Source organism: Chenopodium album, chromosome 6, assembly GCF_948465745.1.
Source record: "Chenopodium album chromosome 6, dcCheAlbu1.1, whole genome shotgun sequence".
NCBI lineage: Eukaryota > Viridiplantae > Streptophyta > Magnoliopsida > Caryophyllales > Amaranthaceae > Chenopodium > Chenopodium album.
In genome coordinates, this window is record NC_137839.1 from 61,811,629 (window position 1) to 61,883,717 (window position 72,089).

Genomic DNA, 72,089 nt, shown 5'->3' on the forward strand with positions numbered 1-72,089 from the left:
AAGTGTAGACACCTACTTTTGGCCTCTTGTCCCGAAAGGAAGTGCGATGATGTTACAAAAACCCGTTCTTCATGCTAGATCAAAGTTGAAGTGTTTATGGACTACAAAATGCATTATGAAGTAAGTTAAAACCCATACTTGAGACCAAGTTATCTTAGAGCCTTGTTTGATTACTAATTAGGCCTAAAACATGCTCATACATGTTTAACTTGATTAATAACGGACCCAAATGCGAAAAATGCAATGATTCGATCCAATGGATCTTACATTGTTGAAAACAGAGAAAACAGATAAACCAAACATCATAGCTCCATGCATGGCCCTATACATATGGATATCCCTTTCAAAGATCTTTCCAATGGTATATTATAATCCCAATTCCAAGCTAAAACGAAGAAGTTATGATCAAAACACTAAATCGGGCCCTAAAACCAACACCCTTGCATTCCAACGGCCATATATTTTGATACATAAAATCTTTTAACCTAATTCTAACTACATTGAAAATTAGACATTCATAGATTTCCAATGATATCTCACACGCCTTAATCCGACATTGCAATCAAAAGTTATAAAAGTTTTAAAAACGTGTTTTCATATAAGGCAAATCGCACCCAGCGCAACTCAATAAGTTGCGCGCGACTCATTGAGATGCGTGCGGCACCCAGCGCAACTCAGAGAGTTGCGCGCGCCACCTGACGGCGCGTCTCTAAAACTTAGGGTCTTCGTTCAACCCGAAAGAGGACCGAAAAATCAGAATTCTAACCCTAGCATTCTCAAAACCCTAATCTCTCAAGTTCTCTTACTATCATACTACTTTTCTTCTTTCTTCCCAAATACTTTCCAACCCTAATTGAATCCATTGAAGTCCTTTGGAGGCAAGAAGAAGAAAGAAAGTCCATAAACGCATTAAACGGATATTTAACATAAAATAAGAACGGTTAGTTTCTTGAGCATTTAGATAAATCACTTTTCTGTTATTGTTTAAATATTTTAAATTGAATAAATAGTGTTGTTTGATCACTTTAAACAAACTTTTAATTAATTAAATCATATAGTATTCTTTCGTTAATCAAGACTAGAATTTGATAAATAATTGTTGTTTTATCACTTAAGACAAGGTGAATATTGTTTATTTTGTTCTTCTGACGAATATTGATTAAAAAAGAATAACTTTTGCAATGTAATTCCTACGTGATTGGTGTTTGTAAATAAAATCAACTAACTTAGTTTTTAGGAGCCACATTGCATATATTTTTTGGTAATGAAATTGTGAAAAGGAAGAGCTAGTAGAGGTCGTACTAGGGCTAGAATATCGATTCCCCCCTTAAAGGGAACATTATTTTAGTAACCTTGCTCCCGAACTCATTTCTGGTACACGTAGACCAATTTGGGCATGGGTGAACTTAGGATTCGTTCCAAATATACCTTGAACTCTACTTGGGAGAAAGGCATGAACGAGGTTTATGAGTTTTCCTAAAACTCAATGGCGACTCCTACTTGTTTCTTACAAAAAAGCGTAATGATAGAACCAGTTCTAATTCAAGGTCCCCCAAGCAGTCAGGAATTCAAATCCTAATACACCCTAATAAGTGTAAAGTTCTAGGCTTTTAAAGGGCCATGGGTATCTAAGGAGAAAGATCCCCTACGATAGGAACACCCTCCTTACAGTGGCGACTCAACTGGGGACTTAGAGGTTACAAGATTAGTTCTTAGTTATGGTTCAAGGTTTCCAACGCTAGGTTGCATATGGGTTGTAATGAGAACTAACTTGGATAATCTCTAGTTAGAAAGCGAGACTTGAACGCATAATATCTTCCTTTTTCACAAAAGTAAAAGCCAAACAAGCAACATTGCATCATGCATAATCATATCACACTTTAACCATTGACGATTGGCTCATTAACTAGGGGTTGCCAACACTAAGCTTCTATCCCGAAATCAATAACAATCATCCCACCCATATCGCCAACAAAATTTTAGGAGGGCTATGTCATGGGTCAACATGTTGAGTGATTAATTCGTGCATCGTCCCTTAAGATATGGTACCTTTGGACACCCAAGACTTGACCTTAGAATGGCGTTGAATGCTTTGACGGTTCCTTTTATGTGCTTATGTGACTACATGAATATGTGTTTGTATGCTTTGTATCTAATCTAATTCCAACTTGTTACATAGGGACATAAAAAAAATCGCAAAAATTGTGGTCGACAAAAAAAATGAAAAAAAATTTGTATGCACTTCGATTTTCAAAAAAAAATACAAAAAAAATGGACTTCGATTTTCAAAAAAAAAAATGCACTTCGATTTCAAAAAAAAAATGTCAAACCTACCAGGTGGCACGTGCAACTGTCAAAGTTGTGCACGCCCTTCAAGCGCAAGTTCAGAAGTTGCCCGCGGCACCTCCACGTAACATTGTGTCTTGCACTCTTGCGCGCGCCCATTGTTCAACGTTGACTTGGACTCGTTACGAGAAATTTCATACGGAGAAAGCGATATTACCGCTTCAAGGTTAATCGTTAAGTAGGTGCTAAAAATATCTCTTTGGCTAACGACGTTGTCTAACTTAGTTACTTTTACTTTGATCGTCTTTTTTTCTTTTTTCAAAAAAATCAAAAAAACATGTTTTTATAGTTCTTTTTGCGTTTTCAAAAAAAAAATACATAAATAAAAATAAAAAACCGCATGTGGTTGATGCTCTTCTTGAAGTTGCACTTTCCACCGTAGCGCAAGACGGAAAATTGCGAGCGATACTATTTTTTATTATGATGATTCGTTTATGTACTTCATAATCGAACTAATAATGGCATTACTTCTTATGAGGTTCGTCATTAGAAGTTCGAATCCCTTAATAGGACGTCATCAATATGTTTATTCTTCAACGTGCCTATTTACGTGTTCATCATTGTAGGCGTCGCTCGAAGTGCGCCTACGTTAAAAAGCATGTTGTGAATATGCTTGGCACTCATAGGAAGTGGGAATTGACATTACGATTAGGGACAAATAAAGTAGGGAGCCGCCAACAAGTTTTTAAGGAACTTGTAAACCGTTCACGGATCATAAAAAGGCAACCACGATAAGGGACAACGAAGGCAACAAGTTTTATGAGTCAGATTTTGAATAAAGAGGCGAACCATCTCTCTTTCTTTGGGAGGATCTACCAAGAGTGAAGCTGTTTCCCTCCACCTGTTCAGGTAAGCGGTGAAGCCTTCATTCTCTTTCTGTTTGAGAATGGAGAGTTCACGTTCAGAAGTTTTAGTTTGAATGTTACACTTGTAACGATTCATGAAACTGTCGGTGACATCTTGCCAAGTCGCAGTACGCTTGGCATCTAGGGAATAGAACCATTGTTGGCAAGCATGTTCTAAGGAGAGAGGGAACACCATAGGGAAGAGTGTTACGTCCAATCCCTTAAGAGACATGGTTGCAGAGAACGCCTTCAAATGGAATATTGGATTGTCAGTAGGCTTGAACTTTGGAATATCAGCAGTGGAGAACTTTTCAGGGAGTCTATCCTTCACATCCAAAGGAGTGGGAGGCCGTTCCACATAAGTGAAATCCTCAGAAATCTTACTCATTTGTTCCTTCAGTTTGTCAAGGGTGGAAACAGTAACCTTGTTTTGTTCCATGGTAGTGACCCTAGTGGTAAGGGTTTGCATCATGGAAGACAGTGCCTCAATGGATTTGTTGATGTTCTCAATGTCTTCTTTAGTGGCCATTGAAAGGTGATGAGTAACGGAGATGACAAAGTTCTCTTTGAACGCCTATTAGATCTGAGAGATTGCTGCGGTAATGGCTCGAACCGTATTGATCTATCTCTGTTCCAAGTACTGTGAAATAAAACAATTCACTTAATTGTTTGACTCATTGCTCAAGATAGGAAAGGAAGGAAAAAATAGACATTTGAAAACAGGTGAGAAAACTCCACTCATTTTTTTTATGATGACGAAAAAAGGGTGCATGAACCTAATATACGATCATAAACGACCTGGTGCACGACTCGAGTCGGAACATAAAGAAAGTGTGTGGACTATACTTGACTCGTGAGTGATCAAGTGATGTTATAAGACTCGTGGTATGATCGTATGGCTAGACATGTGAACAATAACCAAAATGACTGACGCGAGGACCAAATTAACACGGAAGACTAAACAGACGCCTTTTTTTTTATAGGGGGTGACGTGGCACGGGACACTTCTCCCGTCAGACGGGATAAATTCCCGTGTCACGGCAAATTTTTTTTTTTTTTTTTTTTTTTTTGAAAAGGGGTGACGTGGCACGGGATACTTCTCCCGTCAGACGGGATAAATTCCCGTGTCACGGTCAAATTTTTTTTTTTTTTTTTGAAAAGGGGATGACGTGGCACGGGACACTTCTCCCGTCAGACGGGATAAATTCCCGTGTCACGCTCAATTTTTTTTTTTTTTTTTTAAAAGGGGATGACGTGGCACGGGATACTTCTCCCGTCAGACGGGATAAATTCCCGTGTCACAGTCAATTTTTTTTTTTTTTTTTTTTTTTTTTTAAAAAAAAAATAATTTTGAAACGTTGCTTGTTTATTTTTAAAGGGAGGATACCATCCGACTTAAAAAAAAAGACATAAAAACAAGACTTCCCCTAAAATACGGTCAAAAAAATGGTGCACGACTTAAAGCAAAAAAAGTGTGTAAACACGACATGTGAGTGATTAAGTGAGGTTATGGACGCGTTTTTTGACCGTATAGCTAGACACGACCAAAAACTGGACACAGCATTCGCACAAAAATCGATAACAAGACTGACAGGACATTTTCCTGGGCACCATGTCACGGTGCAAACTGTCGTGACACGGTGCAGTCTACCGTCAGACGGTAGACTTTCCCGTGTCACGGCACTGTTCACCGTGACACGGCAGAACATGCCGTGACACGGTGCGTAGTTCCAGGTCAGTTTTGTAATTTTTTTCAGATTTTAATCGATTTTAAGTCCGTACTAATTACTATGTGATTATAAAAACCCTCGGTCATGGGTCAAACAAAAAAGCAAACACATTAGGGTTAGCACCGAACAAACACATAGCATTTAAGCACGATGATGTAAAAAAAGTTCGCAACCTAAAGTCAAGATCTATGTTCAACTATTGGTCAAGCTTTGGGTGTCAAAAGGGTACCATGGTTAAGAGTTTGGACGCGTTAGCAAGGCAGCCTCCCTTGAGGGTGTATGCCAACGGGCGGCTCCGCAAGTTCGTGATGAAATCGAACTCGACTCCATGGTTTGGGTGGATTTAATAACTCAGATGAACCCTTATTGCCATGAGCGTTTTTGGGTTGATAGAGCTTAAATCCCCCGGGGCTAAGACGCATGTAGAACACATACGTTTTTTCAGAAAAATCGAAGGAAGTCGACTGTGAGAAAAGAAAATAGGTCACCGGACTGATTTTAGGACTGCCGTGACACGACAGTCAGAAAACCTGACTGGTGCCCTGTTTGCTTTTGCGCGCAACCAAGTTATCCAATTTTTCCTACGGGACAGACCTGAATGCGACGTTAAAACGTCTATGCCGATGCAAAAATGCCAAATTAATCACAGGAATATTTTTTCAAGAATCTTTCAAGTCTCATCCACTCATCTTAATTAAATACCGATCACTCAAATCAATAAATAATTAAGAATCCTCCCCAGTGGAGTCGCCAAATTGTAGGCGTCGCTCGAAGTGCGCCTACGTTAAAAAGCATGTTGTGAATATGCTTGGAACTCATAGGAAGTGGGAATTGACATTACGATTAGGGACAAATAAAGTAGGGAGTCGCCAACAAGTTTTTAAGGAACTTGTAAACCGTTCACGGATCATAAAAAGGCAACCACGATAAGGGACAACGAAGGCAACAACGATTGACCCGTGAAGGTTACACCCCATTCATAATCCATGAGATTACTAACTCCATATGGTTCGGAACCACGAAAGGAGGATCGGGGATGATGGTACGAAGTGAGTCACGGAGTCACATTCGCCCGTATTGGCCTCTACTCGATTCTTATGTTGAAAAGCATTCCTGTGATCTAAAAGGCATACAAACAATAATTCAATTCGCTCCAAACTATTATTTAACTAAATTGGTTCAAAATTAATGCACACATAATTCTAAAAATTTGGTGATCACTTGATTAAACAACAAGATTAAAAAGGAACCTAAACCGGTTGTCCAAATTATCTTATTAGTCATGATTTTCAATTACATATTCCCTTTAAACATGCAATATGGTGATCAAAATAAATAATAGAATCAATATAAAAACCAATTTAATCATAATTCTAACAACATAAAAAATCGTTAGAAAAATAACAATAATAAAAAGAGCATGATCCTTACTTTGAATCTGTTTGTTTGCAACTACAAAATAATAAACGAGTTAGTAACTTCAAGGAAATAATAAAACAACAATTAAATTAAATTAAATAAAATAAGGTTGATTTTGGGGCCAAACCCTCAAACGATTCTACCTTTCACGCCTTGGTTTAAGGACAGAACCTCGAGTAAAATATGGACTCCTTTGAGTGCTTGAAGAAGGAATTTTGAAATGAAAAGGGTAGGCTAGTGTTTAGGTTAATAGCATAGAAGAGAGAAAATAAGAATCATAGAATTCTGGTTGCCCCGTACATCAGAAATGAGGGGGTATTTATAGGGAAATGCGCTGAGGGAGCACACGGAACCCTAAAATGATAAAAACCCTAAAAAAGTATCCTGTGACACGGTCAGACTGTACCGTGACACGGTTAGACTGTACCGTCAGACGGTACAAGTTCCCGTGACACGGTCAGTTTTGGAGTGACGTGGGAAATTTTCAGAAAACGGAACGGAAAACGCGTTAAGGGTTTACGCGGAAAGGACACGGAACTCTCCGTGTCACGGCAGACCTCCCGTGTCACGGGAAGTCCCACCGTCAGACGGGAAGAGTTCCCGTGACACGGTCAAGCTTGACCGTGACACGGTAAGTTCCAGTCCACTTTTCCGTCTAAATTCATTTTTAACCCTAATTTCTTTCGGCTTTTTAAGTGTCGATTGATAATTTCGGGCTTTTTTCTGACTTTTATTATTCGCGCTAAAATAAGAAAATAATAAAATAAAATATTTGGGCCAAAAATAATAAATAATAAAATAAAAAGGTTTGGGCTGAAAATTAATTAACAAGTTTGGGCTAAAATCAAAACTATGCTTTTATCAAACACCAAGACTGATCTATGGACCTTTCAAAAATGTGAATTTAATAAAATACGATTTTTTAAGCACTCTCGGGATTAAATACTAAACCCGACCAATAGCGGCGGTGAAAGGTTATTTATCATCGAGTTTGGTTTTGGGGAGACATTTTTAGGTGTCTACAATCATGTTTTAGTTGTAATTGATCAACCTTGATTTTAGAGTATAATTTATTTACCTCTTCTATGGTTTAAAAAGAAAATTCTGAGAACCTTACTTGGGATGTTTGCCTCACACAAAATAAAAAGCGATAAATAGAACGAAAGAAAAAAAAAAGGAAAAAAATATTTCTTAAAAAAAAGTATGATACAAAAAAAATAAATAAATAAAATAAAAAAACAGAGAGAAGATAATGAATGATAAAACCGAGAAAGTGATTTAATTATTTCTTGGATTTTACATTCGGAGGCCATCATTCTTTTTAAGCAAATAGTAATACATTATCCTTTAAAGACGGCAATATAAGAATCATAATTAAAAACAAAGGTATAGATCTCTATTGTAATCTTAATGATCAACAACTACCATAGTATATTGATCATTTTAAGGAGTATTTTTGGGTCGATTAATATTCCTAAAAATTTGATGAGCATTTTCAATCCAACTTTCTTTTCTACCTTTTTCGAAAACAATTCATTTAAAGTAAAATCCTCAAATGATTACCTTGTTGAAGTCAACACAAATCATGACATTCCATTAATGATTGTTCGTGAATTTTTTGACACTCTTCATCAACAAACTTGCTTTGAGTGAATTCGTATTACAAGGATTAAAAAATAAATAAAACAATCATTTTGACTTTGATTATTGTTTGAATGTTTGGCATAAAAGGTTTAAGTGAGCGCGCTCAATTTCTCGTGATACACATTACTAGGTCATATTCCACATTCGCATACTAGTCCAATCATGGGTGACAAGGCAGTATTGGAGAAACTTAGACAGGAACTCTAAAACCTAAAGGCCCTATGAGAAGAATAAGCCCAATTAAAGGCTTATAAAAAAAAGAGAAAAAGCTAAAATAAAAGCAGAGAAAGAAAAAGGAAACATTCTGCAAGAAAGCAAGAGACGACAGGCTAGAGGCCTTGGAGAAACTTGTCCTTCGAGCTAGCTCAGGGACTAAGTACTTCAATTATGAGCTTGCACCACAACCTAGTGGAAAGACTCTCCTAGAAAAGTTCTTGACTACGGATTTACCAACCTTTAAGGTTACAATCAATCCTAGAACTCAGTTAATGAGCTTTATTAGAATTATAGCATTGAAAGGGGTTGAGCAAAGTCTATATGCATGTAATTTTCCTCTTTCATTGGACCCAACTGCTAGATCGTGGTTTTATAACCTCGATGCAAAACAAACTTCCACTTGGAGTGACGTAAAAGCGTTTTTAACCAAATATGGAGATAACATCGAGCTCGCAACTACCTTGCGCGATCTTGAATTGCTTAAGAAAGGGAAAAAGAAAGGCTTCATTGACTTCTTTTCTAGGTGGCAATCAAAGGTTGCGCTTATTTCACAAAGACCTTCGGATCATGAACTTGTCCCAAAGTTCATAGACAATATGTCTCCACCATACAAGTGTCATTTATAATGCCTTGGTTTAGACACATTTCAAAAGATTATACCGTGGGAACATCAATTGAAAGGGACTTGATAAAAGAAACCATGAATCATATAGATGGACTCGATTTTTAGAGAGGACTTCACCTATGACAGTAACCAAAGCTCGAAGACACAATCTCAAGAAGTTGTCAACAATTCAAGATGTAGCACCCTAGGTATTGTTTTGTTTCTTTCTTTTTATGATGGACTAAGATATTCATGATGGTTAATCTACTTTTTTGTACTCTCATTAATTAATGAATAAAAAAAAAGTTACATTTTCAAGAACGTCTATCTTGTTCTCTTTTCAATCTCTTTATTGTTATCAGCTCAAATTTAATGAAACATATACAGGTAATATCAAAAGGCATACATACTCAACACTTTAAGAATTTTGATGAGCTTTGGCAAGATGTATTGAATGAAAAGAGGCCCATATTTGGCCCACAAAGAAATGATATGATGATTTCACCAACACAGGAGGTAACTTGAAACTCCACAAAGATAATCCCATGTTCTTAACCTTAGGGAAAATCCATCTTTTTAGCAGCCCTTTTGAGCCTCATCAGTTGAGCCTTAGTTATTCAACCTACATTATTCCATAACTTGGGATGGGAATGGTGCAAAGAGATACAAATAGGAAATCGGGGAAACAAAACATAAGAGGGGGACACAAAGTTAGTCTAAACCCAAAGACCCAATGTAAAAGAAAAAAAAATCGTTCTAAACCCAAAACAAAACTTGTCAAAAAAAAGAGAGAAAGAAAAAAAGAGAGAGAGGACAAGGAAAAGGCACCAAATGTAGGAAGTTGCCACACAAAGCAGAAAGGTTTTAATTTGATAAGCACCAAAAGTAAAGAATTATGGGAGTATACTTGAGTCTGTCCATTCTTCATAACCCCAAGCCTAGCCACGTTACTACCCTGAAAAGGCCATCCTTGATGTAGACCATAACCATATACCAAAATCATCATTCCATGAAAATATGGCCAATTTTAGGCCTTTACACATATGGACCTACTATTGAGTAGTCATGCCCATATATAAAATGCATGAAGTGTTGAGTTATGATTACAAAATCATATAAAAAAAAAAATCAAATGATTTGGATGATTTGATAAACATTGGCTTGATGACACCATTATAGTAAAGCAATCGAATCAAGCTAAATTTGATGTTTCAATGTTTTCTATATTTTTTGCCAAGAAAAACGAGATGACTAATCACTTTAAAAAAACACTAATCTTATTTTCTTTTAATAATAGGGCTATTTATTACCAAGGTAATTCAAGTTCTATATACATTGCCTAGAAAGAAAAAAGATTTAATACAATAAATTGATTTGATGTGTTGACAGCCTCGACGTCAACGTTAGATGTCTTTTACAACTCTTGAGCATTGGTCTTCTCACTTATGAAGAGCGACTAATATGTTTGCCTGCGTGGGATATCTCCATCTTCTCCAAGCGAGGAACATTGATTGAACATGATCACTACACGAAAAAATGATCGTTATCACTATCACACGTATACCTCACTGCCAAGTCATCACGATGATTCAAATATTAAGTCAATGATCTTTGCTTTTCGAAAACATGTCTAATTTTCTTTTTTAATTCTTCTATGGGAAAGTTGGATTCCCCTTCCTTTTTATACAAATCCGTCTTTTTTGTTCATTTCTTTTTTAGGGGGTAAATTGGGATGATCCCTCCCATTTGGCAACTAAACTAGGGGCTAAAAAAGCTTGGACATCCCCACTTCTCTCTATTTACAGATTTGAACACGCTATTTATGCTGCGAAATCAATGTCATGCAAAGCTTATTACGAACCATCTTAATGACTTTAAATGACAAAGGGGAGAATATCACTTCCTAATATTTGACCAAGATAATTAATTATGGTACTTGATCAAACAATTCATGATAAACATATGCAATATTCCACAAATTAAAAAGGAAAATTTTTAAATTACCACCCAAAAATGTATTCATTTTTAAAATAACCACCCATTTAATTTTTTTTATTTAATTTTACCACCCCTTAAATTAAAAATTTACTTAGATTCCCACCAATTTCAAATTTTCGGTGGGATTCTGTTATGAGGACCCACCCAACGACTAGTAACGACTATGTCTAAGCATTACAATCAACCATGTTTTCACTTCACCTCCCCCTTAAATCAGTTTATTGAGTACAAGACAACCTAAAACAAAAAAAAAAATCAACTAAAAAAACCAAGAGCTTGCTGTCTGAATTACCACTACTATTAATCATCTTCCTCCGGTCACCACTAAGAGTCGTTGGGTGGGGCCCACATATGAAAAATCCATCGGAATTTTAAAATGGGTGGTAAGCTGAGTTGTTTTTTAATTTAAGCGGTGGTAAAATAAAATAAAAAATTAAACAGGTGATTATTTTGAAAATGGATACATTTTTGGGTGGTAATTTAAAAAATTTCCTATTAAAAATACAAATTTTGGTGCTTCAAATAAACATGAGAAATATCCCCTACCATGTGTATACATGAATTGCAAAAGCCACCTAAGGTTACACTTGGGGCTACAAAAATATAGGTCTCACCTCAACTTTCGTTTTGAAATAAGACCATATTTTAGAAAGTGATTAGAACGATTTTTATAAATTATTCTAACACTCCACCAAGCCTATGTTTGATAAACATTCATTTTCAAACTACGGTGCTTGTTTAATTAAAAGAATTTCACTTTCAATTATCAAAATATGATAATGATGACAAACACTAAGAATAAAAAACATAAACAAAATTAGATATACGAAAGTTTTCTAACATTTTCATATATCCTTGTTGAAATAAGTTGCAAATTACATCTTACCTTCATCAATCTTGGATAAAAAAAGTCACACTCAATTACGAGCTAGACTTTTCTTTCCATTTTGGGTCCAGTTTGAAAATAATACGATTATGTATTTTTCCTATTAGAAAAGTTGTTTTTCAAAACAAATTTTCATTTAAATTATTCACTAGGGGATAAAAGAAGATTGGCAACGAGCTAAGGCCATCGGTTTTTAAAAACCGATGGGGAAAATATGGGGAAAAATAGGCGGGATTTTGAGGGGAGGTTTTTGCCATCGGTTCAAACTGAATCGGTGGGAAAAACCATTTTCCCCACCGGTTTGAAATAAGCCAGTGGCTTTTCATTTAACAAAAACCCCCTCCTATTTATACCCTAACCCTACCCTCATTTAACGATTTCACTAGCCTCCTTCTTCACTCCGTTTCTTTCATCTCTCCCTTTCTCTCCTGCTCTCTCCTCTTCCGCTCTCTCCTGCGTGCTCTCTGGTCTCACCACCACCATCACCGAAGACCACGAAGACCGACATCTTTGTTCTTCTCCTGTTCTTCTCCGATTCTCGTCTCCTTCTCCTTCTCTTTTGTTTTTACCACCACGAAGACGACCACCGAAGACCGATATCAACATAAAAAACCGACTTTAATCGAGGTCAGGGTTTTAATTTGATTTTAATTTTTCTCATTTTGATTTTCTGATTTTGATTTTTCTCTCTTTTTTAAATTATTTTTCCAGGGATTTCTAGGTTTATTTTAATTGATTTTTTTAATTCGATTTTTCTGTGTTTAATTAATCGATTTAAATCGATTTTTGGATTTTAATTCAATTTTCTGGGTTAATTTTGGGTTTAATGAATTGATTTTTTTGGGTACATGCATGCGTTTTTTGGGTTTGTTTGATTTATATTTTGAGTTTTCTGGTTTTTTAGGTATTTTTATTTGGTTTTGATTTTTTTGGTTTTTTTTTTTTTTTCCGGGGATTTCTGGATTTCGATTTTGAGTTTTCTGGTTTTACTCTTAGTTTTTTTTTTCTTCTTATTGACTCAAATTTACTTTCATTTAATCTAATTTCTATCAAATTTAGCAAGAGTAAGAGTAAGAAGTGATTGATTTTCGAAAGTTTATGGGTATATGCATGATTTTGGGGTTTTTTTCGCAATTTTTTTTTTTATAGTTTTAATAGGGTTTTTTTTTTGCTTTTTTTTTTTTTGAATTTTTTTAGTTTTAATAATTTATGGGTTTTTTTTTTGCATTTTTTTATGAGTTTTAATAATTTCTGGGTTATTTTTTGCATTTTTTTTAGTTTTAATAATTTATGAGTTTTTTTTTTTTTAATTTTTTATGCAGGTGTTAATTTATGCAACAAGATTCAAGACTTTGATTTTGGTGGATTGTTTTTTATGTTGTAATTTTTTTTTTGTATTGTACAATAACAATTTAACGTTTGTATTGTAATTTTTTAATTTTTTTTTTTTTGTATTACACAATAACAATTTACTTGTTGAATATAATGTGATTATATTTCATTGTCTTCTGTTATATTGATTGTGATGTTGTTTGTTTGTATTTTACATGGTTTTTTTTTATATTATTTTTATTATTATTGCAGAAAAAAAAATTATATACATGTTATTGCCACCGGTTATCCGGTGGCATTTATGTTAAATATTAAAATAAAAAAGCGAGTAGCATCATTGCCACCGGTTAACCGGTGGCTTTTAAGTAGAGTATTGCCACCCCCACATATTCAACGGTTCAAAACCAGTGGGTTATGGGGGGTTTGAACCGGTACCTAAGTGGTTTTTTCTACTAGTGATTGGACCCTTTTCAAATTTTGGATTGCTGTTCGAACTAATATGTTTCTAACAAAAAAGAGTATTAAAATTTCCAATCTGAATTTTTTCATTTTCTCAAGTAAATAAATTATCAAATTCTCAATAACCGTTTGGATAATACATGTATATACATAACTATTTCCAAAAGGAATGAACTAAGATTTAACTTCTTCTTGAATCGAACTTGTTCTCATTGGCTTAGGGATGGTAAACAAACCACCTGTAAGACCAAAATCAAAGATTGATAAGAACAAAGAAAATATTTGACGTTCTAAATCAATTTTGAGAATAAAATCACCGCAATGATCTTTATTACAAACATTTAGACATTAGATAAGATTGCTAAACCTTAAACACAATTGTTTTTGGTTTGTAGACGTAGGCAAGCAAAGAACTAGCTTTCTTGAACATGACTTTAACTAAAATGTGAAAGCCATGTCATTGTCCTAAATATCTCAAAACAAAAATAGGATATATACATAGGCCCATCTCAATATCATGATTATATGAATGACCTAAACTATAGCAAGTCATTTGAACTACCCCATATTGTGGGCTCCAAGACTTGTAAAATAGCAAGAATGCACATAACCCGATATATGGGGGCTCCAATATCCACGAAAAAGCAAAATGAGATATTCATGCCATTCGAGCTACTTTCGAGAATCGCCTAAACTACAAATGGTTTACGTAGATCTCGAGCCTTACAATTTTCAAATGTATCACAATGATTTAATAATTAATCATGTTGTTCCTTTGAAAACTAATTTTGCAACTGAATTTGGCCATTAAACAGGTTAAATACTCGAGCTATTTTCAAAACCTAACCTTAGTGCATAATTGTTGTTTCAATACTTCAAATTTACTCTAGAGATTCACTAGTGGAAAAAAGGCCATCCGTAACGGGCAAAAACTGCCCATCCGTAACGGGCAGCGTCCGTTACGTATGCGGCCATTACGGATGGCCTTTGTTATTTGTAACGGGCACCGCCTAATAAGTTATTCGTAACGGGCATCACACCTGAAGATGCCCGTTACGAATAACGGGTTATTTGTAACGGGATTTTCAGGTGTGATGCCCGTTACGAATAACGTGGTTATTCGTAATGGGCTTTTCAGGTGCCCATTACGAATAATCCTGTTATCCATAACGGGACATGGTTTGCCCGTTACGAATAGTGAATAATCAAATTTTAAAAAAAAATCCAGCAAAATGCTGGATTTTGCACACCATTTTATCATTTATTGAGATATGTTTATATTTTATACAATTAATATTTCTTTCAAAAAAAAAAAAAAATACAATTAATAAACTAATAACCAAAACTTTAAAAGAACTAAATTAAACCAAATCTCAAGAATTCTTGTTTTCCGTCCGGGTTTAAAAACAAAATTACACTTGTTTCCTCTAAACGCATTATGTTTTACTTGTTTGTCTTTGTATAGTTAAGCTACCTTCAGCCAAACTTAAATCCACCAGAAGGGCCTTCATTGCTCCACATGGTTACCTTTTCAAGGTTGCATCCAAGTCTTCCTCTTCTTTGTAATTGAAGGCTTCATCAAATCCAAATTTGTTTTTCAATAAATCAACCTAACATGGCAGGGAGTTATGAGAACAAGGTAGAATCAGATAATTTCAAAATCAGAAACAAAGCTTTTATTACCTTAAACAGATGAAACACCTTCTCAGCAACAATTTTCTACTGTAGAGTGGCACCCTTCTATTGCACTTTATCAGGATGAATACACAAATTCGCATTTCTATAAGCTTTCTTAACTGCCACGTCAGTAATCAAATCAGTCAAGGAAACAGGTTACCAGTTTCTTAACTGCCGCGCCAGTAATCAAATCAGTCAAGGAAACAGGTTACCAGCCACATTCAGGCCAGAGAACCTATTCAAGATTAAGAAATCAGACAGCAATCAGCTGCTATGATTAAATTCATCAAGTAAATAAAGGCCCAACCATACAAATATGAACACGAATAATTCCCAAACCATATTTCATATTTACATTGTCATAACCTCCATCCCTAAATGTCGTGACAAACATAAGGGGTAATAAAGCATATCCAACCAGTTTAACTCTTGATCCAACACAAAGAAGAATAAATAAAGAAATAGCACAACTGCAAAATTAGTAAGCGAAATCAGGTAGAAGAGATCGCCACAATCACCGATTAAAACCAACATGCAGAAACAGAAGGTGTCTACACAATTCCAGAAACATAATGTTCTGTGCACACGACTTTTAATCTCAGAAATCATTTATAATGAAAAGATCAAAATAAGCTAACTTCTTTCTCAGTTTGTAACAATTTCTTTGTAATTCAATATGAGCAGACAGCAGCTACACAAAGACTGGTGTAACAAGACACGATCACATCATAAAATTAAGCACATATAAGCCTACGAACAAAGGTTGAATTCGAAATGCTTGAATTTGGTGTAAGAAATTTTAATATGGAAAGGTAATTTACCTGTCCATTATACAAACGACCCTTATAAACCTTCCCAAAGCCACCTTCTCCGATCAAATTAGACTCCCTAAATTTTACCCACATCATAAGCTTTCAAGAAACTAGATAAAACTCAAGCATCGTGTATAAACACAAAGAGCTTTGTAGACCTAAATGCTAAATAAATCTTCTAAGCTCATACAATAGAATCAACTATCAAGTAATGGTAATTTACCTAACAACACGAACAAGGTATCCTTTTCTGCAACTCAATCTAAGCGCTTCATTTCCACCAGTAAATGTCTGATCATGTGTCTGATACTTGCTTGAACGTTTATTTCCACTCAAATCACGACCCCCACTGTGATTCAAGATTCACGAATAGATAAGAGAACATATCATCAAATGGCATAACAAATAACCACCAGCAAATTTTGGGACAGGCAGGCAAAAAAGTGATTCCAGGTTTTTCTAGATATTTTGCTCAGAACATACTGGAAAAAAAAACCCCTAAATTTTACCCACATCATAAGCAATATCACACGGAATCAAATCATCCAACAAAACCATAAATAGCATCAATGCACAACAATTCAGAAACATAACACACCGAAAAAACCCAGTAAATTAGCAAATAACCCAAATCAAGACTAGATAGAATTTGTGAAGCTAATTATAATCCCCACCAAAACAACTATTCACTAGGCATAGCCTCGTAGAGTCGTAGTTTTAGGGTAGTGTTAATTTCAAACAAATCTTAACTGAAGACTAAATAGAATTTACTCAACCAAAAATGAAATATAATCCAAATCCAGTCATTCATTTAATTGCTCCAACAGAAAAATTCACATCCTAGCATGCAATGAACCAAATTTTTTTCAATCATAGCTTGTTGTAGATTGCAGCCACCTTGATTCAAAGGGTAGGGAACCACAGGTGATCTTACATAAACTAATGTACATACTCCAAAATCTAACCAAATACTGCAATCAGAAAAGATAAGGTTTTGCTTTTATATCTTAATATACATATAAATATTACGCACATTTAGCTACTGAAAGAGTGAAAGTATAGTACACATTGACAGATCTAATCTTTGTCTCAATTACAACACAAACCATCATCCAAGATCTCTTCTCTTTCAAAATTCCCACAAATCATACCAAATTCACATAAAATCAAAACATAAAACAAAACAATAAATTGCACCCATTACGCACACCAATTCAGACAAACAATACACCTAAAACCCATATATTATCAAACAAACCAAATCAAGAAAATGAACCAAGCCAAGAAAAAAAACACAATTATAAAATGAATGAAACAAAATTGACTTACAATGATTATTTTCACAAACCAAAATAGCAGGAAGATTCCAAAGCACAGCCATATTCAAAGCCTCAAACAATTGTCCTTGATTAGCAGCACCATCACCATACAAAGCAAAACTTACAGTATCATCCGTATTATACTTCTGAGTAAAAGCCAATCCAACACCCAACGGAACCTACGCACCAATAATTCATGACCGCAATTATTAATGCAAACTGACGATTAATTGAATGTAGAAAATCAACCATGTACTTAATTAAAACCCCTAAATTTTACCCACAAAAACAATGAAGATAAAACACGATTATACCACAGCAAACCCAGAATTCAACACAAATAACAACAAAGAATTACAGAAAAAAAGGCATGAAACAAAGAAATTATGATAATTGAAATGAAATAAAAGCAAAAACTAAAATGCAAGATTCCAGTTAAAATGCCAACATTGACATACATAGCATATAATCATCTATGCATGTAGTAGTTATTCAACACCCAATTAAGTTTACAACTTAACAGACCAATACAACATATCAAACAAACTAAATCAAACAAGATAGTACAAATTTGAGCTCAGAAACTGAAAGATCACGCGAAAAATGCCCACAAATCACAGAATAAATGACAATTTACATAAGAAAATTAAAAATATGAGAAAACCCCATTAAACCCCACGATTATTCTCCAATCTTAGTCAACTGGAATTTGTTAAACGATCAATAATATGATTCCAAAATTAAAAAAAAAAAAAATCACGAGTTAAAACAAAAGGAAGAAAGATACCATGAGATTAGAAACCCCAGCAGCGACTTCTTCTGTAAACAACGGTGATTTAGAAGTACAAAATTCTAAGGAATTTAGGACCAAAAATCTAAGAAAAAAATATAAATTTCTACCAAAATCTTGTTGATGTGTTAAAATTTAGCAAATTTATTTGATGAAGACCAAAAATGAGATAGATCAAGTGATCAACCATACATTATGAACATTTGAGGAGAGAGAAAGAGAAGAGGAGTGAGGAAGAAGAGAAATGCGGACAGAGAGAGTGAGTGATTTGAGGAGAGAGAAAGATAAGAGGAGTGAGGAAGAAATGTGGTTGGGGAAGTGGGAATAGCTAGAATAAGGTTTTAAACCCTAGAGAGGTATTTAGTTGTAACGGACTTTATATTTGTCCGATACAAATAATAATTATTTGTAACGGGCATTTATTTGCCCGTTACAATTATTAATTATTCGTAATTGATATTTGTCTGCCGGTTACGAATAAGTTTTTTCGTAATGATCAAATATTTTGCTCGTTACAATTACTCTTTTTGTAACGGATTTTATCATGCCCGTTACAAATAGGGTGTTACAAATGACATCCACTAGTGATTAGAGAGTATGTTGATCTTAAGTTTTGATGATGACTTATGGAACCTAAGCAAACCCATAAGGGCTTTAACATGTGTCTATTAGCTTTGGTGTATTTGATAGGTTCTTATAGGCAACGAAGTTCTAGAGTCAGAATGGAGCATGGAACAAGTCTAAAGAAAGAGCTATGGACGAGTATAGAAGACAATCAGAAACCAAGTTCCTTGAGTGAGGAACTGAAGCTCCAGAGTCGAAGCTTCACTGAGTTCCAAGAAGTCTATTGTATCTTTATTGTTTATTTTAGGCTTCTTGTATATTTGCTAAGTACATTGTTAATTGATAGGATTTTAAGTGGATTTAATTTCAGTTTATAAAGATTTTATTTTCCTTTGTTTAAAAAGATTCTATTTTATTTTCGGAAAATTATCTTTTAAGAAAAACTATCTTATTTATTTTAAAGATTTTCTGTTTTAATTTTATCCTAATATTTTGGAAAATCTGACTTGGTAAAACTAATTTTGTAAACGTCTTTTTACTGAGTCAAGGAGGTTGAGAAAATAAAGGAACCACTTCCTTATTGTGTGATTCAGCTTGCTGCCCAAGCCTCCACGAACTGCAATTCCTTATTTCATGGAAGTTGTGGTGTAGTGGGAGTTAAGGCAGACGTGAGGTGCTTCAACTGATTTTCTCTTATATAAATAGGATTAGATTTCTGTTTTAAAAAATACACTTGAGCATTACAATACTTAGCTTTTTAAAAAGAGTCAAAAATCCACTTAAGTCCTTGAGTGTCTTTGTACTTAGCATCTTAGAAGTTTTAATCTTGAGTTGTATTGGGGTAGAGTTTGGGTAAACTCTAGAGTGTTTAAGTTGCTTTGAGTGAAGCAAGGAGAAAGAGAGAGATAAGAGTGCTTAACTGATTGAGGGATCAGTTGAGGGGGAACTTAAGTTCGTAGAGGAACTTGAGTTTAGAGTCTTAATTTGTAATAGGTTATTTGCCCTATTATTATTAAGAGTTGAGTTTAAAATCCCTAGTAGTCGTGGTTTTTCTTCTTGATTAGGGCCAAGAAGTTTTCCACGTAAAATCTCTCTTGCACTTTAAAGTTTTTGTTTAAGTTTATTTAAGAATTTCGCAAAAATTACCCTAGTTCCTCAACAATACAATTCACCCCCCCTCTTGTATTGTTCATTTGAGTCAACAATTGGTATTAGAGCTAGTTCCTCGAAGAAATCAGGAAACCCTGACGAGTTAAGTTCCTGGAATCAAGATGAACAATCACGAGAAACTGGAAGAAGGTTACTCTACGCAGCGTCCTCCTATGTTCAATGGAAAATTCTACACCTATTGGAAGAACAGAATGGAGATTTTTATCAAAGCTGACAACTACCAGGTTTGGAGAGTGATCGAAGTTGGTGATTTTGAAATTACCAAAACTACGAGTGAAAATGAGTTAGTACCTAAACCCATGTCTGAATTTGATAAGGAAGATTTTGAGAAAATGGAAATTAATGCACTTGCTGTTAAATTACTTCATTGTGGTCTTGGACCCCATGAACACAATCGTGTTATGGGTTGTAAAAATGCTAAAGAAATTTGGGATTTACTACAAGTTACCCATGAAGGTACTAACGAAGTAAAACGCTCTAAAATTGACTTGCTTATGTCAAAATATGAACGGTTTGAAATGCAACCAAAAGAATCAATTCAGGAAATGTTAACTAGATTTACTAACATCATTAATGAGCTTGTTTCTCTTGGAAAGCAAATCCCTATTGATGAGCAGGTCAGAAAGGTTCTAAGAAGCCTCCCTCAAGATGAGAGATGGAGAGCCAAGGTAACAGCCTTACAAGAAACAAAAGACTTCACAAAGTTCAATATTGAGCAACTTGATGGTTCCCTCATGACTCATGAATTGCACCTAGGAACAAGCAACAGTGAAGGAAACCGAGGAAAAGGCTTGGCTCTCAAAGCTGGAGAACAAGAAGAATCTGAAGTCGATGAAGAAGAGGCTGCCATGCTGGTGAGAAGGTTCAAAAGAATGTTCAACCGAAACAACAAGTCAAGGAACTTCACCAAGAAACCCTCTACTTCAAAGGCTGACTCTGGTTGTCACAAATGTGGATCTCTAGAACACTTTATTCGTGAGTGTCCACTTTGGGATACAGAGAAAAGTAAAGGGAAGGCAAAGGAACAAGTTAAGAGCAACAACAACAAAACTCCTTTCAACAAAACAGACATTAGGAAGGCTATGATTGCTGCATGGGGAGATTCTGAAAGTGAAGATGAAGAGGAACAACCTGAAGAAGAAACAACTCATCTCTGTCTGATGGGCAAACGTGATGAAAAGGCCTACAATGATGAGCTTGCTAAAGAGGTATTCCTTGATCCTAATGTAATTAAGACTTATACTAAAGATGCTCTCATTGATTTAGTGTTTGAATTGGAAGATGACTGGACTCACACTAGTATACGTCTAGGTGAATGTCAAAGAGCTCTCAAAGTCTGCAAGGAACACAGTACGTGGATTGAAAATCAACGAACTGATGTTCAGAGTAGATTTTTCGAACTCTTTGACAAGAATCTTCTCTTAAAAGAAATGAATGAGAAACTCAAGTTTGAAAATATCATGGTTAATGTAGAACTGACTCAATACAAACTTGCTAATGCTGAAGTGTCTCCAAGTTCCTCCTCTGAATCCTTGCCAAAATTTAATGAGGATTTTGAAAAATTAAAATATGATCTTGATGAGTTAAGAATTTAAAAGGCAAAACTGGAGAAGGAACTTGAGCTTCGAAAAGAAAGAAACATTAGTCAGTTTGGAATTCCTAAGTGGATTGAGAATGCTCAAACCAAAAGAACTGAAGGTATAGGATTCATACGTTCTAATCATAAAGGCAAGAAAAATTATGTGGACCTGCCTAGTCATAAAGTTTGTACCTTCTGTGGTAAAACTGGTCATCTTGTTGCTACTTGCAACAAGAAGGAACAAACCGTTAACAAGAATGTTAGGCAAGTTTGGGTAAAGAAATCTGATATTGCTTCAACGTCCAAGGAACCCAAGGAAACCCGGGTTCCTGAATCTAACCATTGAGTTCTTTTGCAGGTCCTAGTGAGGGGGAACAACACGTGGTACCTCGACAGTGGTTGTTCAAAGCATATGACAGGAGATAAATCAAAGTTTCTCTCACTAGAGGCCTATCCAGGAGGAACCGTGACCTTTGGAGACAACAAAAAGGGTGAAGTAATTGCTAAAGGAAAAGTAGGAAGGTCCAGTTCTCATTCAATAAAAAATGTACTTTTGGTCGAGGGTTTGATGCACAATTTGCTGAGCATATCACAATTTTGTGATAAAGGAAACTCTGTAAGTTTTACCTCTGATTCATGCAACATCATTAATGATAAAACAGGAAGGGTTGTTCTTGAAGGAACTAGAAAGGGGAACACATACATTGTGGATCTAAATTCTGTTCCAAGGAACAACCTTACCTGCTTGAGTGTCATTAATGATGATCCTTTATTATGGCATAAACGTTTTGGACATGCTAGCTTCTCACTCATGGATAAACTTAGAACAAGGAACTTGGTTACAGGGCTTCCCCAAGTCAAGTTCCTCATACAACATATCTGTGATGCATGTGTGAGAGGCAAGCAAGTAAGGTCTTCTTTTAAAAGCAAAAACATTGTCAGCACTACAAAGCCATTGGAGCTAATTCATATGGATTTATGTGGTCCCATGCGTGTTCAAAGTAGAAGTGGAAAGAAATATGTTTTAGTTATTATTGATGATTTTTCTAGATTTACTTGGGTGATTTTTCTGTCTAGCAAAGATGAAAATTTTGATGAATTTGCGTCCTTTGCCAAAAGAGTACAGAAGACAAGTGGAAATCAAATTATCCACATTCGATCAGATCATGGAATTGAGTTTGAGAATTCAAGATTCGATGAATTTTGCAAAGAAAATGGCATGAATCATAACTTTTCAGCCCCAAGAACTCCTCAACAGAACGGAGTTGTTGAAAGGAAGAATAGGACTCTAGAAGACATGGCAAGAACTATGCTCATAGCAAGTGGTCTTCCAAGGAACTTCTGGGCTGAAGCTATTAATACTGCATGTTATATCATTAACAGAGTTATGATGAGACCAATCATCAATAAGACTCCTTATGAACTGTTTAAGGGCAGAAAACCCAATATTTCTCACTTTCGAGCTTTTGGATGCAGGTGCTTTGTTCATAATAATGGAAAAAGGAACATAGGAAAATTTGACGAAAGAAGTGATGAAGCTGTGTTCCTTGGCTATGCATCAAATAGCAAAGCTTACAGAGTTTACAATAAAAATACATTGTGTGTAGAGGAAAGCATTCATGTGATATTTGATGAATCTAATATGTTTATGAATGTGCAGGAACAAGACAATATTGATTATGAAATTGGTATGATTAGAGACAGGGAAGAAGATGAAGAAACCTCCAAGTAAACCAAGGATGTAAGTGAGGAACCAGAGCAAGAACGTCAAGAAAATGCTGAAGCTCCTAATCAAGAAACCCCGGAGGAACAAGATCATGGAGAATCTGGCAACGAGGAAAATGTAGAAGAAATTGAAGAAGAAGTGCCTCAAATAGGAGTTCCTGCCAGAGAGTTTCAACCAAAGCCATTCAAATACCAAAGGTCTCATCCAACAGACCTTATTATAAGTGATATTGGTAGAGGAACTCAAACCAGATCCCAGATGAGGAACTTCTGTGCCTTTCAAGCCTTCCTATCCATTATTGAGCCAAGAAATCATGAAGAAGCTCTAAAAGATGCTGATTGGATAATTGCCATGCAAGATGAACTCAATGAGTTTGAGAGGAACAAGGTCTGACATCTTGAAGAAAAACCTAAACACAAAAAGGTTATAGGGCTCAAGTGGGTATTCAGGAACAAGCTGGATGAATATGGAACAATAATATGAAACAAGGCAAGACTTGTTGTGAAGGGCTATAATCAGCAAGAAGGTATTGACTTTGAAGAAACTTTTGCTCCTGTTGCTAGATTAGAAGCTATTAGAATGTTAATTGCTTTTGCCTCTTTTATGGGTTTCAAATTGTATCAAATGGATGTTAAGTGTGCTTTCTTAAATGGCTTTCTTGAAGAAGAGGTGTTCGTGGAACAACCTCCAGGTTTTGAAAATCCCCAATTTCCTAATCATGTCTTTAAGCTTGATAAAGCTCTTTATGGGCTGAAACAAGCACCTAGAGCCTGATATGAAAGGATCTCTAAGTTCCTTCTTCAAAATGATTTTAAAAGAGGTAAAGTAGATAAAACTTTGTTTTTGAAATCTGAAGGAACTGATTTACTAGTTGTTCAAATATATGTTGATGATATTATTTTTGGAGCAACTAACGAAAACTTGTGCAAGTACTTTGCTGAGCTAATGAGTGGTGAATTTGAAATGAGCATGATGGGGGAACTCAACTTCTTTCTTGGATTACAAATCAAACAAACAGAAAGAGGTATCGCAATTCACCAACAAAAGTATGTCAAGGAACTGCTGAAGAAATATAACCTTGACCAAGCAAAGACCAACCATACACCAATGGGAACAAGCACAAGATTAGATGAAGATCTACAAGGAACTAGTGTAGATCAAACCAAATACAGAGGTATGATTGGATCCCTTTTATACTTAACTGCTAGCAGACCTAATATTGCATTTAGTGTTGGCTTATGTGCAAGGTTCCAATCTAATCCTAAGGAATCACATCTTACAGCAGTAAAAAGGATCCTACGATATCTCAAAGGAACTGACCATCTTTGTCTCTTCTATCCTAGAAGTGATACTTTTGATTTAAAAGGTTTTGCAGATGCTGACTATGCAGGAGATTTGGTGAATAGGAAGAGTACTTCAGGAATGGTTCAGTTTCTCGGACCATGCCTAGTTTCTTGGGGATCCAAGAAACAGAATATAGTGGCCTTGTCAACTGCTGAAGCTGAATATGTGGCAGCTGCTGCCTGTTGTTCTCAAGTACTATGGATAAAACAACAACTAAGAGACTATGGTATGAAGTATAATTGCATTCCTATCTATTGTGATAATACTAGTGCCATATGCATTTCAAAAGATCCAGTGCATCATTCTCGTGTGAAACATATTCACATAAGGCATCATTTTCTTAAGGATAATGTGGAAAAAGGCTTAATTAAGTTAGAAATTTTTGTGAAACTGAAAATCAGATAGCTGACATTCTTACTAAGCCTTTGAGCAGGGACAAATTTGAAAAGATGCGCATGGAACTTGGTATGATACAATTGAGTTAAGAAGACCTCAAGTTCCCCCAAGGTATAAGTCAATCATGCACGCATTGTATGTATCTAACACAATATGTATATGTGAAAACATAGTCCTACGCATTAGAATGTATGGCAATGCATATGGGATTGTGGCTGTATGTGAAGAAATCAAATTGCATTAGGCATGTCTGTGTTATTACAAACTATGTTGATTTGTTCCTAGTTTCTCCGAAATAATCTATAAGATTTTATTCTATCTTTTTGTGAATTAATTAACTAGTCAGTTGATTAATTTTATTTACTCAAAATCTTATCTTTTGAATTATTCCTCATTGCTTATCTTTTAAATTTCAAATTCACTCCTCAAAATTGTTGATTAAATACCCGTGACTGTTTGCATTCAATTTAAAGTTCCTGATCATAATTTTATTAACCTAAACCCTTCATGTCAAATCAATATTAAAATCTGACCAAGTGAAAAGTTTATGCCATCCTTCATCAATCGACACCTACCCCATTCAATTAACCTTCTACACCATTCCACAGACCAATTTCACCCTTCTAAATTCCACCACTATATAATGAAGCCAAACCCTAACCACTGTTCCTCACCACCTCACTCCGTAAAATACACACTCCTTTTTAGTGATACCTCTCCAATTCCCATGGAAATCTCACCCAAAATTCAAAACTCTCCTCAAAAAGAATCACCCATGGAAATAGAGACTGAAACCTCAGTCAAAACCGTTGCTGAAAAACCCCAAAACAAACCCATGGCTCGCAGTGATTCGAAAATGAGAAAGATCGAGGTTGAAGAAGAATTGGACTATGAGGAACTGGGTGAACCAATTCAGGGGGAAAAGTCAAAGTCTGCTGATGTCAAAAGACTTGAAGCCAGCTCTGAGCGTTTCATTCCTGGGTTTTGTATAAATTTAAAGTGGTGCGAATCGAGTAAGTACTCTGAACTTCTTGATATACTTGAAGCACAAAATTGGATTAAGCTGTTTAGTGAATGTTATGACAATGTGATTGCGCATGCACCTTTAAAGGAATTTTGTGCGAATTTTAAGAATATAAATGGTGTTTGTGTTAGTAAAGTCAAAAACAAGAAAATTAGTTTTGATGCTGATAATTTAGCTGCTGTGTTTGGAACCCCTAATGAGGGATTTGATGAATACTTTAAGGGAGAAACTGAATTAAGTGTTGAGGGTGTTCCCATTGAAAAGATTGTTGAATCAATAGGGGGTAAAGCATCCAAAGTTCGAACCAACCATAACCTGTTTTCACCTATTCAAAAGCTGCTGTTTATTTTTGTTCATCTAGCTATCATTCCTAGAACCCAGCACAGGCATGAGGCAAATCATCTTGATGCTGTGATTATGTATTGTCTTGAAAACAAAATTCAGATAAATTTTCCTTCTTTGATGATCCAGCACCTCACCCATTGTCTTGCCAATCACTTAAAGGTTGGATATGCAAACCTAATAATCACTCTTCTTGAAAGTTGTGGAATTTCCATGACTAACTATGAATCCCTTAAGCTTAAGTCCAACCATTATGTTCAACCCAAAACACTTGAAGCCTGAAACCTAACTGTTGTTGAGGGAACTACTCAATTTCTCTCAAAATCCCTTCCTAAACCTAAACAGGATGAGAGTAGTTTGAAGAAAAAGGAAGATGAAGAGTTGGATAAATGGTTGGAGGAAGAGGATAGTGAGAAAGAAGGTGAACAGAAAAAGAAAGAGGTGATTGTGATGTCTAACCAGAAGGATACTCAAAGTTCTGGGAAGAGAAAGAGTACTAGGTTGGCTGTAAGGCCAAGAGGGAAGGACAAGGCTGAGTCTGCTGCGGTGGTTGATCTGAGTGAAGAGAGAAACAATGATCCAGGGGATCAAGGTGTTCTTGAAGAGAAAACTGGTTCTCAGGGGGAACAGGGCATTCTTCAAGCTTCTGTTGAAAAATCTTTTCCTACAGGTTCAGGTTTTGCTAGGTTCAGCACTGTGAGTTCCACCTTGGAACTTAAGGCTCTTAAAAAGATGGTGCACAAACTAGTTGATGCTCAACCAGGGTTGATTCTAAGGATTGAATCTCTTGAGAAAGTAGTGTCAGGCCTGGTAAAAGCTTCCACAGAGCTCACCTCAGCAATGCACCAGAACACATCCACTCTCTCCAAAGGGCAGGCTGACTTGCTGAAGAAATTGGAGGACTTGGTCATTGAAGAGGTGCTAGAGAAGGATGCTGAAGAAGAGACCCAGTCCTCTGCCCTTAAAGCTTGATGTTTTTAAACTTTATTTTCTGGAACTAAATCTGATTTGAACTTGTTTCTTTTTGCTTCCTTTTGGTCTGTAAACACTTAAAACAGGGTATTTTCTTTTGTTTTGATGTTCTGGAGGAACATCAGTTTGTTTATATGGATATTACCTGCTTGCTTTTATGACTATTTGCATACTATTTCTGCCTATATGTGCTTTGTTCTGTGCTTTGGACACAAACCATTAACATGGTGCTGTGTTTAGATATATGTATTTGTATGCATTAATTTTGATGAACGCCAAAAGGGGGAAAAGAAGGCAAACTCAATTGTTGACAAGCTCTCCATCCGCTTAAAATAGAAGGTATAACTATTACATTTCATTCAGTTCCTTGTTTAATTTCATTCAGTTCCTTGTTTAATTTCAGCTAGTAATTTTTTTTTTCTCTCAAGTTTTTCTTCTTCTGATTGTCTTTTACTTTTTAATCTGTGAGTTTGCTTAGGTTTTTCATTCATCAAAAAGGGGGAATATTGTTGATCTTAAGTTTTGATGATGACTTAAGGAACCTAAGCAAACCCATAAGGGCTTTAACATGTGTCTATTAGCTTTGGTGTATTTGACAGGTTCTTATAGGCAATGAAGTTCTAGAGTCAGAATGGAGCATGGAACAAGTCTAAAGAAAGAGCTATGGATGAGTATAGAAGACAATCAGAAACCAAGTTCCTTGAGTGAGGAACTGAAGCTCCAGAGTCGAAGCTTCACTGAGTTCCAAGAAGTCTATTGTATCTTTATTGTTTATTTTAGGTTTCTTGTATATTTGCTAAGTACATTGTTAATTGATAGGATTTTAAGTGGATTTAATTTCAGTTTATAAAGATTTTATTTTCCTTTGTTTAAAAAGATTCTATTTTATTTTCGGAAAATTATCTTTTAAGAAAAACTATCTTATTTATTTTAAAGATTTTTTGTTTTGATTTTATCCTAATATTTTGGAAAATCTGACTTGGTAAAACTAATTTTGTAAACGTCTTTTTACTGAGTCAAGGAGGTTGAGAAAATAAAGGAACCACTTCCTTATTGTGTGATTCAGATTGCTGCCCAAGCCTCCACGAACTGCAATTCCTTATTTCATGGAAGTTGTGGTGTAGTGGGAGTTAAGGCAGACGTGAGGTGCTTCAACTGATTTTCTCTTATATAAATAGGATTAGATTTCTGTTTTAAAAAATACACTTGAGCATTACAATACTTAGCTTTTTAAAAAGAGTCAAAAATCCACTTAAGTCCTTGATTGTCTTTGTACTTAGCTTCTTAGAAGTTTTAATCTTGAGTTGTATTGGGGTAGAGTTTGGGTAAACTCTAGAGTGTTTAAGTTGCTTTGAGTGAAGCAAGGAGAAAGAGAGAGATTAGAGTGCTTAACTGATTGAGGGATCAGTTAAGGGGGAACTTAAGTTCGTAGAGGAACTTGAGTTTAGAGTCTTAATTTGTAATAGGTTGTTTGCCCTATTATTATTAAGAGTTGAGTTTAAAATCCCTAGTGGTCGTGGTTTTTCTTCTTGATTAGGGCAAAGAAGTTTTCCACGTAAAATCTCTCTTGCACTTTAAAGTTTTTGTTTAAGTTTATTTAAGAATTTCGCAAAAATTACCCTAGTTCCTCAACAATACAATTCACCCCCCCTCTTGTATTGTTCATTTGAGTCAACAGAGTATTAAGTAGTATAGAGCAAAAGAAACAAAATGATGATGCATAAAACATACTTGCTCATACGAAAGTTTAGTACTCAATCATTTAACATGAAAGTTGTATCAAGACACTTTATTAACACAAGACAAACAATTTCAAGAGTTAGAATGTAAACAAAGACTCCTAAATTCTAAATTAAGGAGTCTTCGTTTTAAATTATTCCTCCATTGTTGCACACATTGGAATTTCGCAAGGAGGATAACATCTACTTTCTTCAGCTTCAAAACATTAAAAAAAAATTTGAACTCAAAAGAAAGAATTCGAAAGTATCAAGAATAGAGGAAAAATTTGAACACCATTTCATTTCCCCTCTTACTTGTTCTAATGAATGACCAATACTACTAGGCTTAGCAAATTTCCTTGTTAAAACTATGAATGGTAAAAAACGATTTAAACACACTAGTTTAATCGGTTTTAAGATCCTAGTTGTTATCATAACAAGATGAAACACAGGACTTCTAGACCCATTTCAAGCAACACGAAAGGGTCTAATTATTAAAAACAAACAATTCATCGAAGTCACTCAACATTGGGGATTACAATATTTGAAAAACATAAAATGGGGGCTACAATATTTGAAAACATAAAATGGGGGCTCAAAAGCCCAAAGTATAGCCAAACTACTCTAGTTCGATGATGTCTTCAAGAATTTCCTGAACTAACTAGTTTTGTGCAAATCTTGAAATCATAGTTTTATAAGTGAATAATCATAACCATCGGTTAATTTTATTTTAATAAAACCAAGTTTGCAACTTACGCGTGGAAAAAACATAAACATGATTCGCAAGCACAATTTCATGCTATTATCAAAGTTCAAAATTTCATTTATAATTTTAATGCACAATTGTTGTTCTAAGCACTTCAATTTACATTAAAACTAACAAGTATAGTCTATGTGAGCAAAAAATGAGAAATAAAGTTCAAGCACAAATTCAAAATTAAAAAAACACATATATGCTTGTACATGCTCATACAGGATCAAAACTTTACCATTTCACATGAAATTTGTTGTAATATATTGCTTAAACATGTCACAACAACAAACAAACAAATTCATGAAAACAAGTCGAATCGAAAACCCCAACTTCAAGTTAGGATTCTTCATTTGATTTCTCCATTTTATTGATCAAGATCAAAGTCTGGTAAAATAAAAGGAGCAAGATTTACTTTCCTTAAATTTAAACAACAACCAAAATATGGAAAGAGATCAAAATTGGAGAAAGAGGAGAAGAAGAAAGTGAGCTGCAGATCACGCTTCTCCAACTCTTTTACTAATTCAAATGTTGCACGCAACGCATCAAGTTGTGTTTGGCATCCCAGCGCAACCTAGTTTCTTGCGCGCCGCCTGGCTAGCGCAACCTACAAAGTTGCGCACTGACACTAGTCACTTAAAAGACCTGTACTCAAATTTCGATTCGTTTTTCCCAACGGTTTTGTACGTTGTTAGACGTAATAACGCGCAAATTATCGAAATCTTTTACAATTGCTTTGCATCCAGTAATTCATTTTCTTCTTTGATAATTTTTTGCATAATCCTGCATGCATACCGTGCTTTGTGCCTGACCCAAGCATACGTTTGGACGTTTTTTGTAAGCGTGTCTTAAGACGTTCCGTAGTGCTGCTTTACGTAAAATCTCCTATAGACACGTTTGTCATTTTACTGTACTGACTTTATAAATGTCCTGTTCTTTTCTTTCTTTTTGGCGTCCATAGCAAAAAGGATGGCGTTTATGTGGTGTAAAAATATATGGCGTATGTGTTGCATAAAATTTTAACTCTTCCCAGCTCTACGTGATCTACCTCTCGTACCTAAAAGGTAGAATTTCTTTACTTAGGTGTTAGCTAAACGAGTCGACTGGCGCGCCGAACCATCAAGGACAAGGTACATTCTCGATTGGAAGAAAATATGGTAGTTAGTGAGCTTATTGGCTTACTGGACAATTAGGGTGTCGTCCACCCCCTGTATAAAGAAAGCAAATACGGTATTTAGTGAAGTTACTAACTTGCCGGACAGTTAGGGTGTCGTCAACCCCTTGTATAAAGAGCGACGTACGATGATGCATCTATTTAAGCACGTGCCCCTGTAGACACCCATTTGTGTCTCCCCAAAAACCAAACCCAGTGATGAGTACCTTTCACTTCGAATCATAATCGAATGAAGTGAAAGTATGGAAAGTCTAGTGTTGCGGTTAGTTTTTATTTCTTTTCTTTCTCTCTGTTTTTGAAAACCTATTTTAAGAAAACAACCAATCCAGTTTAGTTTGGTCCATAGTAAGGGTCTAATAATAGTGTAGTTGGGTTAGGTTCGAAAAGATCTTTCCAACGATATATTATAAGGCCAATTCCGATGAATAATGAAGAAGTTATGGCCAAATTACTAAACTGGGCCCGGTTTGATTGTTATGTGTGGCCCAATGATCTAGAGGAGGGCCTATCATTGATTTATCATTTCTAATGCGATTAGAATTGATTATTGTCTTCTAGAATCTTCTAGAAAGTTTTTTTTGAGTCCTAATTTGATTAGCATTGATAAATTGACTTTTAAGAGTTTTAATTAGAATAAAAGAAGTGTTTTTTTAAGGAAATTATAGTTTTACCCTCTCGTACGCTTAAATTTTATATATCAAAATAAGATAGCGCATGGAAAACTGATTGCAGCGCCGTATGACACGTCTGTTGCCTGGCGACAGGCCCGTGTTTGGCGACAGTGTCGTGTTTTATTCTTTTCGAAACTCTGATTCGTTTTTTATCATATCCGGCTGATTTTCTCTATAAATAGCCTCCTAAAACCTCCATTTTCAATCATCAATTCTCGATTCTTCTCATCTAATTCTCAGCAACTCTCATCAAGAAATTCTTGATTACTCTTCCTCTCTCTCTCTTTTCTAAATTAGCTTTTCTCAAACAAAAATCCGCATTCACAAGATCTAGACACGCCTAGCCAAGTTCGAAGTAGCCTTCACCCTAGACGTGAAAGGTTTAATTTATGAGGGTTTGGTCCCAAATCTCTCTTTTAATTATTTAATTTAATTGTTTGTTTTATTATTTTCCTTAAAGTTACTAACGAGTGTATTTTGTTATTAGAAAGAGGTACGAGACATCCAAGTAAGTGCTTTAATTGTTTTTATTGATATTATGATATAGAAATCATGTCTAGGTTGTTATTATGATTCCTAGTATCATGTTAGGATGTTTGATGTTTTGAATGACAACAATGATTCCTAGTATCATGTTTAGGGAAAAGGTTATAATATCAAATATGCTTATTATGATTCTTGCGATGCTTCCTATTGTCTTTCTTAATATTCATGTTAGTATCATGTTAAGGCTTTATATTTGATCTTTGTTGCTTAGTGACATGCTAGGGTTTGTTATTAATCTTGTTAGTATCATGCCTAGGATCTTGTTATTGTTATACTTTAACATGATTATGATAATTATGATTATGATTTGGGATTATGATTATTGTCATTATTATGATGATTATTCTGTTGCTTGATATTTATTGTTATTGCTTGATAACGCCTTTTATGTATGTTTAAAGAGAATTTGTACTTGTAATCACGCTTAACAAGATAATTAATAATCTTGTTTAGGGTTAATTTTTGGTTAATTAAATCCTAATTTGTACTTGTAATCACGCTTAATAAGATAATTAATAATCTTGTTTAATAAGCACCCCCTGCCCTGCCTTGCCTCATGCTCATATTCTTCATGCCCTCTTTGAATCCATTTATAAATGTAATCCGAATGGTTGTACTCTATTTTCTGACGCCAGTTCCTACATGCCTTAGCAACTTTCTGTGCTCGATAAAATTTTCCAATTTCTCGCAGCATTATTTCGATCCTAGTTGTGAAAGATATTCCTCAAATTTCCTACATGTAAAAATCTTATGTTTTTAACTCATTACGGATGGTCTTTCCAATGAGATCTTTTTTATACATATGACAATAATGTTAATCAAAATTACGTACATGAAATACTTAGAACTTTTCGAGTCTCATCCACTCATTCTAAATAATTGCCAAAATAAATTTTAGGAATTGAAATAGAAATCCTCCCCAGTGGAGTCGCCAAAAAACTGTAGGGAATATTTCAAGCATTACCCCAAACTTGAACCCCACTGTGATCATAAATTTAAGCATGGTGGCGTACAAAGGGAAGAAAAATAGAGCAAAAGAGTCTCCAACAAGTTTTAGGAACTTGTAAACCGTTCACAGGGTGAAGGTTAAACCCCTTAACGATCCAAGAGATCGTAAACTCCAATAGGTTTGGAACCATGACTGGTGTTCGGGGATGAAGGTACAAATCCAACCTAAAAGAGATTGAACCTGCCCTAATAATAGGCCTCTGCTTTATTCTTCTCGTATTCATGTGCGCTTTCTGACTAACATGCAATCAATAGGTTTAACCTAAACCTGTTTATCTATGTTGGTTGAATTTAATGCACAAATAAAACTATTATCGGCGATCACTTGAATTATAATCATATTAATCCTAAACAAAATTATTAACTATCTTATTAAGCGTTATTACAAGTACAAATTCCCTTTAAACATGTATAAAGGTGTGATCAAGCAATAACAAGCAACATAATAATAATATTTAAAATAATAATAATCATAATTAAAATTAAAATAATCATATCAACGCTAAATCATAATAATATTAAGATTCTAGGCATAATACTAACAAGATCAATAACAAACCCTAGCATGTCACTAAGAATAAAAGATCAAAGCTATAACCCTAACATGATACTAACATGATATTTAGAAAAGACAATAAAAGGCATCATAGAAATCATAATTAATCTAAGGAACTTATTCTTTACCCTAAACATGATACTAGGAAGATCAAAACACCCTAACATGACACTAGGAATCATAATAGCAACCTAGACATGATTTCTATACCATATTAACAATGCAAACAATTAAAGCACTTACTTGGATGCCTCGTACCTCTTTCTAATAACAAAATACACACATTAGTAACTTCAAGGAAAATATAATCAAACAATTAAATCAAATAATTGAAAGAGAGATTTGAGACCAAACCCCCAGAAATTAAAACCTTTCACGTCTAGGGCGAAGTCAACTTCGAACTTGGCTAGGTGTGTCTGTATGAGAAAAGCTAGTTTAAAAGAGAGAGAGAGGGAGAGAGAGAGAGAGAGAGAGAGAGAGAGTAATCAAGAAATTCTTCATGAGAGTTGGTGAGAATTGTATGAGAAGAATTGATAATTGATGAGAATTGATGATTGAAAACGGAGGTTTTAGGAGGCTATTTATAGAGAAAATCAGTCGGATATGATAAAAAACAAATCAGAGTTTCGAAAAGAATAAAATACGACTGCAGCGCCAAACACGCGCCTGTCGCCATATGACAAGACTGTCACCAGACGCTGGGCCTGTCGTCAGACGCCAGGTTTGTCGCCAGGTGACAGACTTGTCGTATGGCGCTGCAAACAATTTTCCACGCGTTTTCTTATTTTGATAAAATTTAAGCGTACGAGAGGGTAAAACTGTATTTTCTTTAAAAACACTTCTTTATTCTAATTAAAACTCTTAAAAGTCAACAAAAGTCAATTTATCAATGCTAATTAAATTAGGATTCAAAAGAACCTTCTAGAAGAATCTAGAAAACTATAATCAATCCTAATCACATTAGGAATGATAAATCATAATAGGCCCTCCTCTAGATCATTGGGCCGCATATAAAGATCAAACCAGGCCCAGTTTAGTAATTTGGCCATAACTTCCTCATTATTCATCGGAATTGGGCTTATAATATATCGCTGGAAAGCTCTTTTCCAACCCGAACCAACTACACTAATATTGGACCCTTGCTACAGACCAAACCAAACTGGATTGACTGTTTTCTTAAAATAGGTTTTCAAAAACAGAGAGAAAGAAAGAAATAAAAACTAACCGCAACACTAGACTTTCCACACTTTCACTTCATTCGATTATGATTCGACGTGAAAGGTACTCATCACCGGGTTTAGTTTTGGGGAGACACAAATGGGTGTCTTTACCAACCCAAAACAAGTCTACAATACCAAACATAAGCTTCTCAAACGTTCCCATGAGCCCTTGGTGCCTTCCCCCACACTTACTCAAAACTACTCCCTTTTGATTCAAACACCCCCCAAACTAGATAAGAGCACCGTCCTCGATTCCTCACATGCGAATAAAAACATAAGGGAGGGACCAAAAGGGGGGGGGGGGGAACATGAAAACCAAGGGGGGAACTAGTGTCCGACACCATCATCATCCCAAGGGGAGCCAAGGGCTCCCACCCTCCAGTGTAACCAGGGGGTCACCCGTAATGACCTTTGTAAAGGTCAAGTTGGGAAGGGGTTAACTGGTTAAAGGGCTTGGGTTGCATAAAGGAGCGGGGTGATCAGGGTGAACATAGGGGTAGCTTGGGTCACCCCTATAGTCACTCCCACCCGAGACCCGATAATCATAGTGACCAAACTCGTCTGGAAACTCACACCTAGGCTCGTCGGGGTTCTCGACACCCGACCAATAGGGGTACGTAGGGAGGTTGTCACCCCCCATGAAGGCACGTGCCCTTGTTGGGCCAGTGCATAAGGGTAGTTGACCGAAGGAGTGACCTCCCCCCTACGTACACTAAAATCATAAAGGGCATTAGTTTGAAAAGCATTATGTTGTTAAGAGGCAAACATAACTTGCATGCAAAGTTGCATACTCTCCCTTTGAGCTCTCATACTTGCCATGCCTTGTTGAAAATCGGGTTGTTGTTGTTGTTGTTGTTGCCGTCTTCTTCTTCCATGTTAATGTTGTTGTTGCCGTCTTCTTCTTCCATGTTGTTGTTGTTGTTGTTGTTGTTGTTGTTGCCGTCTTCTTCTTCCATGTTGTTGTTGTTGTTGTTGCCCTCTTCTTCTTCCATGTTGTTGTTTTCGGAAGTGTGCTTTTCAAATAAGGTAAGAAACTCCAAGGTAGGTTCCTGGTACGTGTTGTAGGCCTTGGAGACAAAAGTGTTTAGCCTTAGATTGTTGAAAAAGAACCAACAATCTTCATTTATGCCTAGCTTAGTTGTTGTGGGTTGATGGTAGTGTTTAGTGGGGAGGATTTTTCTTGATTGAAGGGCATCGAATTTGGTTTTTTGGTTTCTATTTGAGAATTTGGTCGGAGGCAAAGGTGGTGGTGGTTCCATATTTTGAGGGGGTTGGGAGGATGAACCTCGTGGTTCCTTTCCACTCTTCCTCTTCTTAGAGCTTGTTTCAACCTCCATTTTTACTTCTCAACAAACACACTTGCAACTCATCAATCAAATTCAACAAATCCACCCACAAATTACACAAAGCAACCACAACAAGCACTGTTCTTCTCAAACTCCAAACAACACAAATTAACCAAGAACACCACAAGAATTTCCAATAAACAACTTCACAACAACAATCAACTAAAAGTTAGAGCAAAACTAACAACAAAATTCATCAAATAAATCATGAAAAATCACCAAACAAAAATCACATGATATAACAATGAAAAACATCCAACAATTGCGTAAAAATTCAATAAAACTAGAAGGGAGTAGATTATACTAACTATGAAGCCAAGAATCAACTCCAACTAGCCTCAAAGAACAAGAACTCCAATGGTGCTTCAAGGAGTAACAATGGTGGAGCTTAAAAAATTTCCGGATTTTTGATGATGGAGGTTGAAAATTGTTGATGAATTTGTTGTTTTACGAAGAAAAATTAAACAAATTGAGATTAGAATGAGGGATTTTGATGGATTTTTGGTAGTTAGGGTTGAGGGTTTGGGGTTTTTTAGAGAGAGTATGAGAAAGAGAGGAGTGAGTAGGCGAAATGAAGGGGAAAGAGGCCCCAATTCAGCATTTGAAACCCTGCAGGCCGCGCCCGCAGGTACTAAAAGGGTCGCGCTCGCGGGTCTTCATGTCGCGCCTTCTCCAGGGGCGCGGTTGGGCATCTACAGGTTCCTGATCATTTTTTTGATTAAAGAGCCGCGCCCTCTCCTTCCTTTGCCACGCCTGCGGCCTCTTGGAGAGGGCTCTCCCTGGGCGCGGCTTCACACTTTCATTGCACCTTGAATTTTGTCCTTCTTCCTCTTTCAACTCAAAATTAGCTCTATTAAAACCATCATATGGCCTCCAATCCCCCACTTATACATGTGCCAAAGGGTCAAGTACCTACAAAGAAAAACCAAAAGCCATAAGATAAAAATTATAAACAAAACCGACCAAAAAGAAAAATAAAGAAAAGAGTAGTCAAAAACTTGGGTTGCCTCCCGAGCAGCGCTTCTTTATGAGGTCACTAGCTTGACCATGAGAAAAATTCATCAAGGGGGAGGTTTAGGATCCAAAGGATCAAGCATTAGACATTCAATGAGACCAACGTCTTCCTTACAAAAGTAGTGCTTCAAATGATGGCCATTGACCATAAACTTGTTACCATCCGCATTTAACTCAAAAGAACCATAAGGAGTAGTCTTCGATATCAAAAAAGAACTGACCACTTGGACTTGAGTTTACCCGGAAACAAACAAAGCCTTGAGTTGAAAAGCAAAATCGTATCTCCAACCTTAAAGCTCTTGTTTCGTAAGTGTTGGTCATGCCACTTTTTGGTCTTCTCCTTATACAATCTTGAGCTCTCATAAGCATCATTTATAAGCTCTTCAAGTTCATTGAGCTTAAGCAATCTATTCTCACCGGCCAAAGACAAATCCATATACAGTTCCTTGATGGCCCACCAAGCTTTGTATTCTAACTCAACCGGCAAGTGACAAGCCTTTCCGTAGACCAACCTATAATGGGTCGTGTTGATTGGAGTCTTGTACGTCGTCCTAAGAGCCCATAGTGTGTCATCGAGCTTGAGAGACCAATCTTTCCTTGATTTGTTCACCATCCTTTCATGTAGATTCTTGATTTCACGATTCGAGACCTCCACTTGTCCTTGAGTTTGAGGGTGGGAAGGTAGTCCAACCTTGTGATGAACGCCATATCTCTTGAGAAGAGCTTTAAATTGTTTTTTTTGCGAAATGGGATCCTCCATCAGTAATTAACACCCTTGGAACCCCAAATCTAGGAAAAATGATCTTCTTTAGAAGCTTAAGCACAACCTTGTGATCATTGGTAGGAGAGGGTATGGCTTCAATCCATTTTTTCACATAATCAACCGCTACCAAGATATATAGATTTCTACAAGAAGAAACGAAAGGCCCCATAAAGTCTACCCCCTAAACATAAAAGGGCTCAACTTCCAAGATACTTTGTTGAGGAATTTCATCCCTTTTGGTTATGCTACCACTTCTTTGACACCTATCACATTGTGAAACGAACTTATGAGCATCCTTATGCATCGTTGGCCACCACAATAGAGATTGAGAAATTTTTGCCACCGTCTTATCAACACCTCCATGTCCTCCACATGGTAGTGAATGGCAATGCTCAAGAACTCCTTCAATTTCATGATCCGGAACACATTTTCGAAAAAGGCCATCTCCACATTGTTTGAACAAGTATGGGTCATTCCAAAAGTACCTCCTCACTTCCTTGAAAAACCTCTTCTTTTCTTGAGAAGAAAACTCCGGGGGAATGACTCCACAAGCAAGATAATTGGCGATGTCTGCATACCAAGGGCTAGATGTTGAAGACATAGCCATGAGAGTTTCAAATCCTATCTCATCATTGATTGGTACATCACTTTTGTTCTCAAAAGGTAGCCTAGACAAATGATCCACAATATAGTTCTCCGCCCCCTTTTTGTCCCCCATTTCCATGTGAAAATCTTGAAGAGAGAGAACCCAATGGATAAGGCGAGGCTTTGCTTCCTTGTTAGTCATGAGATATCGCACCGCAATATGATCAGTGTACACAATCACCTTAGAGAAAATAAGATAGGACCTAAACTTATCAAAGGCAAACACAACTGCTAGCATTTCCTTCTCCGTTGTTGTATATTTCTTTTGAGCTTCATCAAGAGTCCTACTTGCATAGTAGATGACACATGATTTTCCTTCTTTCTTTTGCCCAAGCACGACACCCACTGCAAAATCACTCGCATCGCACATTAGCTCAAAAGGCAAGCTCCAATCCGGAGCTTGCACAACGGGAGAAAAAATGAGAGCTTCCTTGAGCTTATGAAATGCCTCAAGGCAAGCCTCATTGAAGTTAAAAGCAACATCCTTTTTGAGTAATTCGGTCAAAGGTTTGGCAATTGACGAAAAATCTTTGATAAATCTCCGGTAGAAACCGCATGCCTAAGAAAAGCTCGTACTCCCGTGATAGAAGTAAGAGGGGGTAATTTCTCAATCGCCTAAACTTTGGCTGGATCAACTTCAATGCCATTTTTTGAAACTTTATGGCCGAGGACAATACCCTCCTCGACCATGAAGTGGCACTTTTCCCAATTTAAAACTAAACTCGTCTCTTGACACCTTTTCAAAACTTTTTCAAGGTTAAAAAGACAAGTGTCAAAAGACAAGCCACCAACACTAAAATCATCCATAAAAACTTCAATTTCTTTTTCAAGCATTTCGGAGAAAATGGAGTTCATGCATCTTTGAAAGGTAGAAGGAGCATTGCATAAGCCAAATGACATTCTTCGGTATGCAAATGTCCCATATGGACATGTGAAAGTAGTTTTTTCTTGATCGCTTGGATGGATAGAGATTTGAAAGAATCCGGAGTACCCATCCAAGAAACAAAAGAAAGCATGGTGAGAGAGTATCTCAAGCATTTGGTCCATGAATGGGAGAGGAAATGATCTTTCTTGATATTTTTGTTCAACCTCCTATAATCAATACACATTCTCCACCCGATCACCGTCCGGGTGGAGATTTCCTCTCCTCCTTCACCCTTGATTATGGTCATCCCACCGTTTTTGGAACCACATGAACCGGGCTAACCCACTAGCTACCGGAGATAGCATAGATGATGCCCGCCTCACGTAGTTTCAAAATTTCTTTCTTGACAACCTCTTGGAGGTTGGGGTTCAACCTAGTTTGAGGTTTAATGGAGGTGGAATGATCATCTTCAAGATGAATACAATACATGCATAAAGAAGGGCTAATACCCTTGATATCATCAATGCTATACCCTATCACATCATTATATTTTCTCAAAATATCAAGTAATTTTTCCAAATCAAGACCATCTAGGGTAGCATTGACTATAATAGGGTACTTTCCCTCTTTATCAGATAAGCATATTTCAAAGAAGGGGGAAGGGGCTTGAGTTCTACCTTGGGATGAGGCTTAGAAATCTCCTCCAATTTCTCCTCCTTGGACTCAAGTTCGATCTCAACTTGTTGTTCAACCTCCTCCTTTGAGGATTCCTCCAATGCCATGACAAATTCTCTTGCCTCTTGAGAGTGGAACTCTTCCTTGCATATAAGAGCTTCTACCATTGGATCTAACTCTTCTATCATGACCCTCCCCAAGCGATCCAACTCCTCATTCACAACATCAACTCTATAGCCTTTTTCAACCATGGGGGTCTTGAGCAACTTAGAAAACTCAAAGACAATCTTCTCATCGACCACCTAACATGTGATGGTGTTATTCTTGCAATTGATGACCGCCCCCAAAGTTTTAAGAGCTTCACGTCTCAAGATCAAAGGAGTGTTGACATCTTCCTCCATATCCATAACTACAAAGTCACAAGGCACGTAGATGTGTCTCACTTGAATTGGAACGTCCTCAAGCTCTCCATAAGGTAATTTAATCGACCGATCGGCCAATTGAATTGTCTTCCTTGTTGGGATCATCTCTATATTGAGTTTTTGAGCAATGAATAGAGGGATTAAACTAACACTTGTTCCAAGATCGGCTAAGGCGCCCGCCCCTAGCTTCCATGTTCCCAATTTTTACCGGCAAAGTGAAACTTCCCGGGTCCTTTTCCTTCTTGGGCATCTTATGTTGGACAAGTGAACTCACTTGATGTGTAAGAGTGATAAGATCATCATTAACCTTCCTCTTGTTGGTGAGAATATCTTTGAGGAACTTGGAGTAAGATGGCATTTGTGTCACAACTTCAATGAAAGGGAGGTTGATGTGCAAATTCTTTATCACACTAAGGAATTTTGCAAACTTGTAATTCAACTTCCTCTCCGCAAGTCGACCGGGAAAAGGAACCGGTCCATCAAGATTCCTAGCCTCACTAGGAATAGAAGTTGTCTTCTCATTGTCAAGCTTTTTCTTCTCCAAACCTCCTTCTATCTCATCAACTTTTTCTTTCTCACCTCTCTTGTCCTCATTCACACTCTCTTCTCCTCCCTTCCTTTCCTCATTACCCCCCTCATTTGGCCTTTCATAGGAAGTTCCCGACCTCAATGTAATTGCCTTGAATGTATCAGGTTTTGAGTTATGAGAAGGGTTAGGTTGTGGTTGTCCGGGTAGAGTAGATGATGAATTGAAAGGAGTTCTCTCGGCCAATTGAGCTAGTTGTGAATCAACCATCTTGTTGTGAGCTCTTATTTCTTGCATTTGTTGCCCAAAAATTTGCATTTGTGCATGCATGGCTTGAAGGAGTTGAATTTGTGTTAGCTCCGCTTGAGGTGCTTGTTCTTGATTTCTTTGAGGTGCTTGGGTTTGATTGTTATATTTGTTGTTCCTTGGGTAGCTTCCTCTTGGGTTTTGGTGTTGAGATGAAGGTGGATTTTGATATTGAGGGTTGGAATTGTAGGAAGGTTGAGCTTTTTGGTTCCATTGTTGAGGTTGAGATGCAAACCCGGGTGGTGGTTGTCTCCAAGCTACTCCACCGCCGCTTCCTCTAAATCCTTCTTGCCTTGTGTTGTATGCCGCTACATGCTCGGGACTCAAACCTCCAAAATAAGATGTATCATGGTTCGTTCCTCCAGAATTATGACAAGATAAAGAGTTAACTTGAGAGGAGCTTGCTCTACCACTTGCATTTGCACTGATGCTCGTGTTCAACTTGGACAACCCTTTTTTTAGTTGATCAATTTGATGTTGCAATTGATCAACCTTCTCAAATTCGTAAATCCCACCTCTCTTTGGAGCATTCCTTCTTCGGCCCCCCCAAGAGTAGTTCTTTACTACCTCTTCTATTGTTGCTTCAACTTGATTTTGGGGGATTTTGATTAATTGACCACCCGCCCCCGCATCCAAGTTGGCTCTTGACATGGGCTCCAATCCGTCGTAGAAAAACCGCATGAGCAACCCTTGATTGTACTCATGGTGAGGTCACGCTTGCACCAACTCTTTGAATCTCTCCCAAGCTTCACTAAGACTTTCATCGGCTTCTTGCTCAAATGATGCGATCTTCATTCTCATTTCGGCGGTCTTCTCCTCGGAGATAAATCGCTTCAAGAACGCCTTTACCACCTCTCTCCATGTTGTGAGAGAGTTAGGCTTTACTTGCTTTAGTCATTTATTTGCTCGTCCGGTGAGAGATTGCCGGAAGAGATGCATACGAATGTAGTCTTGGCTCACTTCATTGGTTTGCATCATCGCGCAAAACTCAAGCAATCGGTCCAAATGTTCAATGGGGTCCTCACTTGCACTTCCGGAAAATTGCTCCGATTGGACCATTCTAGTATATTAGGGATGGATTGAGAAGTTGGTTTCCGTGACGGGTAGAAAAATCCCTTACGTGAGCTCATAATCTTCCGGATTTCCAAACTCACAAAACAAAACATCATCTTCTTGTCCCTCCATTGATCCGCTTTGCGAACTTGAAGAGTAAGAATCACTCTCACTATCAACTATAGCACCAAGACCTCTTCCCTCTTCTTGATAAAGCCTACGGACTTGTCTCAAAGTTCGGTCGATCTTGTGGTTAATTTGATGTGTGGGTGGTCCTTGAGACCTCCTAAGCATTCACCAAAGCTAAGCAAACAATTAGCAATGACAAGGATGATAAAACAAACAAAACAAAAATAAAAGCAAGTAAAATGACTCTAACAAAAGCAAAAGTAGACGCTAAACAAGCCGCTTCCCCGGCAACGGCGCCAAAATTTTATCGGGATTAGATAGGTCGTTAAACTACTACCCTAATCAAATTAATCATTTATATACCTAAACTACCCTAATACAAGTACAGGGGCATGTAAAGGGTCGAACCACTAAGGAAGCTCACTCATTCAACATCAATTTTCACTAATGCAAGAGTAAAAAGGGGAATGTTTTTGTTGGTTTTTGAATAAAGAATACTAAAACTACAAATAAGCAAATATAATGGTGATTAAAATAAGGAGAGAACGACGCTAGGGATACGGGGGTGTCAAACATGATTAGAAAGAGGGGAACAATAATAGTTGTCATGGTGAACATGCCAAAAAACACAAGATTCCAACTAAACAATTCATTTTCATGCAATAGTCTAGGAAAATCAATGATAAAGATCTATACTAATTAGGATCATTCTCATGCATCTAATTAGTTACAATCAAATCAAGAGAAAAAAGAAGCACAATCCATAAAACTCCACTTTAATAACTCATTCTCATGCAATCATTAAAATAGAGATGATCTTAATCTAGTTCAAATCACTTTCATGCATTTAAACTAGAAAACATCAAATAAAGTGCCACAATAATCTCAAAATATCAAAAATCATGTCTTTTCATCAATTTATGACATGAGTTCAATCCAATCATCATCATTCATCCAATATCAACACATATTTTCCACCCCCTTCCCCTAGCTAAGAAATTAGCCTAGAGAAGGGAGATTAAACATAATATCAAAACTATAAATAACTCAAGAAACACAAAACAAAACATTATTAAGAACAATGAAATCAATAATAACTAGATGAACTCATAAGATTAATGAAAATAAGCAGCAATAAAGAAAATAAATAGAGCTAAAAGAAAGGATTAGAGATTACTAAAGAGAGGATTAATGAAAGATGAAAACTTGAAGTAATTTTGATTAAAGATTAAACTTGACCAAAGTTGAATACAATAAAGGAAACTTAAGTAATAATCCACTTTCTCTCTCTAAGATTAGGGTTAAATGTTGATAAGATAAAAGATGATTCCAAGCTTAAATAAGAGGCTATTTATATGCATCATAAAAGACAGAAATAAAACACCAAGGAGAGCCCTCTAGCACGCAGCCACACCTTCTCTAATCTGGGTACGGAGTTGCTTAACCCAGCAACCCGCGACCGCGGCTAAAAGTAGGAGAGGCCTCTTTTGCTAAGGAGAGGCCGCGGTCTGGGAGCAAGGGAAAAGAAAGTGCCTCGATACGCCGCGCCCGCGGGCCAAGGAGGAAAGACCTCTTCCAAGGCGCAGCACGACATCTCTGAGTTTCTGGTTATTTTTTTAGCAAAATGCGCCGCGCCTGCGACCCTTTGCTCCGCGCTCGCGGCTCCAGCATGGCCATAAAATCCTCCTTGAACATCTCATTTCCCTTCCATAACTCTACATGCATCCATAGGTTCATCCAAAAGGGCCAACGACCTACAAAAAACGAAGAAACACTAAGAGAACCAAAGAAAAAAGGGGAAAAAGGAAGGGAAACACGAGAAGAGATAAGAGAAAACAAAAACTAAAGTAAAATGCTTAGAAAAGGCCCAAACAAGTGCAAATGAGGGGAGAATCCTTAGAGAAAAAGGATAAAAGAGTGGCATAAATGCCACTCATCACAAATCCGGCCTTACCGGTGACGATGACAACTGTCCACTATATTGGAGTATCATGTACTGGCTATAGGTAACAAAACAAGTTCGGAAATTTGGAATTTATGAGATGAAATCAAACAATTGAAAATCCAACAGATATCGAATTGAAATTGCGGCAATCAAAAATTGAAGAGGGTTTATTGAAGAAAGGGTTTATTTTGGGTAGGAATTTAGGAGGGAATGGAAAATAAGAGGGCAAAGAGGCGGCCTGCAATAGTGAAAAAATGAAACTCTGTAGAAACTCTTACTCATTATTTTGTTTAACTTTAAATATTAGCATTTTTTTTAATTTATATGTATGAGACCCGTTGTACCTAACAACAGGTCTCTTATCTAAGAGATCCGTTGTGAATAATAACGGGTCTTTTATATTAATTCTTATTTAAAACCACAAAAACTTAATGTTGGAGCCTACTATACAGACCCGTTACGTGTAATGTAGGGGCTTTTATATAAAATAGACTCGTTAAATTGTACAACGACTCTCTTGAAAGGGGTCCCTTTGCCACTTTTTATAGTAGTGGGTTTGACTAATTTTGGGGGGACACTCTAATGAACTTGAGATATTTTCAATGTTTAGACTGGGTTATAGTAGAACCAACCCCCTCAATGGTGTGTTAGGATAGGATCGAACCCCTTGCCTATCTTCCCCCTTCCTAACCCCGAGCTCACTGCTTTTTCCCCCTAGGTAAGAGTCCTAAACTTATGACATTCTAATTGTTCTTACCTGGGGGCGAGGACTACCACCACCTCATGTGCCACAGCAAGAGCCCATGGTACCACCATCACCTCCTCATGTACCACCACCACCCCCTAGACATGATCTCGAGACCATCTGGAATATGCAATGTATAGGTCAGTGATGGGTGTCATAAATGGCACCCATTTGATGAGCATTTAGGTTGTTTTTACCTTTTTTTCATAGCTTTCCTTCTTAATACATGCTTAGTTTTATGTTTTTGTTCTTTGTTTTACATTTTCTCTCTTATTTTGTGGTTTTGTGCATTTTGATGTGTTTTCTAGTCTTTTCTCCTTTATTTTCTCTCTTTTCGTGGTTGTAGGTATTGTACGAGGTTTGGGTCTTGATATGGATGGATTAATAAGGTGAAAAATGCTTTTGGAGCAAGCTCATGGCAATAGGAAAACTCAAGATGCAAGGAAGTGGGTTCTCCAAGTTCTAGCTCTTGCGCTCTCAAGTTGTGCTCTCATGAAGATGGGGTGTTGAACCCATTGTCAAGTGTTTTTTGGGACTGCCACTCTTGGTGTCTATCATCATCATTCGCTGCGCTCATTCGAAGCCATTAGCAAACGCACGAACCGAAGTAACCTGATTTTTGTTCGTCTTCGTTTCGCGCCTCCTATAAATACCTATTTGTAACCCGATTTTTGTAAGAAATTAGAGATTGAAATTAGATCATAATTTTAGCTTAGTTGAGAGCTTCTCTCTCTAGTTTTAGGTTTAGTTTAGGAGTATATTTTAGAGAGAGAAAGTAAGGAATTTCAATGGTGATTGAGAGATTGAAGATTCAATGGTGTCAATTGTGTTGAAGATCTTCTCTATTATCAATGAGAATTTCTAACTTTATCTCATTTTATTGCTTTGTTTAATATTCAAGTTTGTTTGGTGACAATTTCAATGATGCTTGATGCTTGATTAGTGTAGTTGTTCTTCATATATTGTTAATTCTTGATTTCTTTAGTTGTTTGTTGATTAGATGATGATGTTAGAGTAGTTGTTAGGCTAGGGATTGGGTGAAAATTGTATCATTGATTGATTGTGCTTAATTTGGGGATTGTGTTGATTAATTGTTGAGATTAAAGTGACTAATGGAAATTGTGCATGTGTGTAATTCGATTAGGCCTTGAGAATTATGCTAGATTGCATTGTGAGTCTACATTGATACAGAGCATTGATTTGTTGCTCATAATTGTCGATTGAGTTTGATTTGTGATGTTCGTAGTTAGTGTCTCTTGTAGTTGGCGCTAGTTAGACCTCTATGAGATAGCTTGGCGAGCTTGTTTGATTGCTCTTACCATTAGTCTTCGCAACCATTGATTTGTATCTTGTTCCCGAATTGCTACAATTGTCATGATTGCTTGTTGATCCTCATTCCCTAGTGCTTTTTTTGTTTGGTTTCCTTGTTTGTTAGTTGTTAGTTACTCTCTTTATCTTTGTCTTCGACCTAGATTAGGCGATTAATTGAGAGCGCTTGAACATTACCGTTCCTTTGGTTTCGACCCTTAACTTGCCTTTATACTTGTATTTAAGTTTGTTAAGTGTTTATAAATTTAGTTTGACCGAGGGAGGATTAGTTTCAACGACCTAGTTCCACCCCTCGTTAGTCAAGCCATAGGTTGCATTGAGCAGACTTAGGGATACCTTAGGAGGATGGTTGGCTCCTTATACCAACGATTAAGGTATTGTAGACACCCATTTGTGTCTCCTCAAAACCAAACCCGGTGATGAGTACCTTTCACGTCAAATCATAATCGAATGAAGTGAAAGTGTGGAAAGTTTAGTGTTGCGGATAGTTTTAATTTCTTTTCTCTTCTCTCTGTTTTTGAAAACCTATTTTAAGAAAACAGCCAATCTAGTTTGGTTGGTCCATAATATGGGTCTAATAATGGTGTAGTTGGATAGGGTTTGAAAAGAGCTTTCCAACGATATATTATAAGCCCAATTTCGATGAATATTGAGGAAGTTATGGCTAAATTACTAAACTGGGCCTAGTTTGAGCCTTATATGCGGCCCAATGATCTAGGGGAGGGCCTAATATAGATTTATCATTCCTAATGCAATTAGGAATGGTTTTAGTCTTCTAGATTCTTCTAGAAGGTTCTTTTCATTCCTAATTCAATTAGCATTGATAAATTGACTTTTGTTGACTTTTTAGAGTTTTAATTAGAATCAAAGAACGTTTTGAGGAAAATACGATTTTATCCTCCTGTACGGCAATTTCTATCTGATTATAAGAAAACGCGTCGATTTCTTAGTCAGTGCCAAACGCCAGCTGTACTGCCTGACGCTACGCTTGGCGCTAATTTGGCTTTTTGCGTAAGAACTCTGTTTTTGATGTTTTATCTTTTTGGCTGATTTTCTCTATAAATAGTCTCCTAAAAACTCCGTTTTGAGGCACCGACTCTCATCAAGATTTTCTTGATTACTCTCTCTCTTTCTTTTCTAAACTAGCCTTCTCTTAAATATAAAAATTCCGCAAAATTGAATACTAGATATTACTCCCTCGTAAGAAAGGGTATTTTCTCTCTACTAGGTAGGGTTTAGCTGCCGATTTCGTCGACGGTTTTTTGCGGTGGTTCTCGTGGTGTTTACCTTGTGACGATGGCGGATGAAATTGTATCTCCTTATGCAAACCTAAAACTGGATGAGGAGGATGGTGGAGTGGTGAATCTGGGAGGGGTTGAATCGCAATCAATGCCGGACAAATTCCACCTAATGCTTATTGGCCGGATAGTGACTGATAGATCTTATAATGTTGACGCTTTCAAATCAACTATGATAAAATACTGGGCTCTTTCTAATAAATTGGTTATTAGGGCTCTTGGACCAAATCTCTTTGCTTTCCAATTTTTCCATTGGAGGGATAAGGAGAAGGTTTTGCGTGGGAGGCCTTGGTGGTTCGATAATATGCTGATTGTTTTGAAGGAGGTAGATAGGGATGAGCAACCGGAGCAGGTGGCTCTGTTTCATTCCCCGTTTTGGGTCCGAATTAAACATCTACCCTTCAATTGTAGGTCGGATGAAGATGTGAAGGAATTGGTGTCGAATTGGGGAGAAGTCCTTGAAATTGAAGAGGATTTGCTGGGGTTACATCGCTTTCGAAGGGTGCGTCTGATGATAAATGTTACCAAACCTTTACGCCGATTCCAAAGGATTCTGGATAAAAGTGGGAAGGAAGTCATTGTCGAATTTGCTTATGAGCGTCTTCCCTTCGTCTGTTTTGCTTGCGGTATGATAGGGCATTCGGAGATGGATTGCTGTATGATTTTGGAGGAGAGTAAAAAAGAAAAACTTGGGTGGGGACGTTGGCTGAGAGCGTCTCCTAGAAAGGGAAGGGGGAAGGAGATTGAGGCTTTGGTGTCAGTGAGGAAGCAACTTTTTGTTTTGAAGGAGAATGAAGTGTGTGAAGAGGAGAAGGTGACAGAGGAGAACCCTTAATTAGTTATGCTCAGGGTGGGGGGCAGGGGACAGTGCAGGGGCAGGGGAATGGTGATGGCTCGATGGTGGTGTGTGCGAAGGGGCTAGTGATGAAGATGAATTTAGTGTGGAAAGTTTGGTGGATGAGGGGGTGTCTACTAGTGTTGACAGGGATGCTGGTCAGAGGGAGAAATATGGGATTTTAACCACTAATCCCATAAAGAGTAAGGGGAGGAAGTATAGGAAGATAGGGAGGGAGAAAGATGTGAGTGTTAATCCAATGGAGATAGAGGAACAACTTGTTCTAGGGAAGAGAGGGCGGGAAGGTGGGACTGTTATTGAGGAGGAGGGTATGCCTAAGAAGCTGGTACGTGACTTGAATGATTTTAATGGATGGCAAGTGGCGGAGACCGTTGATGAGCGGTCTCGCCAAGCTCAATGAGTGTCTTGAGTGTCAACTGCAGGGGGTTGGGCAATACCGCTGCAGTTGATAACCTTCGAAATCTTGTTCGAAGGGAAGCCCCGTCTCTTATCTTTCTTATGGAGACGAAACTTAGTAGTATGGAGATGTTTAAAATTCGATCGAAACTCGTTGGTTATGAAGGCCTTGTTGTTGATAGTTGTGGGCGGTCGGGTGGTGTTGCTTTGTTTTGGTTGAAGGGTATGGAAGTGGAGTTGAGAACTATGTCAGTCCATCACATCGATGTTCTTGTGAAGAAGGGTTTGGGTGAGGTGGAGTTGAGGTTGACTGGGTTCTATGGATGGCCTGAGGTTCAGAACAGACACTTATCTTGGGAGTTACTCTCTTCTTTGGCTAGTGCGAGTGATGAATTATGGGTATGTATTAGGGACTATAATGAGATTCTTGCTTAACATGAGAAGAAAGGGGGTCGGGATCGGGCGTTATGGCAAATAGAAAATTTTAGGGAGGTTGTGAATAGTTGCGTGATGTACCTTTCGAGGGGTACAAATTTACTTATGATAATAGGCAGTGGGGTGAGAGTAATGTGCAATGTCGGCTCGATCGTGCACTTACTATTCAGAGTTGGCTGGATTTATTTCCGAATGCAAAGTTATTGCATCTTGAGAGGGAATGGTCATATCACTCTCCTCTCAAGTTATGTCTCGATGGAGGGGGTTTTTGGAAGAAAGGGAATGAGAAAATTTTCCGCTTTGAACAGGGATGGACGGAGAGCGAGAAGTGTGAAGGAGTTATTTCGAATGCGTGGCTGGCAGGGGGAGCTTCGATTAAGGGGAAGCTTGATTTGTGTGCAGCAGACCTGACTGCTTGGAGTGACAAGGAGTTTGGAGTTGGAGTTCTTAATAAGGGTGGAAGGTCTGAAGCGCAAGTGACTGAGAGGCGTCGAGTGGTGCGTTAAATTTCCAGTTTGCTACACCAAGAAGAGTTATACTGGCGCCAATGCTCTCGAACATTGTGGTTAGAAGCAGGAGATAGAAATTCGAGTTTTTTCCATCGAAAGGCCTCGGCTCGAAAGCAGAAAAATCGCATCTCTAAACTTGTCACGGATGATGGGATGGTTTATGAAGATGATGAGAGTGTTAGTATGGTGGAAAATAATTATTTGTGAGCTGTTTACTTCAGCTCAACCCTCTTTTTTTTATGCTGCTCTGGAGGGGATAAATCACAGGGTGAGTGAGGATATGAATAAAGGATTGTGTGCGAATTATACGGGGGAGGAAGTCTTAGTCGCGTTGAAGCAAATGTATCCTTTGAAAGCTCCGGGACCGGATGGTATGTGCCCTCTTTTTTTATCAAACATAATGGCATATTGTGGGACCTATTGTAAATAATCTGGTGCTAGGTGTTCTGAATGGTGATGTGATCCCTGACTCGATTAATAGGACTTTTATTGCTCTTATTCCTAAGAAAAAAGCGCCAGATAAAATGATTGATTTTAGGCCTATTAGTTTATGCAATGTTATTTATAAACTGATCACAAAAGTGCTTGCTAATAGGCTTAAAATTATTCTTAATGAGATTACTTCCATTAATCAAAGTGCTTTCACCCCGGGAAGGCTAATTACTGATAATATCATGGTGGCGTTTGAGGTGTTTCACTATATGAAGCATTCGAATAGTGAAAGTGGTTTTATGGCTCTAAAACTTAATATGGCGAAAGCTTATGATAGGGTGGAATGGGGCTTTCTAAGGGCGGTGATGGTAAAGTTGGGTTTCGCGGCTCAATGGGTTGATCGTGTGATGCATTGTGTCTCATCAGTTTCCTTTTCTGTTCTTATTAATAGTGCACCTTCTGGGGAGTTTACTCCTTCAAGGGGTTTATAGCAAGGTGATCCATTATCCCCGTATCTTTTTATCTTTTGTGCGGAGGCTTTGTCGGGTTTGTTGTCTAATGCAGTGAATGATGGTCGTCTTAATGGGATTCGGGTGGCTCCGACGGCTCCCCTAATTTCTCAGCTACTATTTGTGGATGATAGTATTATTTTTACAAGGGCAAATGCTGATGAAATGAATACCATCCGTGACATTCTCCATACTTATGAAGAGGCCTCCGGCCAAATGGTTAATTTGGGGAAAACAACAGTGTCGTTTAGTAAGGGTGTTAAAGATGATCAGAGGACTGTTTTAGCCAATGGGTTAGGGGTAAATGTGGTGGACATACATGAAAAATATTTAGGCTTACCTACGGTGATAGGAAGGTCTAAGAGGGTGCTTACAAAAGGAATTCGTGATAAGTTGTGGAATCGGTTACAAGGGTGGAAAGGGGGATTTTTATCTAAGGCGGGTCGGGAGGTGTTGATTAAGGCTGTGGCCCAATCTATCCCGACCTACGCGATGAGTGTGTTCAAATTCCCCTCTTCTTTTTGTGATGAAATGCGTTCTTTAGTGTCGAATTTTTGGTGGGGGCAAAAGAAGGGCGAGCGTAAGATTCACTGGTTGTCTTGGAAGAAGCTTTGTGAACCAAAGGCAAATGGAGGGTTGGGTTTTAGGGACTTAAAACTTTTTAATGCTGCTCTCCTTGGAAAACAGGTGTGGCGCATTTTGCAGGTTCCTGGCAGCTTAATGGCAACAATTTTTAAGGCTCGTTACTTCCCAGATGGCAATTATTTGGATGCGGTGCTTGGTAGCAATCCCAGTTATGTTTGGCGTGGGTTGTGGGGAGTTAAGTGGGTGGTGCAACGTGGGTTAAGGTGGAGAATAGGAGATGGTTTAAGCATTCCAGTTTGGGGAACTCCGTGGATCCCTGGAACTCAGTCGCGCCAAGTCTTATCTCCAAAGGGTAATAGCTCGAATGATTTGAAGGTGTGTGACTTAATACATTTAGCTTCAGCTTCTTGGAATATCCCTATGATCAATGAGCTCTTTTTGCCTTTCAAAAGGGAACGTATTTTGGGTATTCCGCTTTGCTCTCGTCTTCCGGAGGATAGGTTATGTTGGGACTTGGAGAAGGATGGGGAATACTCGGTTAGATCGGCTTATCGAGCTATTTCGGGTGATGTTGATGCTGAGTTGCGCACTAGCTCTTCAAGTTCGCATAAGGTGTAGAGCAAGGTATGGCATGCCAACACCTTGCCTCGTGTTAAAGTTTTCTTTTGGAGGGCTTGTTGCGGTGCTCTACCTACGAAGGTGGGATTGAGTAAGCGGCTTCAAAATGATGATAGGGTGTGTGGTTTGTATGGTGTGGAGGAGGAGACCGAGCTCCATTGTATGAGGGACTGCATTGTGGCGAGGCTCATATGGGACGAGAGTGGGTTGGAGAATGTTTTTGGAGTTGGGCATAGTAGCTTTGGAGATGCGGCTTTGGCTTATCTTGAGAAATCGCCAAAATCGGGTCATGGTTTCTTTATGACTGTGTGTTGGGCGATTTGGAATGCTAGAAATAGGTGGATTTTTGTGGGGGAGCGGTGTAATCCGCAGGAGTCTATGGCTTATGTTAATAAGCTCATGGTTGAGTTGGGTGGGAAGGAGGAGAAAGGGGGTGGATGTGTAGCCCCTGCTGCCAGACAGCGTTGGAAGCCACCTCAACGAAACGTTTGGAAACTTAATGTTGATGGAGGGGTGGTTGAGGGGCTCGGGTCATGCGCTGGTGCTGTAATTCATGGACGTGATGGAGCTGCTGTGATGTGTATGACCTGGATGGGGGAGGAAAGATGGTCCCCTGCCATTGTTGAAGCTAAAGCGCTTCTTATGGGATTACAAGCTGCGGTGGAGTGTGGGTATAGACGCCTTGTTGTAGAGAGTGATTGCCTTGGCCTGATTAACGCTTTGGATCCACGAGAAAGGGGTAGTAGCTGTTTTCACCTTGTCCTTGATGATATTTATCATGTTTTTCGTTCTCTTGATTTTGTTTCTTGGAGTTTTGTTCGTAGGGAGGGTAATAAAGTTGCCCATGAGCTTGCTCATCTGCCTTGGGTAGTAGGGAGTCGTTTTTGGTTTGATAATTTTCCTTCTTCTATTGATGATTTATTTTCTTCGGACCTCCCTATTAATGAAAATTAATTAGTCCTCGGGCTACTTCTCTTTAAAAAAAAAAATAATATAAAAATTCCGCATTCATAAGATTTAGAAACACCTAGCCATTTTCGAAGTTGCCTTCGCCCTAGACGTGAAAGGTTTAATTTCTAAGGGTTTGGTCCCAAATCTCTTTTTCTATTATATAAATTAATTGTTGTTTATTATTTTCCTTGAAGTTACTAACGTGTGTATTTTGTTATTAGAAAAAGGTACGAGGCATCCAAGTAAGTGCTTTAATTGTTTTGTTGATTTTATGATATAGAAATCATGATTAGATTGTTTTATTGATTCCTAGTATCATGTTTAGGATATTCCTAGTATCATGTTAGGATGCTTTCTTTAGTATCATATTTAGGGTGATTTGCTTATATCAATCATGATTCGTGCGATGTTTCCTATTTTCTTCCTAATAGCATGTTAGTATCATGTTAGGGTTAAAGCTCTGATTTTTATTGCTTAGTGACATGCTAGGGTTTGTTATTAATCTTGTTAGTATCATGCCTAGGATCTTGCTATTATTACTATGCTTTAACATGATTATGTTAATTATGATTATAATTGTTATAATTTATGATCATGATTATTTTAATTATTATTATTATGGTTATTATTATTATTATGATTATTATTTATAATGTTGCTTGATTATATATTGTTATTGCTTGATCACTCCTTTTATTGGATGTTAAAAGGAAATTGGTACGTGTAATCACGCTTAATAAGATAATTAATAATCTTGTTTACGATTAATTTGATTATAATTTAAGTGATCGCCAATAATAGTTTATTTGTGCATTAATATTCAACCAACATAGATAAACAGGTTTAGGGTTAATCCTATTGATTGTATGTTAGTCAGAAAGCGCACATGAATACGATCTGAATAAAGTAGAGTCCTGTTATTAGGGCAGGTTCAATCTCTTTTAGGTTGGATTTGTACCTTCATCCCCGAACCCTATTTGGTTCAAGACCTTATGGAGTTGACGATCTCTTGGATCGTTAAGGGGTGTAACCTTCGCCTCGTGAACGGTTTACAAGTTCCTAAAAAACTTGTTGGCGACTCTTTTGCTCTATCTTCTTTCCCTTTGGACGCCACCGTACTTTAGTGTATGATCACAGTGGGGTTCAAGCTAGGGGATTAATGCTTGAAATATTCCCTACAGTTTTTTGGCGACTCCATTGGGGAGGATTTCTATTTTAATTCCTGAAATTTATTTCGGCAATGATTTAGAATGAGTGGATGAGACTCGAAACGTTCTAAGTATTTCATGTGCGTAATTTTGATTAACATTATTGTCATATGCATAAAAAAAACTCATTGGAAAGACCATCCGTAATGAGTTAAAACATAGGATTTTACACGTAGGAAATTTGAGAAATATCTTTCACAACTAGAACCGAAATAACATTGAGCAAAACTGGAAAATTTTATCGAGCACAGAGAGCTGCTAAGGCATGTAGGAATTAGCGTCAGCGAACAAAATATTAGCGCCAGACTTTTAACTGTAGCGCCAGACGACAGTTTTGTCGCCAGGCGCTACAGCTAAAATCTAGCGCCAATCTCTGTTTGCTGGCGCCAAATTCTTCCAATATCTAGCCAGAAATATGCGTTCTAATTTCGACCAGTTTTTTCGCATTGTTTGCTTGATCCTACTTCTTGATTGAGTTGTTCTCACTTTTCTGAAACCCATATGTGTTCTACATATGGATATAACCCTTTGGGAATTCATGCATGACAGGGTAAAATCGTATCCCCTAATCAAAAATAATTCCTAAATCCTCTAACTAACGTAGATAGGGAAGTAGGGTCGAATCCACAGAGAAACGAGTCTTTCTATTCCTAATTAATTAAAATAATCCAGATTATAAAGTAACCAATATATTGTAATTAAAGGAAACTAAACTACAAAGATTAAGAGTAGGGAGAAAACAATGAATAAAAGGATCTAGGGCATAGGTTCACCAATAAATAATACTCCAGGGTAAAACATAGTAATCAATCATTGACATTGCATAAATAACACGATTAACAGGCTCTCGCAATTTATTAATCAACATAGATCTAACAGGCTCTCGCAATTTACTAGATCTAAGTTCTTATTGAAAATAGCCTTTAATATCAAATTAACATCTGCTTGATTCATCAATTTAATATTGCTATACTTTTACAAGCCGCAATTGTAAAACGTTAAAACAATTCAATAAGAAATTATCATGCAATACCAATAATCAATAATAGTCAATCATCAATGCATCAATTAACCAGATTGTAAAGGGCTTTCGCTACGTATTACAATCACAAAATTAATCTACCGGTATTAAATCTCATCTCTCGAATCTCGACTTAACCATTTATAAATTAACCTGCCTATTGAAACTAGACCTAAACATCAATCCTCATCTGTCGAATCTCGAATCAATATTGTTAAACTCATGCATAAAAGATCTGCGCAAATCTAGTCATAGAGCATTAAATCAATCAATAGGAAATTAACCTAGTATAGATAATTAACAACAACAATTTACCCCTTCATATTATTTATGGATCCCCAAAAACCCTAGAAATAGAACTACTCACACATAATTAAATATAAACTAATCAAAGCAATAAAATAAGACATTATTAAAGGAATAGAATAAATAACTAGGATTAAGAGAAGAGGAATCGTTACCAAAATAAATCTGGAATTAAGTGTAAAATTAAGAACAAAGGTTTAGAGAGAGAATTCTAAGAGAATAATTAAGAGAGTAAAGAAAAAGTAAGAAGAGAGAAGAAGAAGAGATCCTAAAATCGTATCACGGAGGAGTCTTTATACTCCGTACAAAATCCTAAATTAAAAAAATTAAAACTACGTTAAACATCTCCTAAGGAATACACGCGCCCGATCGGGCGAGGCACCGCCCGATTGGACGCGCCTTTTTTTGCTCCTAATACTAAACTCGCGCCCGGCCGGGCGCGTCACTGGGCGCTAGCCAAAGCTTCTCCAGCCCGGCCGGGCGGCTCATTTGGGCCACTATTTGGACTTCGATTGGGCTCTAACTCTTCGGGCCAATCTGGGTTTCCTCTTCCGGTCTTGAATACTCGGTCCAAATGCCTCGGTATCACCTATACCTAGCCCTTAATCACCGGTTCGATGGCTCTAACCGGCCCTGGGCTATAAACTCTGGTCGTGCTTCTCTAATGCTCGTGATTGTACCAAAATATCTCGGGAAAATACTCCAAAAGCATAAATCCCTGCAAAAGTCAACCAAATCTACGAAAACACTAGAAAACACCAATTAGTAATAAAAGTGGCTCTAAAGAGCCAAAAACACTACTAATTATGACCAAGGGACGGGGGTAAAATACTATATAAAATAGACACATCAATGCTCCATTTACCTGATTGAACGCTCTGAGCAATAAAGGGTACATCGGAGATTGTTTAATTCACCAAACCATGGAAGCGAGTTTTTTCTAAAACTTGCGGTGTCCCATCCACTCGCGCCAACCCTTCACGGTTAGGCTTCCACGCGGTGCATCCGGACAATTAACCATGGACCCTCTATTGACTAAACCATATCCCGAGCTTTAGAGAACTAGAGCCATGGTTAGGTTGCAAACTCATTGCATCATATTGTGCCTACTTGACTAATTGTGCATTATTTGTTGTGCATATATTATGTTCTCTTAACCGTTTGTTTGACTTATGTTGAGATTAAATAAACTAATGACTAAAAGAGCTTTGCCTAATTATTTAATTAATTAATTAATATTAGTAAATAAAGTCTAATATCTTAACCAGAATTGACCTAGTACGACTTTAGGCATACCCCTGTTGATTAATAACACCGTAAACAGTTTCAGATTGAAGCCCCAGCAATGGCGCCAAAGTTTGGACTGTAGCGCCACTCTGTGGAGTGTGGCGCCTGGCGACAGTTCTGTCGTCTGGCGCTACACTACAATGAGAGACGCCAATCCTATCGTTTTGACGACAGTTCGGATTATTGATCGAGTCATCAACTAGTGTCTAATTAACAAGTTTGCTAATTAATTCGGTTAAATTTTGCTGTCAATAATACCTTGTTAAGTCATTAATTGAGTCTAGGCACTAAGTCCCATGGTCTTACACAAGAGTCCAAACTTGTCACTTACACTCAACGCACACACCAATACACACACTTTGACCATGTCTAAGAGAGTCTTGTATGCGCGTTTTTTCCGTCATTTTTTAGGGGGGTAAGTCGGATATTAATCCTCCAATTTAAAAAACCATACTTAGTCCTAAAAAATATATACATTATTTTTGCCTAAAAATATGCACCCATTTTTTCATTTTCCCTCTTTAAAAACCGTAAAGTCAAGGTCGATTTGAGTTAAGTAATTAAAACGCAAAATGGTTAAAATTACAGCGCGTGGTCAAGAAAAGAAGGACGGTTAATCAAAGAAATTCTTTTCGTACAAGTCCAACTTTTCGACAAACCCATAGCTCGTAAGAGGAAAGCTAGGACAATAATGGCAACACAAGAAGAAGTTAATGAGCTTAGGAACCAACTGGCTACTGTGACTGAGGCACTGAAGCTCTTAACACTTAAGATCGATGATCCCGTGAAACAATAATAGATGGAACTCATGCAAGAGAGTCTAAGCAAGCTATCTAGCGACTACAAGTTTCAAGGGATTAGTTCACAAGGGGTCTCGGTGGACAAAGATCTTCTTCCGCAGAAGTTCAATGCCATCGACATCCCGAAATTCAAAGCAACCGATAACCCTTATTTACATTTAAGAGCCTTCGAAACAATAATGAGTGTTAAGGGTATCGATAAGAAGGTTTTCCCCTCTCTGTTCTCACTATCTCTTGAGACCGTTTGCCAACAATGGTTCTTTTCTCTCGAGAAAGAAAAGACCTCCACTTGGGAGTCCATAGCAAACTCTTTCGTTGATAGATACAAATGCAACATTCAAGTTAAGACTGAGCATAAAGAACTTGAAATCCTCAAGCAAAAGGAGAACGAAGGCTTCACCTCCTTCTTTAACAAATGGAGAGAAACCTCAGCTAAAATGATTGAGGTGCCAAGTGAAAAAGAGTCTGTAAGGTTGTTCATAAAAAATCTTCAAGATAAATACTCCAAGCATCTCAAGTATCAAAATAATCTCCATACCTTCAAGGCCGTCTACGACATTGGAATCAATATTGAAGACGATCTGGCTAAGTTAAAAGCTGCCAACAACAATTCCAACAGTGGCTGGAAAGGAAAGAAGAACGACAATCCTTCTTCTTCCAAAACCACCCATTCAAACAATGTTAGCACTTTTAACCTAGGTGAAGTCCTTGCTATGAATAATCAAGGACAAAAGAAACCATTTAGGAGGAACTTTACTCCTATTGGCATGAGTTATGACACCGCATTTGATCGATTAAATGCAAAAGGTCTTATAACTCCCATTGGACCATTTGGGGACCCACCAGTCAAAAAGAGGTCGGCTAACTGGAACCCTAATGCACACTGCAAATATCACCAAGGTAGGGGCCATCTCACCGAGAACTGTTGGAAGCTTAAGGAAGCTATCCAAGACTCAATCGACAACAACAAGCTACCACTTCCCCCTGCTAGTAAAAAGCCAAGTATTGATAATGCGCCTCTCGCTCATGCCTTGGCTATCTCTGATGAGGAAAATGAGGTTGACCCCTCGTCTCTCATCAAACCTATTAAAGAAATCCATGCCATCGAAGAAGAGGAGGAGATCTTTTTCGACGCTATGGATAGCCTTCCAGAACCAGCAAGCAAAGAAGACATACAATCGCTCACATTGTCTATGATGAAAGGATCGCATTTGCTATGTGAAACTCTCAAGGCTATAAAGGAACTTCATAAGAAATATGACGAGGTTCCACTTTCGAAAGATGAACCTAAGAGAGAATTCACACCCACGGGAACGACTTATGAGGCAAAGCGTTTTCCTCTACAAGTCACCGAAAAACCCAAGAAGAGTAATAGACTCTACACTCCAATTGGGATCCCATATGTACAAATGTTCGAAATTCTCTCCGAGAGTGGCGAGATCAAACCTCTCGAACCGAGACCATTCGAATCACTGAAAAGGACAGATAGATATTACCGTCAGTATCATCAATCAGGGGGTCACACTATCGAAAACTGTTTTAAATTTCAGGATTTAATTCAGAAAATGATTGATGAAAAGAAACTAGTCCAAGTTCCACAAGAAGAGGATGAAAATATTAATGGAGTTTGGGACAGTGATGAAGAAGATGTCTACTTAAAAGACATAGTAGGACCTCCACCTTCTGTGTCATACGCCATGGACGACTTTTTGGTTAAAGAAGATTCATCAATAGACGTCCTCACAAGATTCGGGAGAATGCAACCTCCCGTTTCAACACAACCCATGCCAACCACACAACAAGCTCCCATACCTATCATTGAAGACAATGATATCGTCAAGCAGTTTAAGAAAACAAAAGTTGAAATGAACGTATTGAAACTTTTGGCGACTTCCCGAGAACTTAGGTTAGCTGTAATGAATGCCTTGGAAAAAATAGGGATAGATTCTGACACCACTCCTGAGGGGTTGGCTAACTTCCTCACGAGTGATCTTCCTAGTCCAATCAATTTGATCACCTTTTCTAACAAGGATTTACCTCCAGAAGGTGACAAACATTACAAGGCATTAAACCTCACAGTAGTTTGCAAGAGAATGAATGTCCCTATGACTCTTGTAGACAATGGATCGGCCATCAACGTCTGTCGACTTAGAACTGCGAGGATGCTAGGCATAAGGGATGAAGATTTAACCCCGTCTACACAAGGATTAAGGGCCTACAACAACACTCGTCGTCAAGCTCTTGGTAAAATTACCATGAATGTAACGGCGGGAGCAATAGAACATGCAACTACTTTCCAAGTAGTAGACATTAAGCTTCATTTAATCTACTGTTGGGACGTCCTTTGCTTCGTGACCTAAAGGCCGTCCCCTCATCTCTCCACCAACAAGTAAAAGCTATAGTTGGGGGAATTCCTATTACCATCGATGCTTCACCTATGAGGATCAAGTCCATAGAAAACCCAATAATTAACGTGGAGCACGACGAGGATGATGAAGACTTATGGGGCTTTAACGAAGAGGTCTCCTTAATCCAGGAGGATACAAGGACCCCTCTTTGCCACGACCCCCATTCTAACATGATTGTAAATGCTATTCTAAAGAAACAAGGACATTTTCCTGGGATGACCCTAGGAAAGAAGAAGGGAATAGCAAAACTGCTGGAGTCACCTGGCCTCCCTAAGTTAGACACTTTTGGACTTAGTTTCGAACTGACTTAGAAAGATCTCAAGTGAGCCCGGGAAAAATCAAAGGCACGTAGAGACGCTCGCACTCAAAAGAAGGCAATCCCAACGGATCAGTACTTTCTTACACTTAATGGTCAATTTATAAAAGAAGGAGAGGACTATCCATGCCATGAATTTCCCGAGCCATTTGTTGTAAACGGCATAAGGCAATCGGGATTTGAGATTTTCTTGGATTGTTATTTCACAGATGAAATCCCAACTCCTGTCCATAAGGAGAAAGCACCCCCATGCTTTGACTTTAACGTCATGGGATTATTATTTGGGCGAAAAGAATGAGCCAACTTACAAAGAGGATAACTCCTCGCTCATTCAAACAGTCCTACAAAGAGAAATCTTCGATCCCTCGAAGCTAATCACTCCAGCGGAAGGATCACTACAAGGGTGGCGCAAGACCGTCAAGGTGACTACTCCAAGTTGAAGGAAGATATCTATCACAATAGGGCAAGGACCGATGTTCGAAGAGTTGTCTGAGTTAGAGTCTGAGTCGGAGTCTCTCCCTATAGAGTCATCTAGGTCTTTAGTAGTAGAACCTTCCCCTTCTATCTCTTCTCCTAGAATAGTTAGCGATCAAGTCCCTGAGGACATATCACTCTTTGATGTAATGATCTTAGAGTACAATAATATATCTTCTTCTCCTTATTTCTTGTGTTCTTCTCTAACCCAAGATGACGAGCATTGCTTAAATAACAATGAAAAAGACAAAGAACTTATTAAAGCATTGGAAACACTCGAAAAGAAAACACTGGTAATTGAAGAAACAGAAACGGTTGATATCTAAAATGATTGAACCAATAAAAGAGAAGTTAAAATCGGACTAACACTTAACGAACAAGAAAGAACCGATTTAATTAACTTACTTAAAGAGTTTATCGATGTATTTGCTTGGTCATACGAAGATATAACAGGCATTAATAGAGAAATAACTCAACACACTATACCACTAATTCCAGGAATGAAACCTGTAAAACAAAAGTTATGTCGAATGAAACCCGACGTAACTCTTAAAATAAAAGAAGAGGTCCAAAAACAAATAACTGCAGGTTTCATCAAGGTATCCAAATACCCTGAATGGGTCACTAACGTAGTCCCAGTTCCAAAAAAAGATGGAAGGGTAAGAATGTGTGTCGACTATCGAGATCTAAATAAGGCAAGTCCAAAGGACGACTTCCCTTTACCACACATCGATATTTTGGTAGATAACACGGCAAATCACACACTTCTGTCGTTCATGGACGGATACGCAGGTTACAATCAGATTCTCATGGCAGAAGAAGACATGGAGAAAACGACTTTTATAACACTTTGGGGCACTTACTGCTACACGGTAATGCCATTTGGGTTGAAAAACGCGGGTGCTACTTACCAACGTGCAGCAACTGCCTTACTCCATGACATGATGCATAAAGAAGTCAAAGTATATGTCGACGACATGATTGTGAAATCAAAATACCGTTCAGGCCATCAAGTAGCCTTAAGGAAATTTTTCGAAAGGCTAAGAAAATATAATATGATCTGAGGTTGAACCCATCTAAGTGTGCTTTTGGAGTCACCTCAGGCAAGCTTTTGGGTTATGTCATAAGCTCTAGAGGAATAGAGATAGACCCAACCAAGATTAAAGCAATCATGTCAATGTTAGTGCCCAAAACCGAGAAACAGGTTCGAAGATTTATTGGCCGGTTGCAATACATAAGTAGGTTCATATCAAAATTGACGACGATATGTGAACCAAACTTAAAAAAGATTAAGAAGAATGTACCAGTAATATGGGATGACAAGTGTCAAAAAGCCTTTGAAAAGATCAAAGCCTATCTCGCAAATCCTCCCGTATTAGCACCAGCACTTCCCGGAATACCTCTTAGGTTGTACTTAACATTTACCAAAGAGACAATGGGAGCTATGCTAGCGCAAGAAGTAGAAGGAAAAGAAAACGCAATCTATTATCTAAGCAAGAAAATGCTCGATTATGAAGCACGTTATACACCACTTGAAAAATTGTGCCTCGCCTTGGTGTGGGCCACAACCAAGCTAAGACATTACATGCTAGTGCATACCGTCTTTGTAGTCTCCCGATTAGATCCACTTAAATATCTATTCGAGAAATCTACACTCAATGGACACATATCGAGATGGATAGTCAATTTAGCCCAGTTTGATGTAAGGTTTATGCCGCAAAAAGCTATCAAAGGATCTGTGGTGTCAGACTTTCTAGCGAACTTTCCAATAGAAGACTCGACGCCGATACAAGACAATGAATTTCCAGATGAAGACTTAATGGTCACTAAAGATGATACTTGGACCTTATACTTCGACGGAGCCTCAAACCAAAAGGGATGTGGCATTGGAGTATTACTAGTATCACCTTAAGAAGAGCATGTTCCAATCTCCATAAAGCTTGACATCGACGTTACCAACAACGCTGCTGAATACGAAGCATGCGTGGTAGGCCTTGAAACAACTTTGGCATTGGGAGTAAAAAAGTTACGGATATTTGGAGACTCTTCGTTAATCATCAATCAAATATCCAAAAGGTGGAAAGTAAGGAGCGAGAGTCTAGCCCCTTACCAAACCTATCTGGAAACTCTTACTAATCAGTTAGAGAAGGTAGAATACACATATCTACCTAGGGAAGAAAATCAATTTGCTGATGCCTTGGCAAGACTAGCCACAATGGTTAGGATTCCTACGGAAATCGAGCAAATGCCTCTAACTATAGAGAAAAGGCACAAACCAGCATACATTCAGGCTATAGAAGATAATGAAGTAGTCCAAGACGAAGAAGAAGAAGAAGAAGAAGAATCGTGGTACACGGATATACTCAATTATGTCACCAAAGGAGAATACCCTCCCCAGGCTGACAAGAGAGCAAAAGGAGCTTTAAGACTCTTGGCTTCCCAATATGTACTCATAAACAACGAGCTACATTAAAGGGTACCTAAGGGTTGAGCCCTCTTATGTGTAGGAAAAAAGGATGCACAAAGAGCAATAAGGATAGTCCATGAGGGAATTTGATAAATGGCAAAATTTTAGTCCAAAAGATAATGCGAGAAGGATATTATTGGACTACAATGAATAGGGATTGCCATCAATACGCAAAAAGATGCCCTAAATGCCAAATCTATGCCAATTTACAACATGTTCCTCCATCCTTGCTCTACACCTACACGTCACCATGGCCATTCTCTACATGGGGAATTGACATCATTGGCAAAATCACTCTCCCAGGAATAGGAGGCCACGAATATATCCTAGTAGCAATTGATTACTTCATAAAGTGGGTCGAAGCGCAATCATATGCTAAACTCACTGCGAAACATGTAGCACTCTTTATCGAGAGAAATATTATTTGTCGATACAAAGTCCTACATGAAATGATAAGTGACAATGGAACTCACTTTCGAGCCGAACGTGAAGAATTGCTACAAAAATATGGCATTCAACATCATCATTCTTCCCCTTATAGGCCTCAAGCAAATGGAGCAGTCGAGGCAGCTAATAAAAATTTAAAGACTATCATCGAGAAAATGACGGAAAATAATAAGGATTGGCTTGAGAAGCTGCACTTCGTATTGTGGGGTTACCGCACGTCAATTCGCACATCAACAGGAAATACGCCATTCTCCTTGGTATATGGGATGGATGCCGTACAACCTGTCGAACTAGAGATCCCATCTCTACGCATCGCGTTAGAGAGCAAACTCAATGAAGTTGAATGTACTAGGGCAAGATGTGAAGAGTTAATTCTACTCGATGAAAAACGACTAGAAGCTCTACATCACACTCAGTGTTACCAAACTTGTATGGCTAGGCATTTTAATAAGAAGGTCAAGACAAGAAACATCAAAGTAGGAGACTTGGTGTTAAAAGCATTAAAGAAAAATGTTTTAGATCCAAGGGGAAAATTTAGACCTAATTGGTCTGGACCCTACATTGTCAAAACAATCCTGTCAGGAGGTGCAGCAAAATTAACTGATATGGATGGCAATGAGTTCTCGAACATGACAATTCATGACCAAATTAAGAAATACTACCCATAATTACTTGAGTAGCATACTCAAGAGAGCTACGTTTGGCCTGAATCCTTAAGAAAGGATATGTAGGCAACCCTTTACGGGTGCGACCACTTTATTTTAAATCTCGCATCCTGAAATAATTAAAAATTCGACAGAAGATCAACGAAACATCGGCGTCACATAAATAACTCTGGCGCCAGCCGATGACCATTAGCGCTAGACGACGGCGTCCATCGCCTGACGCCAGACTGCCGCGACCGGCGCCACTCTCGAAATGGTTGCGCCAATTCATAGTTAAATTCTGGGAATATTTCGGTGTTTTTCGAAAAATTTTCGACTCCCGTACTCGAAAAATTTTTGGAATTTTTTTTTTCGGTTTTCATTGCTTTTATAAAATAAATTTAAAGTAAATAATTTAATTAAAAGCTGGAATTTCATTAATAAAATAAATTACATTATTGATGGAATTTAATTAAAGCTTAAATAAATTAACTTTAAATAAAAAAAAAACTAAGTCTAATAATTGGAAATTAAGCAATGCTCTTAATCTTCGTTCTCTTTTTTAGCCCTTTTCCAATTTTTGTCTGCTTCCGCCTCCTCATCCATAACCTTAGCTAGTAGGCATCCTTTAGAAGACCTACATTCAATCTTGGAGTAGATACTTTCCCCTTCAGCTAGGACTCTATGCTTCTTTTCTACCCAAGTTTTCTTTTCTGTGGTGTCAGCTTTCCTTTTTCCCTTATCTTTTGTAGTGCTCTTCTTCCTAGGCATTATAGGAATCACCTTGTCACCTAGACGACTCTTCACATCAGTTTTACCCTAATTTTTCTGCATGTCCTTTGAAGGTTTCTTCAAAAGGCACTTTTTCACATCATTGGGAAAGGAAGGAGGAACCTTTTAGGTAATTACTTCCCATAGAGGTCTGGCACTCCAATAAGCATTAAACTTGTCTACTTCCTGGGAGACAGGGAACTCGTCGGGAGGACGAAGATCTCCAGAAGGAATAGTTTGAAGTAGGCCGTATTGTCTCTTTACCCTGCTGGGATAATAAAAAGTCATACGGGACAAGCTTGGAAGACGACAGAAAGGTTGCTTGTTGACACCAACCATCCTTTCTATTTTCCACCAAGGGATGACCCACTTGATGGCAAAATTGCAGGATTCGAAGACCCTCTTCCATTCGTGGCGCCCCATCTTAGAGAAGCGTTTTTCCTCCTCATGAAGCAATTTGGAGTGTACTTCTCAATGTTGTCTGGAGGGCTAATTAATTCCAGCCTTTCCATTAGCCACATCTGTAAAAAAAAAAAAAATTGCAATGCAAAAAAAATTTTATTATTACTATACAAAAATATATTTTTGATTTCTGTAATTAAAAATATTATTTTTCTACCTGTAATAAAATTGAAGAGCCCCGAAAAGGTGCTTTTGGATTCCTCTTTAATTCATCAAGACTAATCATAGTCTCTCCAACTATTAAAGGCATTTGATTTCTCCCTGATTCAATTTGTTCTAATACAGTGGTTATAATTGATTGACCCTCATTATTTTTACCACTAGTAAGAAAAAATTGATTAAGCATACAAAATAAGAAATCCCTTCTTCTATAAACATGAAAAGATTCGGAGTAAGGTTTATCAAAATAATGGCGAGCAAATTCTTTCAAATTAATTATGTTACCATCCACTATTTTTGACAGATCTCTGTCTTTTAAATTGATGAAGCGTTCAAAATCCTTATAATAATATGCATCTATTCTAGGGATTACTACAAGATCTATTGCAGGGAAGCCTAAAATAGCACCAAATTCTTTCAACAAAGGGCTAATTTCATCATACCCTATTCTAAAGCAATGAGTATCTACATCCCAATATTCTAGTGCGGTATGAATAAGATCTAAGTCAAGATCTACCCCTTTGATACCATAAATACCCCCTAAGTGAAACACATCTAATTCTTTTCTTTCTTTGGCGTTCAGAGACCGACACCATTCATGGGTGTAATTGGTAAAAGTTTTGGTGACTTGAGACATGATATTATTTATCTAAAGCTAAGAATTATTTTATTTTCTGAAATTATGAAGAGAATCGACTGTGCAGGGGGCTATTTATGCACAAAATTGGAGCAGTTTTAATCTGGGAAGGATTCGGGATCAGCGCTCTTTAACGCCAGACGCTACTATTGGCACCTGACGCCAAAGCCTGGCGCCAAACGCTAAGTGTAGCGCCTGGCGCTACACCAAAACGCGTGGCGCCAGCTGGCGCCGATTTGCCTCATCGTACGCGCTTTCTAAAAACCGTGTTTTCGAATTAATTCAAGTCTGCTGATGACTTTACGGCTTCCTTATCTTTTCTAAATATTCATTTATTCCTTTTTGGGTTTTTCTACATAGTACCCCTGAGATATTCACTTTTCTAAGCTGTGCCCACCCATTTTCAAAATTCCACACTGTAACCCCAAACTACCTTTAGTGTCTGCGATGTAACCCCCCACTAATCCTAAAGTTAACACCGTTAACTTTTGTTAAAAAATCTGTTTTTTTTTTTTAAAAAAAAAAAAAAAAAAAAAAACCTTCCCTCCTGCAAAACCACCCACGCACCACCAACCATTCCCTCCTCCAAACCCACCCACCCAGCGAACCACCCACCGGACTTCACCCAAGCCACCGAACTTCACCCAAGCCACCGCACCCACCCTGCGAACCGCACCCATCACAACGCACCATCGAAAGAACAGCAGCAATTCGCCGTCGATTCGACCACTAAAAATCTGATGAAGGACGAAAAACTCCAATCCTTTACCCTTTCACCCTCAAAATGGTTGGAATCGACCATTGAAACCCCGAATGGTCGATTTGGCCGTTTATAGGGTGAGTAAAAAGGGGAGTGCGTGGTTTTGCGCGGCAGTGGTTGGGGCTGAGGTGTTTGGGTTGGGCTAGGGTGGTGCGTCAGTCGCGGAGTTTGGGGTTGGGCTAAGGTGGTGCATTGGCTGGAGTAGGTGGGGATGGGAGTGCCGATAGCTGTTGCCGGCAGTGGCTGTGGTGGGGTTGGTTAGGGTTAGGTTCAATTTTCTTCATGGTTGTTGGTGTGTGGCGGTGGCTGGGTGCGTTAGTTAGGGTGGTTAAGGCTGGGTCGTGAGGGTGTGAGGGAGGCAACATAAAACTAACGGTAATAGCTAACGGCAACTTAACGGCAGGGTTACATCATAGACACTAAAGGTAGTTTGGGGTTACAGTGTGGAATTTTGAAAATGGGTAGGCACAGCTTAGAAAAGTGAATACCTCAGGGGTACTATGTAGAAAAACCCTTCCTTTTTTTAATTAATATAGCTATTATATTAATTATATTATTTTTTGGATTTTATTTAGACTAATTTCAAAGTTTTTATAAATCCAATTTTTTTATTTGACGTTTCCTTTTTTTTCATTTTTTTTCTTTTGGGGGAGAAAGTCGGATACCCTCCATCAATAATAAAAGTGACGGAATTTTTGCGCAAAATTATTTGTCACATTTCCTTGCACACACAAACATGCACATAATAATAAAAAATGAAAAAAAAACATGATAAATAAAATAAACTCATAATAGTAAATATATATACAAAATATGTCTAAAAAAATGAGTCTAACTAAAAGGCAAAGTTCTATACAAAGTCAAGATAGAATAAATAAAAAGCACAGGAACAAACTACGGCGCCGGGGGACGTAAACCCATCATCGCATAAAACTCCGTTGTACGAGGAGTAGCCTCTCCACCAGCTCCTGCTCTCCACGAAGCGCTCGTCCTCGGGAGCCGGAGGAATCATCTCCCCTGATAATGGATAGACATACGGGGTGGCACGAACTCAGCAGCGTCGTCCTGACAAGGCAAAAAAAACAGTAAAGCATCACTTGGGTGCTACTTAACGAAAGGTAAAAGCTGAAAAATCATACCGCCACATCCTCAGCCGGTACAGGAACTGGAGCTAACAACGGCAGTAGCTCCTCTGCATAGCATCGCCAAGGGATCGTGTAAGATCGCCAAGGGGTACCAGCTCCCTCTGACATGCTCAACAACCTCGTGGCATTAAACATGTGACGTGGTGGAGGAGCAGGAACAAAAAAAGTATCGGAGGAATGCTGAATAGCAACCCTCTCTCCAAGATACGCGACCACTCCATAGGTCCTTAAGAAATAGCGACGCTCAGCAGAATACTGCGCGGCTAACCCAGGGACTGCAAGGTCGCCCAACAGTCGGTTCATCACCTCAAGCTCCTGCAAAGAACGTCAATCAGGCAAGAATCTATCTAAAACATCTCAAAATTTCAAAAAGACTAGAATCATACCGAGATGATCCAATCTCGGACATGTGCAGTGGACATCACCACACGGCGGCTGCCCCAGGAAGCACTAACTGGAAACCTGCGCAGCGAAGGTCTCGCCGGCACAGCTGAGGGGAAGTACTCGTAGAACCAGATCTACAAGAAGCTAAAATTATCAGTAAATGCTAACTAAAATGTAGAGCTAAAATTTATAGAGAATAAGGTTTACCTCTACGACCCTCCAAAAGCTGGACATAGCAACATTCGACCCAAAGGACTGATGTCAACACGAGTCCCTCAGCGCTCGAATGAAATCAGCATAGGCCAAGCTGATCCAGTCATAAGTCTCGATCCGGTGTAGATTGCGGACGGAAGGAAGGTAGTAAAGCAGCGCCTTACTACCCTTGTTAGGGGAGAACATCCCTGACAACAAGATGAGTGCAAATATGCGCACCCGCTGCTCTCGAGTAGTCGCACCATCGTTCAAAGCCGTTGCTAGAGTCGAGCGGAGAATCCCCCTATATCTGAACTAAGTCGACTCTACATCAGTTCGAGCCCGAATAGCAATCGGACCCAATAGCTCCTCGACCTCAAGGGAAAAGACGTCGATCTCGCTATCGAACGGCAGTGGCACGGAACTAAACTCCAGTCCTGTGATGAGACTGAAGTCGGTAGGAGTGACCATCATCTCACCCCAGGGAAAGTGGAAAGTGTTGGTGGTGTCCCAAAAGAACTCCACGAGAGAACGAACTACATGATGACCCCCGCTGGAGGCAACCATTGCCTCGGAGGTCTCGTACAGCGCAGTAAGACCGCAAGACTCCCATAGAAGTCTTGTCTGATCATCTCTGGCGATGTACATCTTGTACAGATCGCCCAAGTTGTCACATTCGGAACCATGACAACGCGTCCTCCCAACGGTGATACCCCGTCTCACCCTCTCAGAAATTTGGTAGACGGGAGAAAAATACAAGGTCCTCTCATCCCACTCGGGGAGTCAACCAAGCGAAGTAGACGGCTCGGCATCGACCTCCACGGGCTCGTGCTCCCGTCGAACGTATCGGGACCGTGAACTGGAACCTCGTTGTCTAGCCATGCTATTTTGTGCAGAATTATCATAAATTAAGGTTCTATAGTATCTAAGGTTCGCCTAGCCGCATGATACTATGTTCGCGAAAAACAGAGTACGTAGTACTAAAACAGAGCACAAGTTCAAATTGAGCATACCAACATTTTTCAAGCAATCAAACAATTTCTTGCAATACTATAGTAATTATTGTGACAAATTGGACAAGAATTTCTAGCAGAAACTTCAAGAACGAGCCACATTGCATTCCCGACCTTTAGAGGTTCAACAATGGCAATTTGTTCATTTATTAACCAAATTGAGTCAAACAAGTCTCAAATTACTCCCAAGGCAATATATAAACATAATCAAGCAATTTCATGGCATAAAATTTGATAAACAAAGAGAATTAAGCATTCTAAATTTCAAATTTTCATGAAATTCGAGAATAAACACATGCAAAATTCATTAAAACCGTTGTAAGTTTCAAGAAAATTTACATAGATCGGGAAAATGGATGGAATAAGCTTTGATTTGCAACAAATTTGAGCAAATTTGGTTATGAAACGAGCAAGAACGAAGCAAATGAAGTTCTGATAATTCTCGAGCAAGAAACGCGACGAACAACAGCGAAAATGAAGAAGAGAAGGGTATTTAAGGAAAACCCGACTCTGGCGCCAAGCGCCAGACCTTAGCGTCAACAGGTAGGCATGGCGCGTGGCGCTAACTCCAGCGTCTGGCGCTACAGCCAGTTATGTGGCGTTGATGTTATTTCAGCGGCGCCAGAATATTCAGCCACTTAGTACGGTTGTTCTACCCTTTTGCAATATATTTTGGGTTCCTTGGTATGCCAGTTAGCCCCTCTAAGCAATTTGACACGATTTTCAGTAATCGGCTTGATTGCATAAAGTGATCGACCTGATGAAAGATCGTCTCACTTAGCTTAAAGCGCCTAAACATTAGCTCATCGCAAAAGGCACCGACATACTGGTTCATTCAGCAAAAGGCACCGACGTACTAGTTCATTCATTCAGCAAAGGGCACCGACATACAGGTTCAAGTAGTAAAGGCGCCAACAAACAGGCATAGCGGAAGCAAAGTTCAAGCGAACTTTTAAAGATCGACAAGCGTGGGTCTTCGGTAATTTCTATTGGAAAATTATCGCAACAAATGAGGATTGCTTCAAGCGAGGATATCTTCGGCATTGTTCCCTGGATTGTGGAAAGTTGTCAAAAACAACTGAAAGTGATTTCAAGCGAAGTTGTCTCGATCATGTTCCCTTAGACGTGGAAGATGGTGACAAAGCGGAAGATGATCGTTTCAAGCGAAACAATTTTCGATATTGGAGGCAGTTACAAGCGTAGCGGTTTTCAAGCGGGATAGCATTCTCTTGGCAGGAGGTCATCAAAACAGCAGTATAGTGGCAGCAAACCGGTTACTTTTAGAGACGTGTGCTCGACGGTGCAAGATACGCGTTTCTTAATGAAAGGAATAGTGTCCATCGAACAAGTGTATTATTCTGATAGCGGGTTCAGAATTATTAGAAAGCTAATATATTCAGTAAGGTCAAGTGATCGGAATGCCTGGGTGGAGGCCGCTTCCGATCAGTAATATTAATATAATTAATATTACAGCTTAATCTTGACTGAACCCTTCGGGTCACACCCAAGCAAAATATACGAACCAACTCGACAAATTAATTCGGAAGAAATTAATTCGTCGCCCGAGTGTTAAACATTTAGACGTCGGAATTTCGAGCTTGGAGCGTCGAAACCGAGCGTCGGAGAATCTCAAATGTCGAGCAAAAAATTTAGGATTTGGCGAGACGGGAAAATGCATCAAGTAACAAGTAAAATCCTAGCCACGCAAAAGGCTAAGAATACATGCCCAATAAGAGCATGCCACGTGGCAGCACACATGGCAAAACGCCATGTGGCAGCACACATGGCAGCACACGTGGCCGCCACGTTGGCAGCCGCCAAGTGGCAGCAGCCACCAAGTGGCAGCGTGCCACGTTGGCAGCGTGCCACGTTGGCAGCGTGCCACGTGGCAGCGCCATGGTGGCGGCGCGCCACGGTGGTAACATGTGGCTATGCCCGTGCACCCGGGTTGATGGGTCATGGACACGGGCCAAAATAAAATGGGCCAACGGAACCCAA

The 72,089-nt window shown here is 38.1% G+C and overlaps 1 long non-coding RNA gene and 1 other non-coding gene across 4 annotated transcripts; one reads left to right on the forward strand and one right to left on the reverse strand.

Moving 5' to 3' along the window:
- Positions 1 to 14,807: 14,807 nt before the first annotated feature.
- LOC145634979 (uncharacterized) lies at positions 14,808 to 18,353 on the reverse strand. 3 transcript variants are annotated; one of them, XR_014113716.1, is made up of 5 exons: positions 17,298 to 18,353; positions 16,192 to 16,317; positions 15,978 to 16,044; positions 15,163 to 15,391; positions 14,808 to 15,089 (listed from the first exon to the last, which is right to left on the reverse strand). It is a non-coding gene; the product is annotated as an uncharacterized LOC145634979 (long non-coding RNA). The 3 variants fall into 3 exon arrangements; XR_014113715.1 differs by lacking the exon at positions 15,978 to 16,044 and having other exon boundaries at positions 17,298 to 17,466; positions 18,075 to 18,325; XR_014113714.1 differs by lacking the exon at positions 15,978 to 16,044 and having other exon boundaries at positions 17,298 to 18,324.
- Positions 18,354 to 42,096: 23,743 nt separating this feature from the next.
- LOC145637453 (small nucleolar RNA R71) lies at positions 42,097 to 42,204 on the forward strand. Its single transcript, XR_014114236.1, has one exon. It is a non-coding gene; the product is annotated as a small nucleolar RNA R71 (small nucleolar RNA).
- The last annotated feature ends 29,885 nt before the right edge of the window (positions 42,205 to 72,089 follow it).